The following is a 60,948-nucleotide window of genomic DNA, read 5'->3' as shown; positions in this document are numbered from 1 at the left end:
TTACACTCATAAATGATTATGCCCATACAATAAAAATTTGGCCTATGCAGTGATATTCTGAGACCTAATACGAACAAACTTTCTATATTAGCATAGAACCTTTCTAGATGCTTATTTTTCCCTACATGTGAAAGAAGCTTTCTTTTTAGAGGCTGTGGTTGATATAAGTAAATTGTTCTATTAATCATAACCAAAAGAGTTAACTTAAAAATAAAAGCATTTTTTCTTTTTAATATTCTCCCCCTCTTGTATAACCTTTCTTTCACCTACCCCAGGTTCATTTCCTAAAAGATAAGAACAGCAATTTACAATTCTGCCCATCTATCAAAATGATATTGTAGACCTCTGTGACATTGTAGATTAAAGTTTCCTTTGATTTATATTTCATTACTTTGATAGGAGCCTATATCCTATATTTTTGACTATGTGGCAAGAACAGTTAAACACATTTCCCTGCACAAAATACTGCACCTTCGACAGGGGAATAATCTAGTTTAAAATCCTCTAATCCCAGCAGCCAAGATCTGGTTTAAATGGTTCAATATCACATATATTCAGGGCTATAAAAATGTGAATATTTATTTTGATGTGTGGTGGCCTCCAGCAGTCACCCCCTACAGACTATTATAGCTGTAACACCTCTGTCCCCCAAAGCTTGTTCCTGGGACAGCATGGAGGAACTGAGGATGAGATATACTTTCCATTCCTAATTCAGAGGCTGTGTGCCAAAAACTGCAGACCACACATCCTAGTCCCTAGAATGACCCTCTATTATTCAGATAGAGGGACTAAAATCAGGACTACAGACTTCTAGGCCATTCACTTTCCTACAAGCAGGTTTCCCATCAGGTATCTACATGCCCTTGCCAAACTATTTCTCCCAGTGAATGTAACTTTAAAAGTGATATACAGAGAGATATTGTCAAGCACAAGTTTAGCCATATTAAAAATAGTTATAATTTAGTGGTACCATCCCAGACAATATTGCAAGTGCTGTTGCAGGGCACAACATGGCCCCAAGCACAATGGCAGTCCCAGTGGTGTCCTTGGATCCTGTGGGGATTCCCCATTCAGCCCCAAGTCAGTTGCTGGAGCCTTATTGGTCAGACCAGTTACTCCTCAAGTGGAGGAGTCAGCAGGTGACCAGCAGAGCTCAGCTGAGGAGGGCCAGTTGGGCCAGGCTTTCTCCACCTCATCACTGGATGAGGCAATAGTGGCACCCACCCTCCTAGTGGACCTGCCTCAGCAGGGAGTTCTCCTTTCACCGTGAATGGGCTCTACACACCGACTTTGCCTTGTCTCTCTTCCAAGAGTGGGGTTCTCCCCTAACGGACCTCTTCATGATGAAAGAGAACACAAAGTGTCCCAGGTTCTGCTCCAGGCTCGGTTGTGAGGAGGGCTCCATGCCAGACGCCTTTCTATTCCCATGGTTGGAGGGTCTCCTCTTCTCCTTCCCTCCATTTTCCTTCTTCAGAAAAGTCCTCCAGAAAATCCTGCAGGACAGGGCAAGGGTGATCCTGATCGCGCCAGCCTGGCCCTGCCACCACTAGTTCAGCATCCTCATGAATCTTCTGTTGTGCACCCTTCATCCATTGCCTGTCTGCCAGAACATACAGAGTCAGGACTGTGGTTGTCTCCTGCACCCGGACCTTTGGCTGCTTCACCTTACTACTTGGTTCCTCAGTAGCTGAGCCTCCAGGAGCAGGCTGTTCAAACAAGGTCCAGAGAGTGCTCCTTGAGAACCGGAAACCCTCAATTCAGTCAACTTATAAAGTGGAAATGTTTCTCAACCTGGGTGCTGCAGAGGCAGCTTACTCCGACAGAGGCACCCCTTGAGGAAATTCTGCACTATCTCCTCCACCTGAAGCAGGAAGGTCTAACCTTAGCCTCAGTCAGGGTTCACTTCACCATTATTTTTGTGTTTCATTTGCCTGTTTAGGGATACTCTGTCTTTTCCCAGGAGATCACATCCCAATTTCTGAATGGTCTGGAAAGGCTTTTTCCACAAACCCAGGCTCTGCTCTCTCAGTGGGACCAAAACCTGGTCTTGGTGCAACTCAAAGGACCTCCTTTTGAGCCTTTCACTTCATGCCACATAGTCAAAAATATAGGGTATGCCCCTTTTTCTCCTTTCATTCAAGGTGGCCTTTCTGGTGGCAAGCATATTGTCTAGGGCTGTGTCCAGACTCCATGCCTCCGTCGACGGAGGCATGTAGATTAGCCAGCTCGGAAGAGGGAAATGAAGCCGCGATTAAAATAATCGCGGCTTCATTTAAATTTAAATGGCTGCCCCGATCTGCCGATCAGCTGTTTGTCGGCAGATCGGGAGAGTCTGGACGCGATGCCCCGACAAAGAAGCCTTTCTTCATCGACACAGGTAAGCCTCGTGAAACCAGGTTTACCTGTGTCGATGAAGAAAGGCTTCTTTGTCGGGGCATCGCGTCCAGACTCTCCCGATCTGCCGACAAACAGCTGATCGGCAGATCGGGGCAGCCATTTAAATTTAAATGAAGCCGCGATTATTTTAATCGCGGCTTCATTTCCCTCTTCCGAGCTGGCTAATCTACATGCCTCCGTCGACGGAGGCATGGAGTCTGGACACAGCCTAGGAGACTGTCTAAGCTCCATGTGCCAACCTCCAAGCCTCCATCCTGCTTTTTCAAGGACAAGGTCCATCTTAGATCTCATCCAGCCTTCCTAATATTGCCTCAGCTTTTTACTTAGAGAAGCACATCTTCTTGCTGGTGCTCAGTCCCAAGCCTCACACAAATAATGAGGAGAGACGGTCTGTATGTTCTAGAAATCAGAAGGGAATTGGCTTTTTACCTGGAGAGAACAAGGCCTTTCTGCAAATCCATACAGCTCTTTGTTATATATATGCTGATATAACCCACACACTTAGGCTGTGTCTGCCTTGGCACCCTTTTCCGGAAAAGGGATGCTAATGAGACCAGTCGGAATTGCAAATGCCGCGGGGGATTTAAATTTTCCCCGCAGCATTTGCATGAACACGGCTGCCACTTTTTTCCAGCTCGGGGCTTTGCCGTAGAAAAGCGCCAGTCTAGACGGGATCTTTCGGAAAATATAGCCTTTTCCGGAAGATCCCTTATTCCTCTTAAAATCAGGAATAAGGGATCCTCCGGAAAAGGCTTTATTTTCCGAAAGATACCCGTCTAGACTGGCGCTTTTCTCCGGCAAAGCCCCGAGCTGGAAAAAAGCAGCAGCCATGTTCATGCAAATGCTGCGGGGAAAATTTAAATCCCCGGGGCATTTGCAATTCCGACTGGTCTCATTAACATCCCTTTTCCGGAAAAGGGTGCCAATGTAGACACAGCCTCAGGGTATGTGTACATTGCATTCCTTTGAGAGAGGAATGCAAATACAGCTGAGTGAAATTGAAAATGAAGGGCGGATTTGAATTTCCTGCACTTCATTTGCATAATCGCGTCTGGGCACTTTTTCAAAATACCCTATTTCGAAAGAAAAAATGCAGTCTAGACGGGATTATTTTTTTTAAAAACCCTTCTTTCGAAATAACCCTTACTCCTTAAAAAAACGAGGTTTAAGGGTTATTTTGAAAGAAGGTTTTTTTTTTCTCAAAATAACCCCATCTAGACTGCATTTTTTTCTTTCTAAATAGGGTATTTTGAAAAAGTGCCCAGACATGATTATGCAAATGAAGCATGGGAAATTCAAATCCACGCTTCATTGGCAATTTTGCTCAGCTGCATTTGCATTCTTCTCTCGAAAGAGGAATGCAGTGTAGACATACCCTCTCTGGGTGTGGTTCACTGTCTCATGTAGTGGCACCTCTATACAGTGTAAGCAGAGAGTGAGTTAGCTTTTTAGCTCAAGCTGTACAGGTGCCTGCACTAAGCGTCTGAGGTCCCAGGTTCAAATCCACCTGCAGGCGGTTACACTGAGGCTGTGTCTACATTGGCCCCTATTCCGTAATAGGGATGCAAATGTAGCACTTAGGAACAGGCAAATCCCGCGGGGGATTTAAATATCCCCCACGGCATTTGCATTAACATGGCTGCCGCTTTTTTCCGGCTTGTAGATAAGCCGGAGAAAAGCGCCAGTCTGTATGCGATCCTTCGGAAAATAAGCTCTTTTCCGGAGGATCTCTTATTCCTACTTTCAAGGAAAAAGAGCTTATTTTCCGGAGGATCGCGTCCAGACTGGCGCTTTTCTCCGGCTTATCTGCAAGCCGGAAAAAAGCGGCAGCCATGTTAATGCAAATGCCGCGGGGGATATTTAAATCCCCCGTGGATTTGCCTGTTCCAAAGTGCTACATTTGCATCCCTATTACGGAATAGGGGCTAATGTAGACACAGCCTGAGTGTATGCAGAGCTCACTGATGTCTTCCTAAAGGCTTTCCAAGTGAATCACCTCTTGTATCCACCAGTGTTAAAGGTTGATGAGACCCAGCCACCTGCATTAGACAGGGACCATTTGACAAGGGCTCAAGCCTCTCCACATGCTTTCCTCACTCATGTCCTAACCTAGGACATTTACCAAGCAGTGATGTGGTTGCCAGTCCATACTTTCATGTCCCATTACACCATCATGCAGCATGCTAGAGACAGTGCTGAGTTCAGCAGAGTGGCATTGCTCTCTACATGCCCTTAACACTTACCTGCCTCTGAGGACACTGCTTGCAATCACTTATATTGAATAGACATGAGCAAGCACTCAAAGACAAGACAGTTACTTATTTCTGTAACTGGAGTTCTTAGAGATGTGTTGCTCATGACCATTCAACTTTCCATCTTCCTCCCCTCTGTCAGTGTTCTCACAAGAAGGAATTGAGGAGGGAAGTGGTGGGGAGTGCCCTATATAGTGCAGCATATGCATACCACTCTAGGGGGCACTGAGACCTGGATCTGCATCCCCATGGACACAGCTTAAGGAAAATCTTCTGGCACACACATACTAATGTTGAATGGACATGAGCAACACATCTCGAAAAACATCAGTTATGGAACATCAGTTGCCAACATTTAAAACAGCCATTATGTATGTAGAATATATAATTGCTTGTATTTCATCTATAATGGTAGAAATTATGATTACAAAGCAGGGGAAAAGACATATACCTTCCAATACTTTGATTCCATCATGAAGAAGCCATGGGCAAGGTTCCAGCATATCATTTTGGGAGCAGTTTACTTACTTATAGAGTCTGGAGAATACTATTTGTATAGATTTATAGAGTCATAGAATCATAGGGCTGGAAAAGACCTCAGCAGGTCATCAGGTCTAGCTCCCTGCCCAAACCAGGACCAACACCAGCTAAATCATCCCAACTAGGGCTTTGGCAAGCCAAGACTTAAACATCTCTAGGGATGGAGATTCCACCACCTCCCTAGGTACTCCATTCCGGTACTTCACCACCCTCCTAGTGAAATAGTTTTTCCTAATGTCCAACCGAGACTTCTCCCACTGTAACTTGAGACCATTGCTCCTTGTTCTGCCATTGATCACTACTGAGAACAGCCTCTCTCCATCCTCTTTGGAACCTCCCTTCAGGAAGTTGAAGGTTGCTATCAAATACCCCCTCACTCTTCTCTTCTGCAGACTAAATAAGCCCAAATCCTTCAACTTATCCTCATAGGTCAAGTGTTCCAGTCTACTGATACTTTTGGTTGCCCTCCGCTGGACCTCCAATGTATCCACATCCTTTCTGTAGTGGGGGGCCCAGAATTGGACACAGTATTCCAGATGTGGCCTCACTAATGCCAAATGAAGGGGAATAATCTCTTCTCTAGATCTGCTGGCAATGCTCCTCCTAATGCACCCTTATATGCCATTAGCCTTCTTGGCTTCAAGGGCACACAGTTGACTCATATCCAGCTTCTCATAAACTGTAATCCCCAAGTCCTTTTCTGCTCAACTGCTATCTAGCCAGTTGGTCCCCAGCCTGTAACAATGCTTTGGATTCTTCCATCCCAAGTGCAGGACTCTGCACTTGTCCTTGTTGAGCCTCATCAGATTTCTTTTGGCCCAATCCCCTAATCTGTCTAGGTCACTTTGGACCCTGTCTTTGCCTTCCAACATATCTGCTTCTCTGTCTTTAAGGTGCTACTAGACTATTAGTTGTTTTTTAAGTTTTCCCTGTTACAGACTAACTCGGCTACCCCTCTGAAACCCTAGCTCAGTGTCATCCACAAACTTGCTGAGGGTGCAATCCATCCCTTTATCCAGGTTATTAATGAAGATGTTGAATAAAACTGGCTCTAGAAATGATCTTTGGGGCACTCCACTTGAAACCAACCACCCTCCACTCATCGAGCCATTAATCACTACCTATTGGGCCCAACAATCTAGCCAGCTTTCTATCCAACTTACAGTCCATTTATCCAATCCAGATTTCCTTAACTTGCTGGCAAAAATATTGTGGGAGATCGTATCAAAAGCTTTGCTAAAGTCAAGGTATATCACATCTACTGCTTCCCCATCTCCACAGAAGCTAATCAGATTGGTCAGGCATGACTTTCCCTTTGTGAATCCATATGTTGACTATTCCTGATCAAATTCCTTTCTTCCAAGTGCTTCAAAATGAATTCCATGAGGATCCCCCCCTCCCATGATTTTCCCAGGGACTGAGGAAGGGCTGACTGGTCTGTAGTTCCCTGGATTGTCCTCCTTCCCTTTTTTGAAGATGATCACGTTTGCCTTTTTCCAATCATCCGGGATCTCTCCCGATCTCCACAAGTTTTCAAAGATAATGGCCAAAGGCTCTGCAATGACATTTGCCAACTCCTTCAGTACCCGTGGATGCATTAAATCCAGACCCATGGATTTGTGTATGTTTAGCTCTTCTAATAGTTCTTAACCTGTTCTTTCTCCAACGAGGGCTGTCCACCTCTTTCCCATATTGCGTTGCCTGGTGCAGTAGTCTGGGAGCTGACCTTGCCTGAAGACAGAGGCAAAAAAAGCATTGAGTACTTCAGCTTTTCCCAAATCATCTGTCACAAGGTTAACTCCCTCATCCAGTAAGGGCCCCACACTCTCTCTGATCACCCTCTTCTTGCTAACATGCCTGTAGAAACCTTTCTTGTTACCTTTCACATCCCTTGCTAGCTGCAATTCCAATTGTGTTTTTGCCTTCCCGATTACGCCCCTGCATTCTCGAGCAAAATATTTATACTCCTCCCTAGTAATCTGTCCAAGTTTCCACTTCTTATAAACTTCCTTTTTGTGTTTAAGATCACCAAATATTTCCCCAGTAAGCAAATCTGGTTGCCTACCATATTTGCTTTTTGTACTGCACATCGGGATGGTTTGTTCCTGTGCCTTCAATAAAGCTTCTTTAAAATACAGGTAACTCCCCTGGACTCCTTTCTCTTTATGTAGCATCCCAGGGAATCCTGCCTATCAGTTATCTGAGGGAGTCAAAGTCTGCTTGCCATGAGATTCACAGAGTAGAAATAAGAAGTCTTCAGTTCTGAAAATGTGCTGACTTTATATAACTGATTATGCTGCTTTCCCAGAAAAGAAAATGAAAAACTGTGTTGGCAGCTGCTCTCTACTGCCAAATGGAGAAAGACTATTCCTGTTAAATATTATTTCCAAGATCTATTAAAAGATATTTAAATTCAGAGGAGAGAGGGAAGGAAGGAAAAAACTGTGTTATTAATTATTTCATTAAGAGATTTAACTTTTATACTTATTCATAATCTGTTTTAACTGAATTATCATTATTCGATCAAATTATTTTAAATCTTAGCCCGTTTGTATTCAGGTTCCCTAAATTTACCATCCCCTGGAAGTGGAGTTGAAGATGCATGGTTCTGCAGAAAGAACATTGAGAAGCTCAATAAAAGATATGTTAGGGTATGTCTACACTGCAAAGTTAATTCGAAATAACAGCCATTATTTTGAATTAACTTTAATAGCATCTGTCACGATTATGAGGGTTAGCCAGCAGCCTGGGGATTAAGGAGTTAACTAGCCTAGCCAGGTGGAGTGGCCAATAGGAATGTAGGTAGGAATTTCAAACTGGGACAAAGGAATTTGGGTTTTTCCCTCCTTTGTCTCTCTGGAGAGTTGCTCTGCAGCTACAGAGAGAGACAAGCATGTCTGGCTCTCCCTCCAAGAAAAGACTCTTTCTTCACTTTCTGAGAGTAGGGTAAAGTTTAGATAAATTCGTTAGGCTTTATTGTTTTATGTTTTGGGTATGGAATCTGATGTCTGTGCACTGTTTTAAAATGCTTGGCTTTTCTTTTTAACTAAGTTCTAGCCCACGGTGTAATTTCTCCATGAGTATATTATTTGTTAATCTTCCATCTAGTTATTATGCTTGCAACAGAAATATTGTTGTAATAATAAAAGTTCTCTCTCTTTTCTTTTTATTAACCTGCGCCCTGATTTTTACTTTAGGGGTGCGATTTCCCAAACAATCTTTCCCCTGATTTCGTTATTAATATTTGGGTGGTGGCAGCGGAAGATTTATTCCCAAAATCTAGGGTTTTAAGATTTTGGGGGAAGTTTTATACCAAAGCCTGAGAAATAAGGTTTTGGGGTACACTTGCTGGCCCCCACTTCTGCATTTATCATGCCAGAGTGGGGAAGGAGCCATGACAGTGTCTGTACATGCAAACTGCTATTTCGAAATTAATTCGAAATAGTGGCGCGCTTAATTTGAATTTGGTAAACCTCATTCTACGAGGAATAACGCCAAATTCAAAATAGCTAATTTGAAATAAGTGCTGTGTAGACACTTAATTCAAATTAGCTGGCCTCTAGCCCTTCCCAGTTTCCCCTGGTGGCCACTTTGGGCCAAACCAGGAAAACTCCTCTCCTCTCCCCCAGTCCCAGAGCCCTTAAAGGGGTAGACTCTGGCCAGACTGCATGTGCCAGATCGAGGTCTGCCAGCAGTCTTTGCCCCAACCCAGGAGCCCCACCATGAGCCAGGCAGCCGGTGCCAGCCAGCAGTCCCCCGCCCAGTCCCCCAGCACCCAGGAGCCAGCCAGGGGTCGTAGACGCCGCGCTCCCACTTGGGGCAGCTCCTCAGCAGGGGCAGACACCTGTCCATATTTTGACACCCTGGACTGCATCCTGGGGTGGTGGTGTGGTCCATGCCACCTCGGGGGGCAGTGAGCCAGGACCAGAGGACCTTGACTAGGGCACGGAGGAGGAGCTGCCACGCCAGCAGGACCCCTGAGCAGTCCCAGGAGAGGAGTCAGCAGTTTTGGAGTCACTGCTGGTCATCCCACTGCTCCATGACCAGACGGTCCCACCAGTCCGAACTGGTGTTAAGCCTCCAAAAATGCCTCTCCATTGTGGGGTGCGGTTGCCAGAGTGGAGCAGTCGCAGCCACGGAGGGGGTCCCCAGAATGACTTTGGGGTCCAGGTCCTGCAGGACCAGGAAGGCAGCCAACACAAAGTGCTGCAAAAACTGCAGCATGGCACTAAAGAACACGGGGGTCCCTTTAAGCGCATGTCTCTGCAAGGCTCCAGCACCAGCACTGGGAAGCTACTGGTGACCTAAAGCCCTGCCTGAAGTGGTTCTGGGTGGCCTTTTATGCGAGAGAGCATCCAATGAGTCTGGATGCTCTCTTTCACAAAAGTGCACCACTTTTTCAATGCACTTTTGTGTGTGGACATGCTCTTGTGCAAGAAAGTTTATCGGAAGATCATTTCTGAAAAAAGGTTCTTGTGCAAAAAGCCTGCAATCTAGATATAGCTTCACTTTCAATCCAAGAATGGATATGGGACTGTGAGAAAGGATAGGCAGTATAGGGGAAAGTACTTTAAATCCCAACATGTTCTTTATGGGTGTGTCTAGACCTCAGGGTATGTCTACACTACAGCGCTAGTTCGAACTAACTTAGTTCGAATTAGTTAATTCGAACTAAGCTAGTTCGAACTAACGCATCTAGAACTAAAAACTAGTTCGAACTAGCGTTTTGCTAATTCGAACTAGCAAGTCCACATTGAGTGGACTCTGAACAGGGCTTAAGGATGGCCGGAAGCAGTGCCGGCAGGGCATAAAAGGAGGACTTAGAGCATGGAGATGCTGTCTCAGGCTAGCCGAGGGCTGCGCTTAAAGGGTCCCGACCCCCACCCCGGACAGACAGTTCTCAGGGGTGCCCCGCTTGCAAAGAAGTTCTGGCTTGGAGTGCCCTGAGTGCCCACACTGGGCACATCACACCACTCGGCCATCAGCCCGGCTGCACTTGCCGCAGGCTGCCATCTGGGGAGAGGGAGTAATTGGGGGGCTGCAGGAGAGCTTCCACCCCCAGAAGCCCGCAGAGCCAGCTCAGTCCTCCCCATCGGGGGCTCGTACCCCATTCCTCCCTCACCTCCTTCCACTTACCCTTCCTTAGCCCCCCTTCTTATTGATGTACAAAATAAAGATAACGTTTCTTCCAACATTGACTCTGTCTTTATTGAAAAAAAACTGGGGGAGACTGGGAAAAGGAGGTGGGAGAGGGGAAGAGAAAGGCTGGGAGAGGGGAGGGCAACTAACATGATCAGGGGTTGGGAACAGGTCCCAGATGAAGAAAGGCTACAGAGACTGGGACTGTTCAGCTTAGAAAAGAGGAGACGGAGGGGGACAGGATAGAGGTCTCTAAAAGCAGGGGTTGGGTGGAGAGGGTGCATTCAGAAAAGTTCTTCCTGAGTTCCCATAAAGAAGGACTAGAGGACACCAAAGGAAAGGAATGGGTAGCAGGCTTGAAACTAGTAAGAGAAAGTTGTTCTTCTTCACAAAGAAAATAGTCAACCTGTGGAACTCCTTGCTGCAGGAGGCTGTGAAGGCTAGAACTGGAACAGAGTTTAAAGAGAAGTGAGATAAAGTGATGGAGGTTGGGTCCATGGAGTCCTATTAGCCAGAGGGTAGGAGTGGTGTCCCTGCCCAAAGTTTGTGGAAGGCTGGAGAGGGATGGCAGGAGACAAATCGCTTGGTCATTGTCTTCGGTCCATCCCCTCCAGGGTCCCTAGGGTTGGCCGCTGTCGGCAGACAGGCTACTGGGCTAGATGGACCTTTGGTCTGACCCAGGACGGCCATTGTAAGCTCAGGGCTCAGGGTCGGGGGTCTCAGTGGATCACCTTGATTTTCATGCACACCTGGTCCTGGGTGGCCAGGCGGGCAGCTCTCCTGCCCTAGCCGGCCACTTTCCTGTGCCTAGTGAGGAGATCGTGGACGAGGTCCACGATGTCCGCACTAGCCCAGGAAGGTGCCCGCCTCTTGCGGTCCAGGGCAAGCTCCCGGGAGCCGCCAGCCTGGTCCCGGCAAGAGGGGGTGGGCTGGGGGGCATCGGGTGGGTGGCTCTGTGCCGTGCCAGGTGCAGGGTCTGCTAGCTGGGTGCTGGCAGGCTTGCACCTGGCACGGGCACCGTAGCCAGCCCGTGCCCCTTTAAGGGGTCCGGGGCCGGGAGGGGGGCATAGAGTTTCCCTGGTGTTGGCCAGAGTGGCCACCAGGGAAACCTGGGGAGGGCTAGCCTCCCACTAGTTCGAACTAAAGGGCTACACAGCCCTTAGTTCGAACTAGCTAGTTCGAACTAGGCGTTAGTCCTCGTAAAATGAGGTTTACCTAGTTCGAACTAAGCTCTCCGCTAGTTCGATTCAAATTCGAACTAGCGGAGCGCTAGTGTAGCACCTATTAAAGTTAGTTCGAACTAACGTCCATTAGTTCGAACTAACTTTGTAGTGTAGACATACCCTCAGAGATTTTTCAAAAAAAGTGGCCTTTTTTCAAAAAATCTTTACTCGCGTCTAGACTGCAGCCGCGTTCTTTCGAAAGTAATTCGAAAGAACACAGCAGTTTTTTCGACTGTGGAAAACCTCATTTTATGAGGAATAACTCCTTTTTTCGAAAGTGCTCTTTTGAAAAAAGGCGCTATGTAATGCAAACTGTGCTTTTTCGAAAGAGAGCATCCAGACTGCCTGGGTGCTCTCTTTGGAAAAAGCGGCTTGCTTTTTCGAAAGTACTGGTTGTAGTCTAGAACAGCATTTCTCAAACTGTGGGTCCTGACCACCCGGGGGGTCGTGAGCAACTTAGAGAGGGTGTCATGAACAACTTAGAAGGGAGTCATAAGCAACTGAGAAGGTAGTTGCAGCAATGGAGAGGGGAGTTGCAAGCAACTGAGAGGGGGGTCGCGGTATCACAAGTTTGAGAACCCCTGGTCTAGAAACTCTTTTTTGAAAGAGGCTTGCAGTCTAGACATCGCCTATATGGAAGATGAGTGAGTCCCTTGGTAAACTAGACCTGAATTTAAGCTGTTTATTGTTTGAGTTGCATTTTGCTCTGTAATTCTTTTGCTCTGAATAAAGAGCACTGTTTTATGAAAGCCTTCTAGTCACCGGTTAACCCTGTCATTGCCTCTGCAAGAAAAGGACTGCAGATACTGAGCTGAAATCAGACCTGCTGAGATAGATGCAGTCTCCAGTAGTTCATGGTGACTAAGTCCCCAGTGTGGAGGGAGAACATCACAGGTCTCTACCCTATAAGAGCTGATGGGAAGAACTAGTTCTGGAGGAACATGTTAAGGCAGGGGTTCTCAAACTTGTGATACCGCGACCCCCCTCTCAGTTGCTCGCGACCCCCCCTCTCCATTGCTGCAACCACCCTTTCAGCTGTTCGCGACCCCCCTCTAAGTTGCTTGCGAGCCCCCGGGGGGTCAGAACCCACAGTTTGAGAAAGACTGCATTAAGGCATGGAAGAAAATAGCCTCGGGTGCTGCCCTTGAGTAAAATTCTTCTAAAGATTTGGGTACATCTGTGCCCAAATCATTCTGCTACAGTAGGGGTTAAACTTTGGAGCAGTATTTTTCTTTTTTTTATTGCCTGGTGACTGAAGCAGGCTGCAAGTCTCAATGCACCATGGTGTGATTTGCCCTGCAGTGAACATGTTTCTACAGATCCTCTTTGAAAGTATGTACCTTTAAAACTGAAGGCTTGGTTTTGAAAAAGAAGTGAACACTCTCAATAAGTTAAAAAATGTTCTTCTGAGCTGTTATAATGATGAAAAAATCGGTTCGTTTTTTTGTTTGTTTTTCTAGTTTAATAGACATAATTTGTCCAATGGCAACAAATAACTGTTTAAGGCACTTTTGAATTAGAATGGGCAGGGCTGTATATCTCCTTTAGTACCATATTGCTTTGTTTGCAAGATTTCTAAACTTGGTTCTCCATTTTTATAAAATTGTGAATGGGATTTTTAGCTTGTCTTTTTAAACTGTGAAGTGTTTAGAATTCTACAACATTTATTCTAAATATTTCCCAGGTAAAAAAGAAGCCATGCTAAAAAAAACCCTCTAGTCATTATTATATAAAAGTGGATAACTCAGTTTGCAAATCTGGCAAACAAAGTTGTGCTAACTTTATTAGATAAAGAATGTCCAATGACATATACAGGTGATCACCTGGCACAAAATTGATATTTGGATACTGAAGTGACAGTGGGCTCAATCTTGTGACGTACTTAGACCCAGGTACTCAAATGTGCATGCCTATAGTGAAGTTATTTCAGTGGGAATTAGGCTCCTCAATGACTTTGAGGATGTGCACTCTCTGACCCGATCCAGCAAGCCAATTATACAACAGCTTAAGCAGGAGAATAGTCTGTTTTGAAGTCAATTTGTCTTATTTTCCCTAGGAATACGCACATGCTTAAAGTTCAGTATGTGCTTCAGAGTTCTGTGTTTTGATTTTCATGTTCAGGCTAGTGTGTTCAGTACCTTGCCAGAGTGAGCTTTATCAGAGCATATTAACTTAGGCATGCACATATAAATGCTGAACACAAGATAATTCTGAACAGATCTTTAATGTCTGTGTGTTGTGATGCCATTATAGCTATCTAACGAAAGAAAGAAAGAAAGAAAGAAAGAAAGAAAGAAAGAAAGAAAGAAAGAAAGAAAGAAAGAAAGAAAGAAAGAAAGAAAGAAAGAAAGAAAGAAAGAAAGAAAGAAATGTCCTTAATCACATAGAGAAACAGGCCTGTGTCCTTTGAACGTACAAAAAATTATCTGAATGTAGGACTAACTTTGTTCCCTCCCCTCATGATATTTTATACAACAAAGGCATTTTAAAATAGAACTGTTTTCATACTAGGCAGTTCATGATGTTTTATTTAGAGTTATATTTTAATGTGAAACCTATTAGGAGATAAATGGAACTTCATTAATATTAAAGTTTTGTTCAGTTGGAGTAGTAAAAGACTATGCAATGTCAGGATTACACAGTTCATACTAAAAAGGCATCTAATCCTGCTATCACTATGGATAATGGAAAAATATCAATTTATTTCAGTGCAATCATTTTAAAAGTCAAGAAATTCTAGAGTTAGAATACCAAAGCATTGTTTTACATTTTAGAACACACAGTAATATATGTAAAAGGGGTAAAACACAAGAGTGATGTCATGGTAGCAGTCTATTGCAGACAACTTAACCAGGAAGAAGAGGTGAAGGCATTTTTTTAAACAAATAACAAAATTATCCCATGCACAGAACTTGGTGGTGATGAGAGACTTCAACTATCCAGACAGCTGTTGGGAAAGGAAGCACAGCATGGATTCATAGAATCACAGAATACTAGAACTGGAAGGGACCTCTAAGGCAATTTATTCCAGTGTTTAACCACCCTGACAGTTAGGAATCTGCATAGACCTGTAAAGAACAAAACATGTCAAACCAACCTGATAGCTTTCTTTGATAGGATAACAAGTTTTGTGGGAAGGGGGAAATGGTAGAAATGGTATAGTTTTGCATGACCTTCTTATCAATAAACTAGGAAAATACAATATAAATGGGGCTACTATAAGGTGGGTGCATAACTGGTTTGATTAACCACTCTCTGGGTGCATCTACACCACACCCTTAGCTCAAAAAAAGCTACACAATTTGAGCTATGCAAATTGCACAACTTATTTTGAGTGAATTTCAAAATATTGTATTATTTGGCACTGTCTACAGATGATTGGTCTGGGGGTGGAGGAGCCTCTTTGCCCATTCTTCCCAGTAGGCACCCATGCCCTGGAAGAGGCTTGGCATGCTCTCTCACCCCTAGGCCAATCAGAGCCTGGGGGTGGGGAGCGCAGGAGGTCTCCCCCAGCCCTGTGAGCAGTGTGCGGTGCTTTGAAGTGCTGCAGGTTCTTCACAGCTCTGCGGCAGGGCAAAGGAAGCTTCACACAGCTCCCTCGCCCCCAGGCCCTGATTGGGCTGGGGGTGAGGGAGCATGCCAAGCCTCTTCCATTCTCCCGTCCACCCTGCGAGCAGTGCACAGCACTTCAAAGTGCCACGTGCTGCTGGCAGTGTGGGAGGAAGCTTTGTGTGTTCCCCCACCCCGAGACCAATTAAGACCCGAGGATAGGGGAGCATGTGAAGCCTTCCCCGCTCTGCCCCCACCCTGCGAGCAGCATGCAGCTCTTCGAAGTGCCGCATGCTGCTCGCAAGGTGAGGGGGGGACGCGCAAGAGGCTTTGTGCATTCCCCCGCTCTCAGAGCTTGGGGGTGGGGGTGCTTAGTGAAGCATCCGTCGCCCTGCCCTGGCCCTGTGAGGAGCCCGCAGCACTTCAAAGCGTTGCGCATTGCTCGCAGGGCAGGGGCAGAGTAGAGAAGGCTTCGGGTGCTCTAATTGGCCTTGTGGGGGCGGGAGGGGGGGGGAGCAGCCACATTCAGACTGGAAATGAGGAAGTTCTGAGGGGTTGTTTCTAGTTAGGGTAATTCATTATGGGAATAATTTACTAAGGGGTGTGGTGGCTTGTCAGTCACTAGCAGTTTTCAAATCAAGATTTTTTTCTTGAGATTCCACAGATCAAGCAGTTGTTCTACAGCCCATTTAACTGATCAGATGCTTAGCCCAATTAGTGTTAATAACCAGGGAGAAGGGACTCAAGCCAGAACAGAGAAAAATAGGTTAAAGAATAGTTAGACAAGCTAGATGCAGAGTCCAGCAAAATGCACTTTAAGGTACAATTAGCTGAAGCAATCTCAGAACCTTCAATAATTATTTGAGAACACATGGACTGAGAGGTCCAAGAGGACTGCCGAAAGGCACCTATAGTACCTATTTTTTAAAAAGGGAACAAAGATCACCCAGAAACTATAGACCAGCCAAACTAACTTCAATATATGAAAAGACTGTGGAACAAATGATTAAACAATCAGCTTGTAAGTACCTAGAACATAATTAAGTTATAACCAGCATGGATTAGCTAAGAATATAAAGCATGCCAGATCAACCCATGGAAATTTTTCCATATTTGACAGGGTTACTGACCTATTAGGTGCAGGAGAAGCTATAGACATGCTATATCTTGATGTGATTAGGACTTTTGACAGTTCCTCATGGCATTCTCATAATCACACTGGAAAAATGTAGTCTATAAAGGTAGGTATTCAACAGGTTATGAGTGGTTCCCTGTGTAAGTACGTGAGGGGAGGATGTATTTAGTGGAGTCTTGTAAGGTCTGTCCTGGGTCCAATATTGTTCAATATGTTCATTATTAACTTGGATAATGGAGAAGAGAGGTTGCTAGCACTTTGAAGAACAAGATTAGAATTCAAAACAACTTTGACAAATTGGAAAATGTATCTGATATCAGCAGTAGAAAATTCAAAAAAGAAAGTATTACAATTAGGAAGGGGAAAAAAAAAGAAATGGACAACTACATAGTGGGGAATAACTAGCTAGTCAGCTGTACAGCAAAAGAAGAATCCAGTGGTTATAATTCAGGCCCTACCAAATTCATGGTCCATTTTGGTCAATGTCATGGATGTTAGACTTTTAAAATAATAAATTTCATAATTCCAGCTATTTAAATCGGAAATTTCATCATGGTGTAACTGTTGGACTCCTGACTCAAAAAGGAGTTGCAGGAGGAGGGGTTTAGCTAGGATGTTGTAGGGGGGCTGTGATACATTAGTTTTGTACTATGCTAGTAGCAGCACTACCTTCAGACCTAAGCAGCTGGAGATCAGCAGCTGCTGGCTGGGAGCCTAGCTCTTCAGGCAAAGCCAATGCCAGCAGTAGCACAGAAGTAAGGATGGAATGGCATGGTATTCCCCGCCTTCTGTACTGCTGCCTGCAGTATTGAACCTCCAGTCAGCAGCTACCACTTTCTAGTCACTCAGCTCTGAAGGCAGCAGTGTGGAAGTAATACCATGCCATCCTTCTGCGCTGCTGCTGGCAGGCCATTGCCTTCAGAGCTAGATGCCAGGCCAACAGTGGTTGTTCTCTGACCACCCAGCTCTGAAGACAGCACAAAATAAGGATGGCTGTAGTATGCTGGCCCTAAAATTACTTTATGATACCCTATGACTCCCCTTTTGGTCAAGACTCCCAATCTGAGAAACACTGGTGTTCCCTATGAAATATATATATCATGTAGGATAAAAGCACACAACATACCAGATTTCATGGTCTGTGATGTGTTTTTCATGGTTGTAAATTTGGCAGGGCCCTACTTATAATGGATCACAAAATTAGTGAACAACAATTTGATGCAGTTCATCTAATTGGGAGATAATTGTCTCATTTTACTTGGCATAGATGGGACACCACAATTTGAGTGAGATATGGACAAACTGGAGAGAGTCCAGAGGAAAGCAACAAAACTGGGCATGTTCAGCATTGAAAAAGGAAGACTGGAAAGTGGAGAGATTATACTACTTTGCTTCTCCCACAGATATTTGTTTGATCCCACGGGAAAACAAACAAAAATACATTACCGTGCATATCATATTAAAAATAATGTAGAGTAAAAATAAAATTGGAGATTGCCATGTCACAAAATGAGCACTTACATAAAAAGCCTTAAGGGTTTCTGAAGAGGGCTGTTTAGGGGCAATTTCATTCCTTACACAATTCTATTTAAATATGTTTTCTAACATACTAAATTGTCCTTGTTACAATTCACTCACTGTTTTGAAGTTTCAATTTACTTCAGATTGATCAGACTTTCTATCCAGATGCAGCATTCAAGTAATTGTAGTAACTGCTCCATTAACCATCTTATATAATTAGTTTTAAAGTAATCAAACCTTCATATTTAATTTGCCATTTTGATTTTACATGCTTAGATAGTTTCTGGAAGGATTGAAAAGTATATTTGTTTTTATTTTTAGCACCATTTTTGCTTAATGTTTTCAAGGATACATGTGTCCAAGTCATGAAGAAAAGGATCATGGAAATTTTCCCATGAGGCTGAATTGATCATTCTATCCTTGAAAAAATGGTATTTGTGTTTTACAAGGCATGGCCAAAGAATTTCAGATGCTAGCAGCACAACAGGCCAGCCAGTCATAGATGTGGTTGACCAATGTGCAAGACCAAAAATTGTCCTGCAGGACAGAAATATGGAGAGCTCATGTTCATTTAAAATATCATATATTTGAATAAAGCACTAAACTAAAAGCAGCTATTTGAGAAAAGTGCTTTCTACCAAAACTAATGTATATATAAATCATGCTTCTTTTCTGAAAAGTAACTCCATACAAATAAGGGGGTTTCACTTTTGTTTCTGACTAACTCCTATATCAAATTTGCTTACTTTACAAATTAAGGTATTTTTCTAACTTCTAGTCTGAACTCTCAAATGAGTATTCAGAAGTCGAGTCCTATTTTTGCTTTTCTCATATTTGCACTAGTGTTACAAATATAAGTAGGAACATAATGCTTGATCCAACTCCAATTAAAATAATAATTATTTTAATGATGGACAAGCCAGAACAGAATCCAGAGAACTTCCTGCATTTGCTCTCCAGCACTGAGGAATTAATATCGGTAACCTTTTTTTTTCTGTCAGCATCAGCCAGCTAAGCAGAACTGACTCTAAATACCCGGAGAACACATCTGCTGATGGAAAGAAGTAGAAATCATTGGGTAGCATGAGTTAATATTTTGTATTGGATAGAGAGACAAGTTTTTGAACTTATACAGAGCTCTTCTTTAGACAAGATAAATTCCATTAGACCATAACACACTGGTGGTCTCTTGTCTTGTGATCAGTGACTTCAGATGCTGTATTGTATCAGTTTGCTTATCTTTGAATCAAGATTGTCATAACTGTACTTCAAAATGTTAGTACAGTGACTTGGTGGACCACATAATTGGGAGTTTTGCTTCATGCGCCTCTTCTGATGGAATTGTATTCATAACTGACATTTATAGCAGAAGAACATCTTCTACCAGCTTAGTGTTACTAAATCCTTGAGGTTTATTTATTTTCACTGACTCAGAGAAGCTTGAGTCTGGAGTCCACATAGGCCTTGAGTGTGGGCCAACAAGGGGGTAAAAGGAGTAATGGGCCCATAGTGATTCTTGTCCATAAGGGAAAAAATGATGAGACTCTTCTAATGCAGTACAAAAGTCATTAGGTATCTGTGGTGATGCAGCTTCTGTCACATCCAAAACAACTGATGTGTGAGACTTTAAACAACACCATAAGTTTTTCGTGAATTATGATATTGGAAAATCCAAGCCACTGAATGTTTGCGGAAAATGACTGAGAGGCATGCAGAAACATATACCTAAAGAGCAAAATCTTTACTGGGTAAGAGGGCCAAAGCAGTAGAAAGGAGTCTTAGAAGCTCACTGGCAGCCAAGGATTAATTCACCCAAGTACTGCTGAAAGCAGATGTAATTCTGGGTTCCAAGAACTAGGGATGTAATAGTGCAGTTGATTAACCGATTAACCAATAAGCTGTCAGTCCCCGTAATACACGAGGTTCGAAGGGATGCCGGAAAGGATGAGACCGCAACTGGGGGTTTCAAAAAGCACAAACTGATTTTATTTTGATGGCGCCAGACAATCATCAGAACAAAAATTAAACAGATTGCCAGACAACACAAAACAATTCCCTGAGGCTTTTCTAAATCACAATAATTTCCAATAACTGCCCAGGGGTTAGGAACAGTTGAATTAACACTGGTATTGTCCATAGGGCTGATTATTTATACAACTTATACAAGGAAACAGTAAAAAACCTAAACCACAACTATTTATAAACTAACTTAGTAACTTTTTAGCCACTGTCACTTGGCAAGCAATAAGGACAACTAAAAAATCAATTAGGATAGGGATGATGGTGGGGGGGGGGGGGTGTTATACCAGTTCTGGAGACAGCAAGAACACAAGTACCGGTCACACGCTCATAAACTGTCTCCACTCGGGTCGACCAACTCGGAGTACACTCAGTAAGACTCGAGAGCGGGAGGTGCAAGGCGTCTGGGTGATCAGGCCAGGCGTTCACTCGATGCGAATCCCCAGTGAGAGAGGGGCTGCCTGCCTGTTTTATTGCCTGTGAACTTATCACCCCATAGGTTGTTTTTTGCTGCAGTGGGTGGAGTAGCAGGCCTGAGCACCAGTCAGCCCACTGGCTGATCTGTTACTGCAATGGGTGGAGCGAGCAGGGGAAGATTATTAATTTACATGCCCTTATATGGAAAACACTCCACCTCACAGACAGAGCCCCCTATACCAGCCTCAGAGGTATTACAGGCTATGGCTCCCTGCGACGGGCAGCCATTTCTGATGTTCTGTCTCGGACATAAGCAAAAGCTTATAGGTTAATGCTATAGACTACACACATTTCCCTTCCTCCCCACCCCCGCCAGTACATTTTTTTAGCAAGCCTGGCTCAGTCCTGGCTTACGACAGGTCTGGGACCTACCCCCTCTGTGGCTCTGCACTTAAAGTGTATTAGGAGCCAGGTGAGCAGGCAGCTTCGCTCAGTTCTGTCTCACACCGGGTCCGGAAGCTCAGACCTCCCCTAGACAGGGGGTGCAGACACCCTGCACTGCACAGAGGCAGCAGCACAGGGTTCAGGCAGCCGGTCCATGAGGGGATCTGGTTCTTAAACTGGCTCCTCTCGTGGACCAGCTCCTGCCTGGAACCTCACGCTGCTGCCTCTGATACAGACTAAATGATTAATTTTCATCATCATTTAATACCATTTCTTCCAGAGTGTGCATATTGTTTTGCTTTCGTTACGTTCTTTGTTATTTCTTGGGTAGATGCTACTTGCCCCAATTCTTTTAAAACAGTTTTGCTTTCTTTGTCAACTGCGGTTTCTTCAATCCTTCTGTGCTTTTGAATCTTTCTTGAATTCCTTCTGTTATGGTGGAACTCATACCATATAAATTATGTTTATGCCAGTATAAATTATGTTTTGTTTCTTTTATAATGGGAGGTATGTTTCTCAAAATTATTTTCAGAGAAATGCTATAATGTACAAAAAATACTTTACTTTTTACAGTTATTGATAATTTTTATCTATCATATATTTACTTCATGTTCTGGGACTATGGTCACAGAAATCATAGTGAAAATCTGGAGTATCTGATTTTAAGAACTCATTGTCTGATTCTCTTTTCACACCAGTTTCATGCTGGATGTAATCCCATTGATTTCCAAAATTAATCTAGATTGATAGCCTTGTAAGTGAAAGGAAAATCAGGCCCATCAGATGCTATCTAAGTACAGATATGATGTCCAGCCCTATTGCATGTGAAAACATCTCTCAAAATCAAATTATTTGCCCCAGCTTATTTCAGGGGCAAATTATTTGCCTTATGCTTTCCTAAAGATTTAAAAGTCTAACCTGAAGCCATTTTGCTATAGATAATTTATTCCAGAATTGTGTTCTAGTCTCAGATGCTTAGCCAAAAAAATAGGTTTTCACATCTTTCAGGAAAATCAGCATTACAGAGGGTATGCATGCACAGTTTGCATGAATAACAACAGTGGTTTTGGATTGCTCCATTAGCTGCAATGCTAGTGTTAAGTAATTTTTTAAAGCCTGACGCAACTTAGACATTGTATAGTGCAGGGAAGTGCTGGTGAAGGAATCATTGTCTGTAGATCACAGAATGACTATCTACTCACCTGAAAATCACTACTGAAAGCATATATCAAGCTCTTGTTTGGCCAGATATGTAATATTTTAATTGAAAGGGAAGAAGTGTATATATCTGAATTTAGGGTAAAAAATACTTGTTGCAGCTTAGGGTATGTCTACACAGCAAAGTTATTTCAAAATAACAGCCCTGGCTCATGAAGCCCTACACGGGACACCTCAATCTCTCCCAGCAGGCCTTTAATGCCAGGCTCAGCAGGGCCCGCATTGTGGTCATGGGTGTCTTTGGCCGGCTGAAGGCCCGATTTAGATGCCTTCTCACCTTCCTGGACCTCTCAGACCACTTCTCTTCTTTCTCCACAACCTCAGCAGCTGTGAGTGCAGGATGCACCACTCTGCCCAGGACAGCCTCCCGCACCTGGGCCAGCAGGCTGACCCAGAACCAGGAGAAATACCAGCGGCATCACCTGGGGATCCTGCACCTGGGTGCATGAAAACCTGCAGCTGTGGCGGGAGATGCTTGCCCAGGGCTTGCCCATCTCCAATCACCTGCAGACCCTGGTGCAGAGATTGCTATCTCCTGCCACTGCAGCCCTAGCTGCTGCCCCAGCTACAGCTCCTCCTCCGACTCCTGCTCCCCCTCCCACTTTCTTCCTCCCCCCCTCTACCCGCCCCACCCTCCATACCCATTCCCCCCTGGGGACGCCGAGGCCCCTGCATCCACAGTGTTAGGAGAGAGGTGGACCAGCAAGACCCCCAATCCTGAGCTTCTCTTCCCCCTTCTTCCCCTCGCCTCTGCCTTCCAGCTCCTTCCTCCCATGTTTACCCCCTCCCCTCTCTCACCTGCTCACCTCCCCTCATTCCCGCACCACCCTGGTTATGTTCAATAAACAGAATTTGTTTTTGGCAATACACGTGTTTTTATTTTACATCAGCTGAGCCTGGCATTAAAGGCTTGCCGGGAGGGGTTGAGATGTCCCGTGTAGGGCTTCATGAGCCAGGCTGTAGTGGGTAGGCTGCATCCCGCACCAGGCACACAGGCATGTCCACATCCCTGACCCTGATATGGTGGTCAGGGAAGAAAATCCAGGCATGCAGCCTCTGGCATACAGAGGATTTGCAGTAGACCCACTCTTCCTGTACTTTGCTGGACCAGACCACGTTAATGTCCAGGAAGCAGCCCCGGTGGCCAGACACAGCCTGCAGGATGACCAAGAAGTATCCCTTCCAGTTTCTGTACAAGGAGGCCTGGTGGTCTGGGGCACGGAAGGAGATATGCGTCCCATTGATTCTCCCCCCCCCCCCCCCCCCAGCAGTTGGGGAAGCCAAAGGCTGTGAAGATTGTCTTTTTATAATTATATTAGCAAAAAGTTGTCTCCTCCTAATTGTATTCGTTAAGGGGTTTCTAGCAAAAAGAAACAAAATTATTCAGGTATGCTATTAACAAGGAGCAAAGGAAAAATAGACACATTGTCCAAAATTAGTGATTCATTTAATCAGGTCCAGCCTGATACTTCTAAGAAATAATTCAAAAGCAGATGTTCGATGGGTGAGAATAACCTAGATTGAACTAATGCAGAAAGACTTCTGACTTTTCCTACCTAACAGTAATTTAAACAAAACTTTGCAATATTGTAGAAGAATGCATATACAGAGGGATCACACATTATAAATAGTTGACTCCTACATGGCTCTTATATAAATTGCATTTTCTGTTATCCAGTCAGGAAGCAGAAATGCCACCATATGACTTCGGCAGCTAAAGCACAAGTCAAAAATGTAGGTAAAGCAAGAGTTTCAAGAAGAACTAAAGGCTAACATTTGTTTTGCAATTGCTCAATGAATATTTTATGCAAATAATTTATAAAACAATCTCAGTTTGTAGATTAATTACCTATATTACTTCAGGATCAGAGGCCCATTTTTCTATGCAACGTACAGAGAGAAAAAAAGGGGGTTCTTGTCATTGATCCCATTTACCAATCTAATTAACACTAGAATTTCAACAGTATTGATGAAAACAAAGAAGTTGGATCTGACATAGATCATGGAAGATGTGGCCATAGATAGACTTTTTCAGGAGTCTAAAGAGGGCAGAAAGCTAGGAGAGATAATTTGCCAATGGAAATAGGCTAAATGCAGCTAGTGAGTCAGTCACTATAAGTTATTTACCAGACTTTCCTCCTCAGGTTCTTTTTCAACTACATGAATCCACTGCACAATCCACAGCAGAGGGAAAGAGCACAAAATGTTAATGAAAATTTGTACTCTAATGAAGCCTACATAACAGCTCCAACATTCTGTTTTGTCAGAAACATTACCAAGAATTTTGCATAAATGCTCAGGGTTTTGTGTTCCTATAAAGGTAATCCTATATGCTCTTGTTACATCAAAAAGGTGCTCTAACTACTATATCTGATTGAAAAATAGCTTCCCTTTCCTCCTGCCCTTCAACTGAGCAGTCATGTGGAAACTGCATTTTTCTTTCTCTGGCAAAGATAGAACTATTTTTTTAATAACTCAACATAACCCTTTTCGAATTTGGAAACTGGTAACGTTCAATTTAAAGTTTTATGAACATTTAGTTGGTTGTATGACTAAAGTTCTGAAACACCAGTACTAAAATCTGAAAAACACATAGAATTTGCTAACTGAGAACCAAAGATGGATATAAGGACTGTTATACTGAAGACTTACCTCCCAGAAATGCTGCAGGAATTGGAGAGGAAGCCACATTAATACTCTCTCAGTGATATTTCTCTACTGGGGCTTGGGCAACAATACCTTTCTTCTCCTTGCTTGTTCTCAAGAGGGAACGGAGGTGAAGCTCTCCTCAGATATCAACAGGACAAACATATTAAATATTGAGGAACACCGAAGCTTCAGAAGCTTCAGGGGGTAGCCAAGTTAGTCTGTACATGATAAACTTAAAAAACAACAAATGGTCGGGTAGCACTTTATAGACTAACAAAACATGTAGATGGTATCATGAGCTTTCGTGGGCACAGCCCATTTCTTCAGATGACCGGAGTTTTGAGTTTAGGATGTGCAGACCCAAAATAAAAAATGTTGGATATCCTAATGCTGCATATCCTAAACTCAAATCTCCGGTCATCTGAAGAAGTGGTCTGTGCCCACAAAAGCTCATGATACCATCTACTAGAGCTTCAGCCACTCTTCATTATGGCTGGAGGAAAACCTCTACAAGCTGATGTCAGACCAGCAACCAAGGAATGAACCAGCGGTGCTGCAAAAGGAACAGTAGAGAATTTTTTTCACTTAGCCTAATGTTAGTAGGTGAAAGAAGATCAGGAAAAAATACAGAAGACTACAAAGGCCAAGTATAAGAGAGTAGAGGAAGAGAAGTGGGATGGAATGCAGAATACTTGACTTTTCCATAGCATCCTGTTGGTTACATAAAGAAGGTTTAAAGTTAAGACTTGTGGAGATTTGACCAAAAACTTTAGCACCATATGGAGGGAATGAAGTGTTAATTATTTCAATGTAAATGCCCTCATTGTTAATAGAGCATAGTTTACAATTTTATGTAGAAAAATATAAGAGTGTTAAAGACCGTCTCTAGAAACATTTAAAGGATGATGGCTGAAAAGTGCCTTTTCTGGTACACGTGTCCATTTTCTTCTATATATCTTTCAAATGCCACTGCAGCATTCATCTAGCAGATGGAACACAAGGTTGCCACAGTAACTGGAGATTGAACAAGACACCTGTTGAGTAAATTGTTTTAAAAAGTGCCCATGTTTTTAAAAGTTTTTTTTAATTTTTTTGCAGAGACTCACATAGCTTCCTTTTTCCTGCAAGTCTCACACTTAGACAAAAGAAGTGAAACTAATAAATGCCTAAGAATTGGCAGCTTTCGCACTTCTCAGCTCCTAACTAGTGAGAGTCCTTACATGCCAAGAAAGCATGCAGAGTGCTTAGTAGTTTTCTGACAAAGCTTCTGACAGAGTTTTAACTGTGAGCCAAGAGGAAGGAAGTCTGAGAGACTCTAGGTTCTGGTCTTGAGTAGAGTTCTAAAAATACCAAAACCTGAAGAAGTTTTTAAACAAAACGTTATATTAAACAAAACCAAGGCCTCACTCTATGTCTAACCCTGGATACCACTTCAGTGCACTTGAGCAAGAAAGACCTGACTGGTTTTGTAACTGCATTTTCTACACTACACACGAATGTTTCTGTACCAGATATGGACTGGCTACAGAACTTGTTTCTGAAAAAGATATAGTAAATAGATCTGGTGTGTAAATGCTTTTTAATGCTCTATCATGTAGGGATGTGAACATGTACCTGTCTACATGGTTAACTAATGAGAGTGAGTTCATCAGTTAACCCTCACAATTCCCCCACTCTGCTTTGTTGCTTCTGTATCAGGGCGGTGGGTAGAGGCAAGAACTGGTGTGCATGATCTTTTGTCTTTGTGAGTTGTATTGATGGTACGCTGGCCTGTGCAATTTGGAATATTTCCAAGGCTACTTAGAGCCATTTCCAGTGACTTCACTATTAGGAAGGGATGAAGATGACAGCAAGTCCCCTGTGAGATCACTGACAACAGCCCCCAAGTCAACTTTCAAGTCAATAGTCTTGCCATGAAAATTCAATTTCATTCTTCAGCCAAGTTCTGTGTTATAACAAGGGATAGTCAAGAGTCATTGTTTCTGAAATGTGTCCCCTATAAAAGTCAAGTCCCCAGCTACTCTGATACAGCAAACAGATGTGAAATGTCTATATTTGGTGCATTAGTACATTGTGTCCCTTTTGCTGGACATGCATCATCCCTTGGCATATGATTTTTTCCTGCTCCTTCTGCAAGTAGGTTTGAATTTGAGCTTCATAGGCTGGGAGATCTTTGAGCCAAGGAGAAAGGGTGTAACTTACACTCTTATGCGTGCCTGTTTATAGCTTCCAGGCTAAGCACAGACTTTTCAAGTTGCTTCTGATTTTGTTCCGTTTGACTAATTCAGACTGCTTTCATTTCTGCATAGTAGTGGTAAAATTGTAGCTACTCTTAATTTTTTTCATCCATTAACCTAATAAATTGATCTGATTGTTTCATGTTTTGCATTCCCCACAAACAGTGCTGAGCCAATGAGAACAGAGCTTTCATAACACATTCAACGTTTCCCTTTGTTTCTTGAATACTCTGGTGAAAACAGGATCTTTCATAAATCACATTTCTGTAAGTTATAAAGTATGAAAAACAAATCACACAGTGTATTAGGAAAAGGTGCTGAGTTTCTTCTATAAAGTTAAAGGATGTGAAGATATGCTCTGCTAGCTTCCCCATAGCATAAACTAAAGATACTGATATAGCTCCAGTTTCCTCATAGAACCTGTTTGCAATGCAATCCTGCTTCCAGTCTGTCCATTCTGAAGTTTTGTCAAAAGCTCAAGTTCTCTAGGGCATTGAAACATGACTTGTTGATGAGATCTTGCAACCTTTGAAGCTGTTTTCTTTTCATTTCTATACTCCTTTGGCCATAGTTTACTTCTGATACCATGTCAAGTGTACAAGATATGGACTGGCTACGGAGCTTGCTTCTCAGCAAGAAATGTGTTCACTGAAAGACCATTCCATTTCATGCTCTTTCGGGTATGACTGAAGTTAGCTTAAATAGGGTTTTATACACATTGCTACCTTGTAGCTGACCACTATACAGGCAGTCCCCGACTTACACGGCTCCAACTTATTCCGCACTTACGAACAGGGCTTTCTTGCCCCGGAGGTCAAGGTGGCGGATTGCTGCCTGCGAGCTCCGGGGCGAGAAAGCCCCATTTGTAAGCTGCTCCCGGTGCCCCTGGTCTGCTGGAGACCGTCTCCAGCAGACCAGGGGCACCAGGACTGAAGCCGCAGCAGCGGCGGGTTCCCGCGCTTCTGAGGCTTTGCTCTGGTTCCCGCCGCTGCTGCGGCTTCAGTCCCGGTGCCCCTGGTCTGCTGGAGACGGTCCTCAGCAGACCAGGGGCACCGGGACTGAAGCAGCAGCCGAGGCGGGGTCCCGCGCCTCTGAGACTTTGCCAGAGCAAAGCCTCAGAGGCGCGGCACCCCGCTGCCGCTGCAGCTCTGCTCCCTGTGTAGCTGGTCTGCTGGGGGGTGCGCAGCTAGTATGTCCCCCCCCCCAGCAGACCAGGCTTTTGTTGTGGACCCTGGGGCAGAGCAGCTGGGGCGCCGATTGGTCCTGCAGCGCCGCTCTGGGCACTACTGGACCAACCCGGCAGCACCCCAGCTGCTCTGCCCCAGGTCCTGATTCAGCCGCTGCTGGTCAGTTTCAGCAGTGGCTGAATCAGGACGCCTGGGGCAGAGCAGCTGGGGTGCTGCTGGGTTGGTCCAGTAGTGCCAAGGAGCGAGGAGCGGTGCTACTGGAGCAACCCAGCAGCACCCCAGCTGCTCTGCCCCAGGCGTCCCCAAGTCAGCCGCTGCTGAAACTGACCAGCGCTGACTACAGGAAGCCCGAGGCAGAGTTGCTCTGCCCCAGGCTTCCTGGAATCAGCTGCTGATCAGTTTCAGCAGCAGCTGACTTGGGGACGATTGGGGTTCTTAAGTTGAATCTGTATGTAAGTCAGAACTGGCGGTCAGTTTCAGCAGCGGCTGAATCTGGACGCCAGTTCCGACTTACATACAGATTCAACTTAAGAACAAACCTACAGTCCCTATCTTGTACGTAACCTGGGGACTGCCTGTAATATAGTTTAGCATTCCATTACAGTATTCCAATGTCTCTAGTGGATATATGACTTGGGTGTGTGTCCACACAGAATACAAAATTCCATTTCTCCAGTGTGCATCATTTAAAGCTGTTGTTTTCAGGACTGTGAGTGCAAAACAGAATTCACACTGGGTAACTGAACAGCTTAATGCACCATTCAAAATCTTTACCATCCCAGATGTCCAGTATGGTAGATAACAATTAACAGAAATATTGGCTCAGTAAGAAAATAGATTTCTAACATTCATATTTGTTATATACATTTCAAAAGAGTTCTTTTCTTCTGCTTGAAATAACATGATCCAGTGGACAGGGAATTGGAATGGAAGTTGAGAGACTGAAGTTCTATTCTTGGTCTTGCCATTGGTTCAGCATGTGATGTTGGGCAATCACTTATTCATAGTTTTACAGAATCAGATGCTAGGGCAAAAGGAGCTATTATGACAGTCTAGTTTAGCCTTCTGCCCAACTCAGGTCAAAGGACTTTACCAATCACTTTTGGTTGAGCTAAATGATATCTTTTAGAAAGACAATCTTGATTTAAATACTTCAGGTAAAAAGATCATTTCCCTGGTAAGTTGTTAAAAAAAAAATCTACAAAGCCCCCTCCCTCAAAAAAATCATGCAAAAATCAAGTCAAAACATTGCACTTTATTGCTACTCTGAGTTTCTCTGGCTTCAGATTATAGCCATAGTTTCCTTGCCTGGAATGTAAAGCACATTGAGTTCTATGGATGAAACATAATACAAATGTTAAATATTTGTATCTCTGTCCAAAACTGATACCGTTAAAGTCATTTACCATGGTTATATCCAATAGGGCATCACAAAGACTTTGTGATTTGTTTGGATTGTTTTTGCTTCAGTAGATGCAGTGCTGGCCTTCTTTTTTTTTTTTTTTTTTTTTTTTTTGTCTTCGTGGGTTCTCTCCTCCCTCCTCTGTTGTTCAGTTGTGAGGTTTATAACCAGGACCACCAAAATAGAGGGGCAGGACTGCTTGTTGTTTTTCAAAATTACAAACTAACTTGGCTAACCCTTTGAAAATAAAGGTTGTTATAACACACAATGTAAGGATCTGAAACTATACAATGCTCTATAATGGGTGGCTCAGTCAATTATTAATATTAGATTTTAATTTCTTCAGAGCACAGATGTTGTCTTTCTTTTCTTCTATGTGTTTTCATATCCTCTAGCACAGTGGTGGGCAATCACTCAAAAGCAGTTTGCCAGGGTTAGCCCCTGGTGGGCCACTGCTGCTGTATTTACCTGAATGGCCACAGGTACCGGTGATTGTAGCTCCAATTGGCCATGGATCACAGTTCTTAGTCAATAGGAGCAGCAGGAAGTGATGCAGACAAAAGAATGGCCATACTGGGTCTGACCAATGGTCTATCTAAACCTGCCGACAGTGGCCAATACCAGATGCCCCAGAGGGAGAGAACACAACAGATAATCCTCATGTGATCCCTTTCCTGTCATCCATTTCCAGACAAATGGAGGCTAGGGGCACCATTCCTACCCATCCTGGCTAATAGCCATTGATGGACCTAACCTTCATAAACCTATCTAGCTCTTTTTTTAACCTTGTTAAAGTTCTAGTCTTCACAACTGTCAGCCGGTGGCCGGGGTAATGAGTGGTCTGTGAGCCCTATCACACGCGAGTCTTTAACAGCTAGGACAAAGTCCCCTCCCAGCGGGCAGCCAGGGAGGTTGACAGGTGCCCCAAGAGTCTGCCCCATGGAAGCGGCACAACTTAACGCTCAGCTCTTACTGCGTTTACCCCCTGACTGTGGCAAGATAGCCAAACCAGCTATCGTTCTTTTTTATTGTGTTTGGTTCTGTTACAGCAACAGGAGTCAAGTTAAAGTTTAAACAGTTACTATTTTATGGTTACAAGGTAAGCTTAGCTGTTAAATGTTACTGATGTGTAACAGATAACACAGCTACTACAAAGACAAGACAGAAAAATACAATAAAAGTCACTTAAAGGTACCGTGGAACCCTTTTGGTTCTCTGAGCTCTTATTGAATGCATGCAAAATAGACACCTAGCAGGTATATTCTCACCCCTGCAATCTTTACTCCGGAGAAGCCAGTGTTCCTCTCAATCCCAATGGGAAGCAGTTGGTACGAGACGAAGGCTTCCCTAAAGTCTCAGGGGTCCAAGACTGCCTGACCAGCAGGTATATGATTGGATCTCCAATTAGAGTGGGGTACAGGGCCCCACTTTATACTCCTGTGGTCACGTAGACACTTCTCTTGTCATTAAAATGCCAATTAAGTTGGAACGTCTTTGTGACGCCCATTCCCACAGGGAAGCTTAATTTGCACCTGTGAGGTGGAGGTAACTAAATCATTAGGGCCAGACATTCTTTTCTGATGGGGCGGCAGATTCCTCTTCTGGGACGGCATGGAGACGTATCAATTACTGGTACCAGCCAAGGGCAGCCCGAGGCCTCGATCATCTGCTGGCCCAACTGCTGCTGTTATCTGGTTTCTGTCTAGCATCCAGGGCCATAGTTATTCTAGCACCTCTGGAGGCCCTGGAGCTTTTGAAGACAGAGTTTCATAGGGAGGAGAGGAGTTGGGGGGACAGTTTCTGTCTGGCTACAACAACATCCTCTGGAAAGGAGTTCCACAGGTTGACTTTGTGCTGAGTGAAGAAAAACTTCCTTTTGTTTGTTTTAAACCTGGTGCCTATTAATTTCATAAGGTGAGCCCTAGTTCTTATATTGCGGGAATAAGTAAATAACTTTTCCTTATTCACTTTTTCTGCATCAGTCATGATTTTAAAGATCTCTATCATATTCCCCCTTAGTCTCCTCTTTTCTAAGTTGAAAAGTCCAAGTCTTTTTAATCTCTTTTCATATGGTACCCATTCTAAACCCCTAAACATTTTTCTTGCCCTTTTCTGAATCTTTTCCATTGCCAATATATCTTTTTGGGGATGAAGCGACCATATCTGTATGCAGTATTCAAGATGCGGGCATGCCATGTTTTATATTAACTATCCCATTTTTTACCTGCAGCTCCCATTGACCAGGAATGGCAATCTGCAGCCAACAGCAGCTGTGACTGCCATTATCTGTGGACAGGCAGGTAAATATAGCAGTGGGGGCCTGCCAGGAGCTAACCCTGCTGGATTGGATCCAGCCCATGGATTGCCTACACTGCTCTAGCACTATGGGAGTCTGATCGATACCTCTGAGTTCCAGAAGAATGCTATCAGTAATGCTTTACTATTTTTCTACTAGAGTGTAAAAAAGGTTAATTATGTGTGGGAGAAGGAAGTAGGAAGGCAAAGAGAGAAAATAAGGAGAAAAACCAGTCAGAGGTGGAGTATGTGTCAGTATAGTTACAAAAACTAACTTGTGTGGTATTTAACATTTGTTCACCCACATACATCCAAGGGGAAACACACAAATACTTTGCAGGGCCCTGTAACTTTGAGACATTTTGTCCCCTTTTTCCTATTCTTACCCCCACGAAGAGTCATTACAGACCTTGTAGGAGTGCACAGGTAATGAGTTATATTCAGGATTGTGGCACTGGTGCCACCAATGTTTTGGCTTGTATTTTCAGAGCTGATCCATCCATTCTGTGCTTCAGGAGGAGGGCAGGGGTCCAGGGCAGCATGTGGAGTTAGCAAGGGAGAAGGTGAAGAGGCTGGCACCAGCAGCAGTGAGCAATGTGGCCCCAACTCACCCAACCTGTTCCTGTCCCATTCCACCCCTGCCAGGTCTCCATTCCACCATTTCCCCACAAAACCCTTCCCCTGTCTGCTGCTTCCTACCCTTTCCCCCAAACCTCTGCCCCATCTCTTTCCAGCTTCTGCCCCCTCCTCCAAGTGACACCAGGAGCTGGTGGGGGCAGGTTGTTCATGGTTGCTGGCACACACACACCCAGGCCACCCAGCTTCCCAGGCCACTCTGAATCCATGGAGCCCCCAAAGCACAGGGCCTGGGGCAGTTGCCTCGATCTGCTTGGATCGATTCTGTGCACTACCAAACTTATACAAACCTGGTGCCCACATGTAGGACTTGAGCCAGAGGCCAAGTGTATTTAAAACTGTCGCTTCAGTCAAATTCTGTGTGCAGGAGGCACATACATGAATTTACATGCAGAATCAGTGGGATCTAGAGAGTGCTGAAATCAGCATTTTAAAGCATTTTCAAACTCAGAAGCTGGCAGCAGGAAGACAGAAATTGAGAGTCCTAATAAGTTTTATCTGAGGAGAATTCAGTGTTGAACTGATAGGAGACAGGCAATGGCCAGTGTAGACAAGAGTTAATATATAGCAATCAAGACTGGCATCTAGCCATAAATGGGAAAGCTCATTGAGCAGACAGTATGTTCATGCTACTAGGCTCCAACAATTTAGGAGATGCCCTTGAAATAAGCAGCAAAACTGGAATATAGAATGGGATGAACTATTCCCCATCAGACAATGTTCCTGTTTTTGGATGAAGAACAAGATTGCTGAGTCTGCAGTAAATGTAAGCTCTCATTTTCTTGGGGAGGTGATGGGGAAGCTCAAAGAGAATGAGTTGGTTAAGTTATGAGTGGAAATATCAGAAAGTGTGTTAAAAGAAACATTGTTGGCAGAAGCACAGCAAGTTTTGATCTTGGATCAATAGATGTGGGAAATTATGAAAACTCAAAACAGCATGTAGAGCAAAAAAGGAAACTTATTTGGAGGTATTCCAAGCAGACATCAGCAAATAAAAATGTGTGCTTAGGTCTCTGATCTCTAATCATTATTTATAACTATTTGAGTGGCTGCAGGTGTTCATGAATCTGTCACTGAACACCACCAATTTCAGTTTACGAGAAGGGAAGAGTTATGTACCTTTGTGGGATGCTGTGTAGCTCCTGCAGGAGACATACTGCTCGAGGGGCAACATGGACAATTGGACCCACTAGAATAGTGGAATTCTTTTTCTATGGGTCCCTGGAATCTGCAGAGTTTGAAAGTTGCTCTCCTTATTTTCTCAGAGGTGGCAATTTGACAGAATCTCTGCAAAGTGAGCTTCAGTTTCCTCACTCTCCTAATCTTTTCCCAGGGATTGTCCACCTAAAGTTCAATTTGGCCCTAGAGTGACATTAGAGTAGAGTAATTAAGAACACTTAATTGTCAATGATATGGTGAACGGAGTGAGGGAAAAAATGAGACATGGGTTAGCACTCACCAATGCTATTAGTGAAGCCTCTATTATACCATAGAAAACAATGCATCCAAATGGCTGTGTTTAATTGTGAGGTTGGTATAATAAGGCTAGGTGAACCTTAGCAGTATGGGAAAGCAGACAGGTTTAGCAACTTTTGCTACTGTCTCAACATCGCTGAGGTAAGCATGGACAATACTGGGCTTGCCTTGCTCTGGTTTCATTGCAGTTACAAAAGAGACTGGCTTTCCCACTGAGGGAAGAGAGAGAACCAAACACTTCCCCACACATTTATTCATCTAGGGAAGCCTCTAGGGAATGTCTCTTACTCCATTTATATAAAATGAGCAACTGCCCATGGGAATCATGATATAAAGCTGTTCCAAAGTTCCTTTCCTGCCTTTTGGAATGAAATCAGACAGAAAAATGATACCAGTTTTTTCATTCACTTATGTGGATCAAGGTTTTCTGCAGAGAAAAAATCATTATTATGTCTACACTTTTTGAGGATGAGATGGCTATATGCAGGTCAAACCTATTTGTTCCTTGCCCTCCACCCCCAAAGTGTGAACTACATTAACTGTTTGGGATTTATTACCTGTCAAGATTTTTTTATGCATTTCCTCACCTGTGAACAAACTGTAAAGAAGACAGTTTAATGATGTAATCATATATCTGTTATATAGCGGGAGGCCATACCATGTGAGCTTTTACAGTTAAAGGGCAGCTTGTGGACCCTGCCTCCGTACATATTCTGCCTACCAGCCTAGGGGATGGAACTCAGAGCTTCTGCACTGTGGCAGGGAGGGTGGGATTAGAGGCTTTTGCCAGAGACAGTTGGTACCTCCTGAGAGTGGAAGGACACAATTTAAAGATTTGTCCACCAGACATGCCCACCCTCTTACCCACTGTGGCCCCTCCCTGCAGTTCCTAGGTGTTAGCTCCCAAAGGAGAGGCAATGGCAGACAACTGGGAGCTGCAGGGAGGGGCCACTGTTTTAGCTTCACATGGCAAGGCAGAGGAAAAGCAGTGACTCTCTGCTCCACCCAACTTTTGCCGCTGCTTCTCCACATGGCTTGTCATGCAGGGAGGGGCCCTGGCAGCACCACATGACCAAGCAGGGCCAGCAAACCATAGCCAAAATCTGGGGAGCCATGTGCCTCCACGTGCTTCCCTTTACACGTCAACTCTGGCTTCTGCCCAGTGGGGAGGTGGGTCTCAACGCTTCAGACCTGAGGGACCTGTCTGTCAGAGCATGGGGCTTCAGACAAAGAGAAGCTGAAACCCAGTGCCCCAGCTTTTGAATGTCTGAAGATTGTCATATGGGGCTCAGAGGGTCAGTAAGTTTGGCAACCTCTGATATATAGCTTAGGTCTACTAGGTTCAGCTGTTACATTAAACAAGCTTTAATACCAATTTGTCACAGAGGTTTTTAGGTAGAATATTCCCCACATCCTGCTAGCAGAGGAGAAGGAAAGTTGAGCATCTCCTTCACCACCCTGTTATCTGGAAGAAATTGACTGGTAGATTACCAGCCCCATCCACATAACCAGAGCCCCCACAAAGACGAGGATTTAAACACCCTTTAAAGAGAATTCCTCCTCTACTCCAAATTCCTTTGTATCAAAACCATTCCACAGCTAATGCTCTGCAGGTTATCCATGACAAGGAAGGAATGGGGCAGTATTGGTGCCTATACTGGTCATTTAAAAGATTTAGTTATCTTTTTAAGGGTTACCACTGTGTATTTTGAAGATGTCCATAAATAAATTGATTTGAAAACAAAGTTGTTTTAAAGTCAGGTTTTTTTCTCCCCCAATATTTTGGGTATTTCTACAATAGCTTTATGGTTTTTTCAAAATACTATGTAGAAAAAATTAAATGGACATGAAAAAGAAATTATTTAGTGATTTGTAGTCTGCATATGTTGCTTGCATATCTTCTTAAATAATGCCATTGTTCTGTAACTTTCATAAAGTCTCAGTTATAAAATTAGTTCATAGGGTTTATAGATTTCACCATGCTTGCATTTCAATGGAACATTGTCTAGAAAGTACATTATATACAAGAGTTGCATAATGTACAATAGCATAGATGAGTTCATATATTAATGGTGTAATCTACTGATCATTCTGTTATAAGTGCACAAGCCCCAGACAATCATTAATGGTGGATCACAGAATTGTCTGCTGAAGGATAGGTTCATTTTGAAATAGAAATTTCATATAAGTAAGCCCAACAGCTTAACAGTGAAGGTTGTGCAACTATACAAGGTTCTCATTCTCTCTGCAACTTCTATCTTTGGGGGAAAGCCATTTTAGCCCATGATTGCCTCTAGTCTTCCAGCTTTCAAGAGCTCAAGTTGTCAAACATTGTTTCACATGCAATTCCTTTATCAATAACAAGCATTCTAAAACATGGTTCTGGGGAAATTCCTCTGAAAAACCTATACAATATTTTAGTGATATGCTTTCTAAAACATTTTAGGCTAACTCACAGAACTTAATATGATTTAGAATTCTATAGTAGAGGTTATTCTCTATGAAGCTTAATGGAATTTTTTCATTAAATTTTGTATTACTAAAATAACTTTTCCTCTTCAGCCAAAATCTGAAGCTATAAGAGGAAGCCCAAGGAGAGGCTGATAGTTGCATGCTAAATTGAGACTATCAAACACAACAACCATGAGCACCGTCTGGTATTGTTGTGACCCTGAAGTAAGCTAAAACACTGTGTAATTTCTGTAAAACCATGGGCTAAATTTTATCCTTGGCAAAATATATGGGTAGACTAGTGATAAATTTTAGTAGTCATGGGCTTCGTAGCTTTCTTTAATCTATTATTCATCCATTAGCAGATCTGGGAGAGGTTAGTACATGCACATAAGGGAATACATAATATGTTTGACTAAGGACATCTTGTTCTGTTCATTGCACACAGAAAAGTGAGGTTATACTTGCCCTATCCTCTCTGGAAAGCTCTTGGCTCAGGTCTTTGAAAAACCAAAACAGCACTGGAATTTCCATTGAAGCCTGCTTACTCTTACAAATTCTTCCTCTCCCGCAACATCTCCCAGGTCCTTGAGTCTATAATCAGACTTTCAGCTCTTAAAAATCCATGCCAGTTGACAGGTGGGCCAACCATTAAGGAGCTGTAAGGAGCACAGTAGCACATCAGAAATCCCCTATTAAGTCCTTATATAAGTACAAGAGCATAGTGGACACAGGGAGCCAGCTATCCTCTGTTGGAGCATAAACCATCTTATAAGGGTATAGAGAGTAGTTGTAACCATGCTTCTGAGCTCTTCTAACCACACACACACATACACACACGTGTTCCAGCTAGTAGAGCTTCCTGGTGAGGGAGCATGTCCATGTCTTGAGAATAAGCACTGCTCACTGTCAGAGTCTGCTGGGTCATAGAACCACCCCACAAGAGGCATGAACCTACCTTCTCCCTTGACTGGCTAGCACAGAGAGAAAAGCTGAGTCTTGGAAGGACAGGCCCAGCAGCTATGCTCTCCAGGGGCTTTGGGAGGCATTGTGCATTTCTGGAACAGGGCTTCCCAGGCTTCCTATCAGCACAATGAGATCTGGCCCTGATCCCCTACTCAATTCTGTACAATTTCAACACCCATACTCTAAAACCAAGATTTACTTGTATTTGTATGATTGAGATTTCTATCAAAATGTGATGTATCGCTACTATTTCTCTCTCAGTTCAAGAGTGAACAACATAGTGGGGGGGGCTGTTAATGACAACGTCTGAGGCTGAGACAGCAATGCAAACTTTTCTATTTGTTTTGGGTGTTTTGGTTCAGCAACAGATTCTGGGTTCCAAGGTGAATAATCAGTTTTTTGGGTGTGGTCCCTTTGTCTAAATGCTGATTAAAGCCAACAGCTGCAGGCACAAGGAGTGTATTTTATCCTTTGAAAGTCATCATATTGACAGCTGTTCTCTTGGAAAAACTTGAACAGTAGGAATTAAGTACTTGCTAGTCACACAAGAGAATTCACAAGGAGAAACTAAGGAGCAAAGAAAGTGTTGGTTATAGAAAAATACTACAATGCATCAGATACTAACAGATAAATGACTTTAAGAGATGCTTACAGAAATTGAATTCTGGGGAATGTAGATCTACTCTGTATAATTTTTTTGCAGATTTCCAGCTAGTATTAACTTCGTAATGAGCACAGCAAAGCTGCTACCATATTGACTGAGGAGGGAAGGGGAGACTGAACACAGAGGGGAAAATGCAATTTATTGTTTCTTAAAGGTGTTAACCTGGAAGTTCTGGAGACCAAAGCCTTCCCTTTCTACAGATAACTTGTTTGGAAGCTGCAATATGAATTTTCCCACTGCAATCCTGGACCCAGTGAAGTCAATAACAAAACTATTGATTTAATAAGAACCAGGATTTCAACCCTGATCTGCTAGAAGCACCTGTGAAGGGGAGGTGGTAGCTGCACTCCATGCTTAATCAATCCTTGACGTCTCTGCAAGCCACAACCTGAAGGTGAAGTTAGCTGGGGAGGGAAATTTTGCAACTTCAAAGACAAATGAACATTTGCACTGTTTTCTATCTGGTTATTTTCAGTTAATTTTAATAGAAATCATAGGCAGGGCTAGCTTCTGCTTCATTGGAAAACAGTTGAAAAACTCTAATTTCAATAATGCTATAGCACTCCCTTAATTTAAGGCCTGCTTCTCAGAGGTGTTAAATGACCTCAACTACTCTAGCATCAGTGTTAGCATTGGGGTGCAGCATTTGGTTATGATAATGTCAAGTTGGGCTATTAAAAAGACAAACTTGCCATCCAAGTGCCTCCCAACAAGTTTCTATAGCTGTACTAATAAACAGCAATTTGCATGACAGCTGTCTGCAAGGTAACATATTTCCACAGATAAACCAGTGTTGTAAAATACAATCTTTAGTCTGAGATAAGCCACATGGTGCCTAGTTATTCCATCCACCCAAGTTAAAAGGTTGGATAGGATTACAAATTTAAAGTGATTATCAAATGACTTGTACTGTACACAGAGATATATATAGACAATAGCTATAATTGTAGTAAAAAAATGTGGATGCATTCAAAGAAAACAAGTGGCCATAATGCTATTATGTTGCATAAGTAGATCACGCAAGGCTGAATAAAGCTGCTGAAAGCCAAATGGATCTGCCAGCAGTACAGTGGAACCTAGCCCATAATTTTCTATTTATGAATATGTACCAGATTATGCAGGGCTGGGGGACAAAGGAGGCAGCTTCCCTGGGACCCAGCAATTTAAAAGGGACTGGGGAATGCAGCAGCAGCCAGAGCTATGGGATCTTTAAATCATCACCAGAGCCCCAGAAGGTGCAGTCCTCTAGCTATTCCCTTTCTGCAAGGCCCAGCCCCTTCTGGAAGGGCTCAGAGACATACCCCTCACCTTTCCCAGGAGCTCAGTATTTCTGTCCTCAGCCCTGCAGATACAAGTAATAGAACTATCTGAACAGTTTCATTCATAGTCTCTGAAAATAATTATTTTCCCTATCTACAAACACCCTGGCCTTGCCTTGCTGTGCACCTTGTACTGTTAATGAGGAAAGGCTTCACAGGAGCTCTCAGCTCATTCTGTGTGTTTCCCTGTAAAGAACAAAGTGAACAAGGCAGAATTCCTCAGGAGATCTTAAAATCTCATTCATTGACACAAAGCCTCTAAATCTTACATGGTTAAATGGTGCCATTTTTAACATGCACAATAGGGACTCCTTCCTACAGATGATACAAAGTGAATGACAGAAAAAATGGGTAGACACCACAGGAAAGTGATATCCCTTCATTCAAAACCGCCGCCTTGGACATTCCATTCAAATCACATTAGAAGAACTTTAAGGTCACACAGTGAAGCATCCAAAACCATAGTTAAGGCTGCACGTGCCAGTGTAACTCTTCCCCTTCATACATATGGATCACTCTCCAATAATGGACATTATCACACACTCTCCATTAATACAATACCACACACATTTTTCTTTCAACTGTTTAAGGCTTAATTGACTCATTTTGTGTCTACATAAGAACATAAGACAAACAAACATAAGAATGGCCACACTGGGTCAGACCAGACCATCCAGCCCAGCATCCTATCTGCTAACAGTGGCAAACACCAGATGCTCCAGAGGGAGGGAAAACAACAGTAATCCTCATGTGATGCCTCCCCTGTTATCCAGCTCCAGAGAAACAGAGGCTAGAGACACCATTCCTACTTATCCTGGCCAATAGCCACTGATGGACCTAACCTCTATGAATGAATTTAGCTCTTTCTTTTAATCTTGTTAAAGTCCTAGCCTTCACCACATCCTCAGGCAAGGAGTTCCTGAGGTTGACTGTGCTCTCAGTGAAGAAAAACTTCCTTTTGTTTGTTTTAAATCTAGATGATTTTCAAGGAATGTTTAATACAAAATTATATGTATGCATCTACATTTGTAAAAAAACAAAAAACAAAAAACAAAAAAGCAGTCCATTTGAAAAATATTATAGTCCATATACTCAAGATTGCATGTGTGAGCTCAAATATTATTTCCTGCCTTCTGAGTGCTTAATCACGCAAAGGCAATTGTCTTTTAACACAGTTTTTAATGGAATACACATATAAAAGTGTTTGTGTTACATCCTTTACCCAAAAATCATTAAGGGCTGGTGTATAATCAGCAACTGTGTTAGGAGTGTGACATTTATACCAACAAATTTGCCAGTAAAAGCCCAGTTATACTAGAATAAAGCTTTAGAGGGGTAGCCAGCTTAGTCTAACTAGAAAAATGTAAACCACAAATAGTCTAGTAGCACCTTAAAGACTAACAAAACTTGTATATGGTATCATGAGCTTTCATGGGCAAAACCACTTCTACAGAAGGGTTCAGAAGGGTTATGAAGAAGTGGGTTGTGCCCACGAAAGTTCATCATAGCATCTACATGTTCTGTCAGTCTTTTAGGTGCAACTAGACTATTCGTTGTTTTTTAAGTTATATTTGTGTAGTTTAAATTGGTTTCCAAAATGGAATAAATTGTTCTGGCATAACTGAGTTAACACTAGGGCATTTTGCCAGCCTCGTTAAAGCAGCAGAAATTTTAAGAATGGACAAAAACAAATTTTCTGATAAGATTTCTAGACATCTTATCCCTAATCAAATAGGCAAGGAAAAAAGCAGTTAAGCCACTTACCACCTCATCGACATATAATTCCATTTCCCATTCTCAAATTTCATCACCTTCCTTTCACAGAACCACCAATGCACCTGTGAACACAAACCATGTGTTTGGTTATGCTGATATGCTTTGATTAATATAAAATTGTGTGGTTTTCATAAGTTACATTTTGCATATTTAGGTATCAGACTGTATATGGTAGCTACCAGATATGTTTTGCTGTACAGTTTAGGAGTTCTATTTATTGTTAGTCTATGCTATCACACTTGTGCAAACATTAACCAGATTTTGAGCAATTGTAAATTGAAACCTACATACATGAGTGCATTTTTTGTGTTGTATTTATGGTGAAATTTAAGGATACACCACCTCAACACTTCATGTCTCAGTGCTCCCGTCACACTTCCTGTCTCTCAAACCACATCTCCACTCTCTGCTGCCCAATCTGCCTCTTGCTTCATTAGGCATAGCTAGTGAGGCAGAGGGTGGTCAGGAACAAAGATTCCTAGAACAACATCCAAGAAGCCTGACAGTTATAGTAATTATTTGTGGCAAAAATAAATAAATTAGTGCTACTTTAGGATAATTTATAGTTTAACATGGAATATTCCAAAATTACCTGAGGCAGAAGTGTCAGTTACATGAGTATGGGCAAGTCCCGTTTCAAGCTTGTGCTTGTAGGGACTGTGTTTTCTAGCTAAAGAATCCCGAAGAAATAAGAAATACAAGGGAGAGGAAACAGAACAATTTTTTTTAAAGGGAACAGGCTACAAAAGCTAAAGTTATTGCACCAGATTTGGTGATTTATATTTTAATGATTACATTCAAACAGTAATAATTTAGTCCTATATTTTAGTTTATCGCTATAAGAGTAAATCTCAGTATAGTTTTAGTAATGGATTTACTATCCATACTCCTGCAACATATATTGGTTATAGTTAGCATCATCATCCGGTGAATTATGAACACTAGCCAGATATTTGCTGTGAAGAAAGACACAGCAAGACCAATGTTTTCTTCTTCACTATTTTAGTGCTTAAAAAAAGGAAGGCTGCATTTCCTTTAAATTATGTGGCATTTATCCTTTATTCTGTCCTCAATATACATTTTCCATATGTAGATTGAGGAATCAGCTGGAAGTGTTTTCAATGTAAATGTTTCAAATACAGATTGCAGTTAGTCTGACCTGAATAGAACCACAAGGGCATGTAATGAGGCATTCACTTCCTGAGCATCTCAGAATGCCTGTCAGCTTTTGGGGTTTATGGCACTTTACCTGTGGGGGGAACTCAAACCTGCCCCCTACTAAGGGCTTCAACCAAAGGACCCTATAGATAGTAGCCACATACTGCTTACTCCAGTCTATCACAGCTATTTCCCTGGGCCACTTCCTACCAGAGCCCTTATCTCTAGCCCTATCTCAAGGCCAAAGTCCTCAAGTTCTTCTCTAGCTCCAGGCCAGCAAAGTTCACCCCTCTTCACTTCCCCCAGTCCAGGTAGGAACTGACCAACTTCGCTCCTGCATCTCCTTTTCTCTGAGCCTGCTGGGCTCTGGTTGATTGTTGCTACCCCTTGGAATAACAGGCCTCTCTAATGTCTAAGATGGCTGCTTTAGTGATGCCACTGTAAAAGGCCTAAATGACAGAGCTTTGCTGCTCCTTTCCTCCTGCCTTGCTGCTTCTTAGAACAGGTTGTAGTAGAGCAATTAGTCCTCTAGTCTAGCAAATGGCCATGAAGACCCAACCCAGCAGAACATATCCACAGTCTATGGGTTAAGCAAAGGGTTCAATCTTATCAAAACTCCCCTCACACACATACACACTTTTTTTAAAACAAACTTTAAAAAAATTGAAATCTTTCTGCAAAATATTTCACTTCTGATGATTTGGCATTTTCCAATGGGAAACTGTTGCATCAGAAGATTTCCAGTCATCTCTACAGAAGATCACATGTAAATATGATTCCCAATCTTGTAGAAGATTCACAATTCTCCATTTTCTATTTATCCATCTTTTTCATTCTTCCCTTTGTCTATAGGGGCTGCACATCATCTTGGATACCTAAAATTATTATTGTGGCAAAGGATTTAGTAAGATTTTTAAAGGATTAGACAGACATTTTAATAGGCTGGTAGTATTTGCTTGAAACACCTTACTTAGCCAACACTTATTCAGTTAAGTGAGCTCTGTTTAAATTACTGAAGACAATTACTAATTACCCTATCTGGATATGAACTCTGGAGGGACTGTCTAGATAAGAATTGGTGTGAGAGCTGAACAGTCCTGAGATAGGACTTCTAAGTAACCCTGAGAGAAGGCTTGAGCTGAACTTTGTTTCATTATTGCCCATAAAACCAACCTCCAGGAAGGGGCTGAGTCTGAGCTGTTCGCGATGTGTAAATGCTGTCTGAGAGCACTGATGAAAAATGTAGCCGCTAGCAAATATTTATATATATAATCAGAACAGTAGAAGTTTTACTAGCATAGATAAAAGTGCAGAAGAGATAGCTGACCAGCTGCCTCTTGATAATAAGTTAACTAATGACTGCTTAGGGTAGAAGAGCTTCCCCTTAGCTCTGTTATTTTATAAATTGCCTACTACAGGTTTTTGTACTTTCCTTTGAAGTTTCTTGCACAGTTAATATCAGTGACAGGGCAATGTAGTTTTGCAATTCTTACATTATTCCAGTATGGAAAAGGAAAACAATAAACAGAGAAGCCATAGGGCTGGGGTTATTTTTCCCTAGCAACCCTCAGGCTTAAAAATCAAGGAATAATAAATATCTCACTATGGTTACACATTAGCATTCAGTTGTTGTGGTAAAGTGGGCCCTATAAGCCCCAAGCTAAGATGAAGTCAGAGGATAAGGTCCCTAACGTTGTGCTAATAGGGCATGTTCTCAAATCCATTCCTGTGGTTCTGAGTGCTCCTGTAGTTACTGGAATCCATGCATACCTTCCCTCTCATAAATACTGTATGGCTTTTAAAGGAGAAAGAAATTGCCCTGTATATCCCCAATTCTTTTCTTCCTGGCTGACCCTTTGAATGGTCCTATAAAGTTCTGATGATTTTTATCTGAAGCCTGTTAAACAAGTCTTCTTTGGATGACTAAGCATCAGCCTAGCCAGGAGAAGGCAGAGGCAGTGATTACCTAAGATGGTATGTCAAAGCAGTTATCAAGGAGTTATCCTTGAATGAGTCTTGTATGTGTTATGTGGAGGATGGAAGGTCATTGTCAGATCCCTTGCTCATATAGACCTCCTCTAACTGTTCTCCTTTAACCAGCCCCTGCTATGCCTGACCCTACAGTGGTTATGCAGGAAGACAACCTTTCCCAACAATTAACTTCACTTCCAATGTAAAACAACAACAACAATGCTTCTCACTCTCTCATTGAATTGGTAGGGCTTTTGGCTCCTGAGACTGAAACCATCCTAACAAGAGGTCAAGATCAGCACCCCAGAGAGAGCAGGGAAGATGTAAAAAGGGCTATGGAGGAACTATGTGCTAGGATAAAGTGAAGAAACCCAGAGCAGTCTGAGCTTTTGAGAGCAAAAGAGGAGTGGGCCCTTCAGCAGAAGGCGAGGCTTTGAAAGAGTTCCAGGGGGAGAAATGGCACCCCTATGGAATAGCTAATTAGACTGATGTCTGACAAAGTGTAGTGTATACCTGTTGCTGAGGCCTGAGGACAGGCACATCTGCCACTTCCTCTATCAGCAGGCCAGGGTGCTGCTCTGCCTTCAGTTCTATGTCTAAATAACACTCCCACCTTGGCAGAAGGGAAACATTGAGCCAGATGGTGCAAAGATACCCACAATTACCAGGCCCTTTAACTTCTTGTTGAGAGCTCCCAGTGTAGCTCCAAGAGATAACTTACCTCACTATTGCCCTCAGATAAGTACAATAGTAGAGGATATGTTCAAATATATTAAACTATGGGGAAAAATCTATGATGATATTTTCTGTTTTGAGAATTGTTGTGATAATCAGACCTATAGATTTACTCTATTTATGAGTTAAAACTGCAATAAGTATGTGAAAGTTAACAAGATGTCACAATACCCTATAATAACAAATGTTGAGATGGGAAATGTATGAAAGGGAGACAAAGGGCCAAATTATTTCAAACAAAAAGGCCTACTGCTACAGCTTAAGGATTATGCCTAATAAACAAGAGTAGAATCAGAAGTCAGTGTCTCACAACTGGTGTGCCAAAAGCTTAACCTACCTGGTGGACAAAATAATAGGGGAATGGAACATTTCACTCACTTTTCCCTTTATGGAGCCTCAAAGAGACTTTGGAGTGAAAAATTGGCTGCTGGACCAAGCTTTACCATAATAGTTGCTAGCCCCACTATCTCATGGGACCACAGGCCTTCATCATGCAGATCCTGAGAGATTCTGAGTAGACTGGACCAGACAGAGGGACTCAATTGATGTAACCACTACTATTGGATCCTGCTGAATCGCAGCCAGCTCTGGGATGATATGGGACTGGACTTTAACAACAGCTCCAGTCCATCTCAAACAACTTCTTCAGTTTTCCCAAAAGGACAATTATTACCATCTCCAATATCTTTTAAGAGACTGCCAAACAAGCAAACAAGGGGTTTTATTTCTAAAAACTCTTTAGCTAATGCAAAAGGGAACAAAGGATGTTGTTAAAATAAAAGAGAAAATGTTAGTTATTTCAAATGCTTTAACCAATTTTTTTTATCTTTAATGAAAGGTTTAAAATATTCTTAAAGCTGTGTTTTCTATGGTATTAAGCAGGCTGAGGTCTTTGTATACACTGAAGTTCATTGAACAATGTTCAATGTAGGTCTATACTGGGTTAGGTTAACCCCTTTGGCCTACATATTCTAGAACTGTTATGTTATTTTATTTCTAAACTCTTTACTTCTGGCAATTCATAGAAAATTGCACTTGGAAAATTATTTAAGTTTTTTTATGTACTGCCTTGAGAAATAATTTGCTGCCACTCACAGATCTGTAGTACTGTATATTTGTTTGATATTGTAATAAACTTGTTAAGATTGAGAAGTTGGTGCAGTTGTGTTTTTTTAAGAAAATACAAACCTTTGTTCATCTACCTCCCAGTTTTAATTTAAAATTATTTCACTGCATATGTGACTTTTAAGTTCTTGATTGTGTAATTAAACACAAGTGTTTTAATTACATGTCACTGCATGTTCTACAAAATTTTGCTGGGGTGGCTGCAGAAATCTTTTAAAATCTCAACCAAAGGTCAGAAAGATCACAAGTCTTAGTGATACATATTGATAGGGAAAGTTGTATATGATCTCCATGCTGGAATACATTTGTTACTTTTCCAACACTGCTGATGTCCTCCACATTGTCAGCAAAGAACAGAAAATCATCTTACTTAATTATTTTTAGTGCAAATGTTGAATGTTTAAAAGTGAACAAACAGGGACAAAAAAATGATAAGTCACATAACCACTCAGTCTTCGCTGTTACTATCACAAAGTTACTCCCCTCTCAGTTCCATCTGTCCACCAAGTGTCAGATACCCAGGTGATGCATATGGAGACTTGCTGCAAACCTTTAAGGATATTTATTCAGAAGAAGCACACTTTATTATACAGGCAGTCCCCGGGTTACGTACAAGATAGGGACTGTAGGTTTGTTCTTAAGTTGAATCTGTATGTAAGTCGGAACTGGCGTCCAGATTCAGCCGCTGCTGAAACTGATCAGTTTCAACAGTGGCTGAATCTGGACGCCAGTTCTGACTTACATACAGATTCAACTTAAGAACCCCAGGCATCCCCAAGTCAGCTGCTGCTGAAACTGATCAGCGGCTGATTCCAGGAAACCCGGGGCAGGGGCTTCCTGTAGTCAGCCACTGGTCATTTTCAGCAGCTGCTGACTAGGGGACACCTGGGGCAGAGCAGCTGGGGTGCTGCTGGGTTGGTCCAGTTGCACCCAGAGCGGCGCTACGGGACCAACCGGCAGCGCCCCAGCTGCTGTACCACAGGCGTCCGGAGCAAAGCCGCGGAGCATGGGGGCAGCGGGACAGCCCAGACGCGCCGTGGCTATCCTGCTGCCCTCGGGCTCCGTGGCTTTGCTCTGCTTTGCTCCCCGTCCCCCTGGTCTGCAGACCAGGGGGACGGGGAGCAAAGCGGCGGAACACGCGGGCAGCGGGACAGCCCAGACGCGCCGTGGCTATCCTGCTGCCCTCGGGCTCCGTGGCTTTGCTCTGCTTTGCTCCCCGTCCCCCTGGTCTGCAGACCAGGGGGACGGGGAGCAAAGCGGCGGAACACGCGGGCAGCGGGACAGCCCAGACGCGCCGTGGCTATCCTGCTGCCCTCGGGCTCCGCGGCTTTGCTCTGCTCTGCTCCCCGTCCCCCAGGTCTGCAGACCAGGGGGAGGGGGAGCAGAGTAGAGCAGAGTGGCGGAACGCGCGGCCAGCTGACAGCCCAGAAGCGTCTGGGCTGTCAGCTGGCCGCGTGCTCCGCTCTGCTCCCCCCCCCCTGCAGATCGGGGGAGGGGGAGCAGAGCGGAGCACAGCAGAGCGGCGGAACGCGCGGCCAGCTGACAGCCCAGACGCGTCTGGGCTGTCAGCTGGCCGCGTGCTCCGCTCTGCTCCCCCTCCCCCTGGTCTGCAGACCAGGGGGAGGGGGAGCAGAGCGGAGCGGAGCAGAGCAGAGCGGCAGAACGCGCGGCCAGCTGACAGCCCAGACACATCTGGTCTGTCAGCTGGCCGCGCGCTCCGCCGCCGCTTTGCTTCCTCTCCCTGGTCTGCGGGGGGGGGGGGGAGCAGAGCGGAGCGCGCGGCCAGCTGACAGCCCAGACGCGTCTGGGCTGTCAGCTGGCCGCGTGCTCCGCCGCCGCTTTGCTTCCTCTCCCTGGTCTGCTCGAGACCAGGGAGAGGAAGTGCCCCGTTCGTAACTGCGGATCCGACGTAAGTCGGATCCGCGTAACTCGGGGACTGCCTGTAGTGGGAACTGGCAGTGCAGATCTTGATCATCCATGTAGATAAAAGTCCTTTTGAAGATGCAATGAGCTTAATAGGTAACTAGGCTGTTTATCTATCTAACTATAACATTAGTTAGTCACTCAGGTTCATTTTCTGGGAGTGTAGTCAGGAGATTGATGCAGGTAAACAGGTCTTTCCTAGGCACATCTTTCTAGTGGTAACTAGATCACCAAAGCCCCATCCTCCATTCCTCCTCTTCCCTTGAGATCTTGCCTCTACTTCACTTTTTTATGTCCCATACCTCCTATCTCTTCCCCATGGTCTCATCCCTGTCTCCACCTCTTCCTCCAAAGACCCCACCCCTGCTCCACTTCTTCCCCCAGATTAAAAAATGGACATTGGGGCTCAGAAAATGGCACTTGGACACCCAAGCCTCAAACTAGGCTGTCCAGGTGAAACCTGGATGGGTGACAGCCCTATCCCTGGGATTTATGAAGAGGGATAACCATCTCCTCCCTTCTAAGATGGTGCTGGCAGTCTTTAAATTTTAGTATCCATAGTTTCAACTGCATGTTGCTGGGATTTCTGGATCCAAAATCCCAGATCTTCTGAGGGCTGTTGCAGGGCAAGCAGGCTGTGGGCAGTGTAAAGAAAGACAAACTGTCTCCTCCTGTAGCTGGCAGACCGTCAAGGAACAGCAGATTGTCTTTTTCTGAGACTTTTCTGCACACTGGGGATAAAGATAAGCCAGATGCTGGGCCTAAAGGGCTGTGCTGACAGGTTTCAGGAAGACCTTCCCTTCCTCTCTCCCACTGGTCTCTGCTACGTGGTGGGAAAGCCAGGCTACTCATAGCCTTCCTTTCTGTTTCCTGGGCACTCCGGGCTCTGCCCAGGGTCAGAGACCTCTTGAAATGCTGCCTCCTGGCTGTTCTCTGTCTTCACTGACTGCTGGTAACTCCTGTTATTTCCCCTCTCCTCCTTCTCTCTTGCTCCCAGGGGAAGTCAGTGTGCACTGACTAGGGCGTGGGAAGTCAAAGCAAAGGGTCAAAACCAAATACAGGCCTAAGTAAAAGGCTGAAGGTCAAAGACAAAGACAGAGTTAGGTGCCAGTCCAGGAATTAGTGCTGGAGACAACATTAGTAGTAAGACTGATGGCAGGAGACTAGAGTGAAGTGGGACAGCAGGAACTGGGAATAGACTGAGTCTGAGATGAGAGGACAAGAACCAGAAGCTGGCAGGAATGCAGGGCTCAGATGTCAGGTAAGCATTAGGGGTCTGTAGTCTGAATCAGTCAAGGATTCCTCTAGTTGTTACTTCCCCATTAACATAGTAATCCTTAGCTAATCAGAGGCTTGAGGGCAGGGCACCCTGTGAACTAGCCCTTCCCAAGACCTTCCCTAGTTACTCAGGCAAGCTGCTCGGAAGCAGTCATGGCCTCAGTGCTGCCTGGGTCCTGTGTTTGAGCCCTGTGATCCCTCACCACAAATCAGGACTCTGTCACACACCTTATGGGCCCCCATGGAGTCTATACCTTTGTTAATGTTCGAGGGGGGCTTAGGGTTACCAGGTAGATCCCCCCCCCAAAAAAAATACCGGACACACTTGATCGTGGGTGGGGGGAGGAGGGACCAGCTGGGAGGGGGGTGGGTCTGGCTGGGAGGAAGGGGGTTGGGAGGCGGGCTGGCGGGGTGGGGGGTGGGGTCGGGGGCCACGGGGCTGGCTGGGAGGAAGAGGGGGCAGAAAGCAGAGCTGGGGGGGTGGTGTGGTGCAGCCACTGGCCGCAGCCGGAGTCCAGCAGGTTGTGTCCCCGCCAGGCACCCCCTATAGTTGCTAGTAGAAGCCAGGAGGGGGAGGAGGGAGTGGCTGGGAGCCACTCCCCCCGCCCGGCTTCTGCACGCAACCTGAGGTTCCCAGTGCCAGTCGTGGCTCACCTCCCGGCCAGTGCTTCCACCCCGCCCGGCTTTTGCACGCGACCACAGGGCTCCCAGCGCCAATCGCGGCCCTGCTTTCCAGTTGCCCCCCCGCCAGGCTTCCGTCCGGCGCCCAGCTGGAAATTCAGAAAATACCAGACATTGCACATGTCTGGTAGTCTCTGAATTTTTCTACCAGACAGAGGGTGCAAATACCAGACTGTCCGATAGAAAACTGGACACTTGGCAACCCTACGGGGCTACTTTAGGAATCCCACTATCCCCACCCATTTCTTAAACACATTTCAACAGACCTAGTAAGAGAATCTGAAATAACCATGAATTGCAGAAGGTGCTGATGACTATACACAGTCAAAACGAGTAAAATAATGGTTGCATTTGTCCCCCATATCAGTTCCCCACCACACCATAGAAAATTTCAAGGATACCTGTTAACAGGGGTTTCAAAACAGGTTTGAAGTGTGTTGTGCAGTAAAGTAATTCAAATCCCAATAGGTCACAAGAGACTGCAGTGCTCCCTAGCAACAACCACTTAACAAAACACAGCCCTTGTGTAAATTGAGGTAAGTGGGACACCCCATACAGTTGGAAATCAGATTAAAGACATATAAAATGAGAAGCAAGGCAGTGAAGCAATGACTGTATTGTTGTCATCAGCAGAAGTACTCCACAAGACATATTGACAGGGATGGAAAGACTTTGCTGAGTGCTTTTGGGAGTGGTGCAGGGTCAGAGTAGGAGTGAGCCTGCCTTAGCCCCCTGCACTGCCACCCCGAAGCCACCTGTGGTAAGCCGTGCCCAGCTGGAGCCCGCATTCTGAACCCCGGCCCCAGTCCTGAACCCCTCCTGAACCTCAAACCACTGCCCTAGCCCTGAGTCCCCCTGCATCCAAACTCCTTCCCAGAGCCAGCAACCTGAATCCCCTCCTGCATCTCAACTCCCTGCCCCAGGCTCAGCTCAGAACCCCTCCCACACTCTAAATCTTTTAGTCCAAGATCAGAGTCCACAACTCCCACCCCCACACCTCAGCTCCCTGCCTCCAGCCTGATAAAAGTGAGTGAGAATGAGGGAGAGAGGGAGGATGGAGTGAGCAGGGACGGGGCCTTAGAGAAGGGGCAGGAAGGAGGTGGGGCATGGGTATTTGGGTTTGAGGTGGATCCTCGATTGCATTTAAATTCAAAAAGTGATCTCCTGCTTTAAAAGGTTGGAGACCACTGACATATGGGCATCTCTAATTTCACTTGTCCATCTGGACCCTGCACCAGTATGAATTTGTGTAGGATCTAGCCTCCTGTACAGAGTCTGCAAACTGGAAGTGTCCTGAGAATTTTTGGCTTAGAAATACTTGACTTTGCCCACACATAAATACTCTTATTTTCCCTCACAAATATTATACAGTGCACAACAGAAGATGATCATATGAACAGAGTTGGTCACAGTAGCATACAGATGCAGCATAAACCTTTCCTTTGCTCCCCATGTTAGTATTCATTAATCTAATTGTGTGGTCCATTGACACTTGCAGAATGTGTAACCACACACTTGCACTCCTTTTGCTAGACAAACTCTGGGCACATAAGTGCTATTGATGGCACCCGTATAGTTGGGAAACACCATCCTCTAAAAACCAAGGCTGTGTCTACACTGGGCCACTTATTCCGGAAAATCAGCCGCTTTTCCGGAATAAGCTGCGAGCTGTCTACACTGGCCCCTTGAATTTCCGGAAAAGCAATGATGCTCTACTGTACAAAATCAGCCGCTATTCCGGAAAAACTATTCTGCTCCCGCTCGGGCATAAGTCCTTATTCCGGAACACTGTTCCGGAAAAGGGCCAGTGTAGACAGCCCAGTAGTCTTTTCCGGAAAAGCGCATCTACATTGGCCACAGACGTTTTTCCGGAAAAAGGGCTTTTCCGGAAAAGCAGCCTGCCAAGGTAGACGCTCCTTTTCCGGAAAAACTGAAAACGGAATAGTATTCCGTTTTAAGCAGTTCCGGAAATTCATGCCAGCGTAGACACAGCCCAAGTGTTATTTCATGTTCATGCTAGTTGTCATATACCAGAAATTGCAGTAAAGCAAAAGGGAATCCCTTTTCATTAGCAGCATTCAACATGTCTGCCCACTTTTTCATTTTTATTTTTTATTGTGTCTTAAGGCATGACAACTTTGCCATCTCTGAAAATGCTGCTGAAAGAATTTTTTACTAAGTACTTAGTCCACTGCATAAACAAGAAGAGTGGAAGCTGGACAACTTCACCCAACTGGTCCATGATATCAACCCAGTTTTCCTTGGTTAAAAGTGAGAGGTGATGTGATCCAGACATGACAACAGAAAATGTGTCAAGGCAGAGAACTGTGCCAACAATAAACCACAAAGAGGTTCTGAGTATGTTTCCGTGTGATACATAGAACCCTGTGATATGACTTGTGAAGTGGTAGTGCTTATTTTGTGTAGTCAGAGCAGCATTGTGGATGCAGTTAGATATATGTACACAGTGGTCTGTGTGTGTCTGGCACAGCAAGTATAGACTCAGGGTAGGTTTGGGTGGCATGTGCCAGGATTAACATGACCTAGTATTCATTTATGTGTGCCATTGTAGACAGGTAACCTTAGTTTAAGGGTAATAGTTGCTCTTTCCATTGCCATTGAGTCATTATGCTATTCAATCGAATTTGAGTGAATAGCTTCTCTAATTAGGACATTTACTCTGGTGAGAAAGGAAAGGAACATGTTATTTATGCTTCAGACAGTTCTCTCGTCTGTGTCCTTTGTGATTCCTTTTTGCTTTTATCAGGATGATTCCTATTTATGTACAAAACCAAAGACAACTGTTTCAGTTTTATATATGACCCCCACCCCTAACTTACTCAAATTATCAAGAAGACAAGGAAATGTAATGTCTTTTACTATACTTCAGCTGCAGTATTTGAGTGATTGAAACTATTATTCGTCTAGCAAAAAAATAGAGCTCATCCACTTTCATGGCTCCTAACTTTTTAGTGTAGATCAGGCCCGATTCTTGCTTCCATCAATGTGTATCCTTATTGTAGACTATGATAGTACCCTAAAATCCCAAGATAAATATGATGCCAAAATAAATAATGTAAAAATATCATTGCATCTGCTAGAATTTCCCATTTTTGCTTTTGGAGGAAAATATCTGAACAAATTAAAAGTAAAGATCTCAATTGAATGTCATTATTTCCTAATTGGGGTAGATGAATGAGGAGGGAGTTTAAGAATTACATAAAAGGTTGACTATTAGGTTTCAAAACCATTGAAGTGACATTTATCACTCAGGCAAGCAGAAGGGTCTCAAGGGTAACTTGATCAACAGTGAGAACATGGACATCTCTGGAGCCAGCATTTTGTTTATTGTCTGGACCAGATAGAAACCTGAGTATTTATAAGGATAAATGAACCTCCGGAAAGTTCTCTGAAGAGAGGTCCCCCTGGGCTAAGAGATAATGGCTTAAAAGGAGAAGAAATGATGCAAGTTGCTCTCTACTGCAGATGAGAAACTACCAGTGGGAGTGTATCATGAAAGGTGGAGCTCAGATTTCTGAGCCAGACAAGTGCTGCAAGGATTGACCATTGCACGAGAAATACGTTATTAGACAGAAAAGTAACAATCCTTTTTACTTGCTTTTGTTTCAATCTCTGTCTCAATTTCTGTTGAATAGCTTTAATTTGAGTTTTACTGTACACATGTGTATATGCCATGTGCTAAGAAGACTGATGAACTGAGGTAAAACCAGTGAACTGGGGTACACTGGTACACAAAGACAATGGATTAGTGGAGATTGTGGTATCCAGAAGTTAAGAGACTGGACACTCATGTGTAAAAAGTGGGGTGTGTAAATTGCTATCGTGCAGGAGTAAAAAAGTAGAACTTGTGACACCTGTAGCAGAGCACTTCTGTTGCCAGCAACCAGAGGCTGGTGAGGATTTCCCCAGTGGGCACAGACAGGGCTTCCTCTTGCTGTGAGCAGGAGATGCTCATTCACCCAGACACAAGTTAGGTGACCCCCAAAATGTAACAATGAGTGAGGGAAAGAGGGTAAATCTTTTACTTTAAGAACACTTTAGGGATACTGGAATAGTACATACAAGAATCCTCCCATCATCCATCCCATTGACTAATGGGAAAAAATGGAGGCCTAAAATGGAGCCTGGAGACATGGACACAGTTCTTAACGTTCAAGGACAGAATCTATAGGACTCAGGTACCTTGCAGTACACCTGTTTCCTGCAAGCTTTTTTACGTGGCCCACTGAAAGGCCATACAAAACACACTGAGGCGCAGATGAGGAATGGAAGACATGGATCACAATAATAAGCCAAAAGAAGGGAGAGGAAAGCACAGCTCAGGCCCTTATAAAGACACTGATATTAGAAGGTAAACTGCTTGTTAATTTATAGGAAGTTCTCTAGTTCAATTATTCTTAACTGAGGTGCACAGATCCTTGGGGGTGTGCAGAGGTCTTCCAGAGCTATATCAACTCATCTAGATGGGTGTGGTTTTACAATAGACTACATAAAAAGCAATAGTGAAGTCAGTACAAACTATAATTTCATACGACTTGTTTATACGGCTCTATATACTATACACTGAAATGTAAGTACATTTATATTCCAGTTGATTTATTTTATACTTCTGTTGTAAAAAGGAGAAAATAAGCAATGTTTCAGTAATTAGTGCCCTTTTGTATTTTTATGTATGAGTTTGTAGAAGTGTCAAGTAGTTTTTAAGTGAGCTGAAATTTGAGGATACGCAAGACAAATCAGATTCCTGAAAGTGGTACAGTAGTGTGGAAAAGTTGAGAACCACTGTTCTCATTCATGGAAGAGGGACTTAGGACATTTGCATAGAACTAGACTGTGCAACAGTGCGAGCTCTTGCTCACATAAACCATTTATGTCAGTGGAATTTCTCATGTGAATAAGTACTCCCTACCATGCGTGGACTTTGCACAATCTAGCCCAGTGGTGGACAACTTAAGGACCTCCTGTCCCCAGGACATGCAGTCTAGACCCTCAAAGTGAATAGTACCAGGAGTACCACAGGCATAGAGTTACACACATACAGAATGCAGGTCTGGGGCCTTTGTTTCCTAAAAATAACTTGACAGGAAGAGAAGTCATTAGGCAAGCCATGGTGGAGGTTAAGAACATAAAAATAGCCATACTGGGTCAGACCAAAGGTCCATCTAGACCAATAACCTGTCTGCTGACAGTGGCCAATACCAGATGCCCCAAAGGGAGAGAACACAATAGAACACATGATCCCTCTGCTGTCACCCATTTCCAAACAAACAGATGTTTACACAGTATGTTGCTTCATATGATATTTACTTTGGGCCAAACCCTTTGCCCATCTGTACATGCTCAGAGAGCTCTGGTCCAACAGCTAGGATGCAGTTCTGCTACAGAAAATGTGGAGTGGCAGGAATAATCTAATAAACAATGCATGCATACCTGTGCAGAATAGCATGGAGTGCTGAGGGTACTTGGGGAATGACAAGTATTTTTTTTTCTAATTCAGGTCCTCCAGAGACCTTCTGTATGAACTTCTAGACACTCAGGATGCATGTGGTACTAGAATTAGTTCCTTGTTGTTTCTGAGGCTTCATATGCAGGGCCCACAAGTTATTTTTATGTTCTGTTGATCATTGACCTGCTTGAGACTTTACAACTGTATCTTAGTTCCTACATGAAGAAGCCCCCCATGAAGTGCTGGTGTCAATTTGAAGTAGTGAAGATAGCTAGGAATAATATAACAAAAGACTATTTTAAGGAGGAATTTAAACTGAAGATAGATACTTTGTCTCACAAGCAGAGATGAGAGAGACAGCTGAAAGCACATGAAAGAGCAAAGGGAGCAGGAGAAGGATACAGCTGTAATGTGGACGAAAAATGTATTATTTCAGGCTTAGAGGGTTTCTATTGCTCATTCTGTTTTGCAGTGACAAGCTCTATTCTCTGTAGCTTTGGTACTTAATGCAAAATAAAGCCCATTATTTGATCCATGAAACATTACTGACCATATATTCAACTACATTCTAGAATATAAATTGTTTTTTGACATCCTGCACTAGATGAAGAAAGATGGCTGGAGACTTGTGTGCTTATGGCAGGAAAAGGCTGATTCAGACAGAATTCTTCCAGTTCTATTCTGAAGTTGTATTACAAGCCAAGAGAATTTTCCTGCCAGCCTTCATTCAGGTTGCCAAATCCTATGCCCAGGAGCTATCTAGGATGGTAAATTGCTTAATCTATCCTTAGTGTCTACAACCTGCATTGGCGCCAAATACCAAATGTTGCAAAGAATTATCTTATTTCACTGAAAATATGCACTTTTAAGATGCTATCTCAAGGAACATGGATTTGCTTCTCCTGTGCCCACCTGCATCCCCACCTACATCCCCAAATTTCAATATATGTACTCATCAAGAAAGTTTTGGACTTCCTAAAGGACTCCCCACATAAGAACTGAGAATCTAGCCTATGCACTTCCTAGCTCACGAAAGAGAATCATGATGAATCTCCTGACCAAAATAATCAGTGTCTCATTCAGAGAAGGAATCTTCCCTTCTTCCTTCAAGCGTGCAATAGTTCAACCAATACTGAATATCCCCACCCTGGATACTTCAGTGTTTAGCCACTACTACCCAGTATCAAACCCGTCATTCCAGTGTAAGCTTAGAGAAGCTACTCAAAAGCTTATCTAACTGAAGCCAACACCCTTGACCAGGCACAATTTGGTTTTAGGCCAGGACATAGAATCAAAACTGCTTTAATCATTTGATGAATGATCTCCTCCTGTCAGTGGACAGAAGACAGGCAACCATTTTCATCCTCCTGGACCTCACTCAACAGTATTCAACAGTATTAACCATGAGATTCTGCTGTTTTGCCTAAGAGAAGTGGTAGGAGTCCAAGTTAATGTAGGAAAATGGTTTGAGTCCTCTCTGGAGGGACACACCTAAACAATGGATCTCCACCCCCCCATCTCCACCATGAGGCCACTTATTTGTGGGGTTCTACAAGGCTTAATTCTCTCTCTGGTCTTTTTCAGCTTCTGCATGCAATTTCAAGGTGAATTGGTCAGACAACATGGACACAAGTGAAAGCAATATGTATATGATACACAGTTCTTCCTGTTCTTTACCATATACAACCACACTAGTCCCATCAAGATGGCATAATGCTTCGGTGAGATCAGTTCATGGATGAAGAACAACTGTCTGAACCTGAATCTGAGCAAAACAGAGGTGATGCTGTTGGGAAGTTGAAAGTATTTTGAGGAGCCTGAAACCATACTGTGGTCTTGTTTGACAGAAGATACACATCTACATTTGGTCAGTTAGTTCATAGTCTGGAAATACTCTTGAATTCCTTGCTGATGCAGAGCTCCCACATTGCAATGGCTGAAAACAACTCTTAATCATCTCTGGTTGGGCAGGATATTTCACTGCCAATAATTATTTCATTTTAGAAGTAAAAGGGAATATGCTTGCTTGGAACTAAATCCCACTGAACATCACATTGACTACACTTCAGATGTCTGGTCTTCTGCTTTCAGTCTGAGAGATAAGAAGCAGGCGAGAGGGTGCAGGAGAAACCTTCTAACAGTAAGGCTCCCAGGTCTACTCATTTAAACACTGGGAAAGGCAGGAATCAGAAGTGGCATCTCTGATTGCCATCAGTTCCTCACAAATAGCAATTTTTGAAATTGCAACCAGGCAAGGGGAATTAGTCCCACAACTTTAAACTCCACAGAACAACTGGTAAAGGAGCACCATGTCAAGACATGATCAAAAATTCTTGAGACAGATCATGGCATGTCTTAAGGGTAAAACATTTTTCAGAATGGGGAGTGCTTCCAACTGCAATGAAAAGGCTCCATATATTTAAAAGAAAACTTACAGAACTGAGATCCTATCAGAAATGCATGATCAAAGAAGCCACAACAAGGAGTAACTAAAAGATTATTTTTCTTTGTGACATTTAACATCTAGTTCAGCCACTTCTAACAGCAGGTGAGGTACTGCATTATTTTGTATAACCCTCGTTTCCTAGCAACAATCTGAAATCACTCTTCTAATCCCCTGAAGCAGGCCAACATCGAAGGCTCTCCTGGTTTAATAACTAGCAGCATAAATGTCAGTGCTGGTTACTTTTTACTGCTTCTTTGTGTCTTTTCTAAACTGCCATACAAGTTTCACCTTCTGCAAATAAAGTTGTTCCCTAATTTTTTTTTAATTTTGTGAAAATTACTCCTCCCATATTAAATCCTTTATCTTCGTTATCTCAAACAAATCCCCATCATGCCCACATGTATCATTTTAGTCAAAGCCTATTGTTACTAAAACACCATGGTTTCCTAAGTAATATTAATTTTCTCAAAAATCATTACTCAGTTTACCCTTGCTCCATGAACAGGCAAGTTTGGCACTTAGGGTGTGTCTAGACTACATGCCTCCTTCGACGGAGGCATGTAGATTAGCCAGATCGGAAGAGGGAAATGAAGCCGCGATTAAAATAATCGCGGCTTCATTTAAATTTAAATGGCTGCCCCGATCTGCCGATCAGCTGTTTGTCGGCAGATCGGGGGAGTCTGGACGCGATGCCCCGACAAAGAAGCCTTTCTTCATCGACACAGGTAAACCTGGTTTCACGAGGCTTACCTGTGTCGATGAAGAAAGGCTTCTTTGTCGGGGCATCGCGTCCAGATTCCCCCGATCTGCCGACAAACAGCTGATCGGCAGATCGGGGCAGCCATTTAAATTTAAATGAAGCCGCGATTATTTTAATCGCGGCTTCATTTCCCTCTTCCGATCTGGCTAATCTACATGCCTCCGTCGAAGGAGGCATGTAGTCTAGACACACCCTCGGAGAAAAAATAACGTTGGAAAGGACTAATGATCCTATCACCTGATTATATAAAAGTTAAAACTTTAGTCTTTTGCATCTCTCCCCCCAACAGGAAGATGCGGAGGAAAATAGATAAATTGCATATACAGGCAGTCCCCGGGTTACGTACAAGATAGGGACTGTAGGTTTTTTCTTAAGTTGAATCTGTATGTAAGTCGGAACCGGCGTCCAGATTCAGCCGCTGCTGAAACTGACCAGCTGCTGACTATAGGAAGCCCGAGGCAGAGTTGCTCTGCCCCGGGCTTCCTGGAATCAGCCTCTGATCAGTTTCAACAGGTTGAATCTGGACGCCAGTTCCGACTTACATACTGAATCAACTTAAGAACCCCAGGTATCCCCAAATCAGCTGCTGCTGAAACTGATCAGCGGCTGATTCCAGGAAGCCCGGGGCAGAGCAACTCTGCCTCGGGCTTCCTGTAGTCAGCGCTGGTCAGTTTCAGCAGCGGCTGACTTGGGGACGCCTGGAGCAGAGCAGCTGGGGTGCTGCTGGGTTGCTCCAGTAGCGCCGCTCCTCGGCGCTACTGGATCAATCCACCAGCACCCCAGCTGCTCTGCTCCAGGCATCCTGATTCAGCCGCTGCTGAAACTGACCAGCAGCGGCTGAATCAGGACCTGGGGCAGAGCAGCTGGGGTGCTGCCAGGTTGGTCCAGTAGCGCCCAGAGCGGCGCTGCGGGACCAACTGGAAGCACCCCAGCTGCTCTACCACAGGCATCCGGAGAAAAGCCTGGACTGCTGGGGGGGGCGTACTAGCTGCGCCCCCCCCCCCAGCAGACCAGGGAGACGCGGGCAGGGGACCGAGACGCACCGCGGTCCTGCTGCCCGGGTCCTCCACGGCTTTGCTCTGCATCTCCCTGGTCTGCTGGTCTGCTGGAGACCAGCAGACCAGGGAGACGGGGAGCAAAGCCGCGGAACACACTGGCAGCGGGACAGCAGCGGCGCATCTGGGCTGTCCGCTGACCGCGTGCTCCGCGGCTTTGCTCCCGGTGTCCCTGGTCTGCTGGAGACAGTCCCCAGCAGTCCAGGGACACCCGGAGCAAAGCCGGGGCGGCGGAGGGGTCCCGCTCCTCTGAGGCTTTGCCAGAGCAAAGCCTCAGAGGCGCGGACCCCGCCGCCGCTGCGGCTTTGCTCCCGGTGTCCCTGGTCTGCTGGAGACGGTCCCCAGCAGACCAGGGACACCGGGAGCAAAGCCGCAGCAGCGGCGGAGTCCCGCGCCTCCCCGGCTTTGCCAGAGCAAAGCCTCAGAGGTGCAGGAGCCCTCCGCCTCCCCGGCTTTGCTCCAGGTGTCCCTGGTCTGCTGGAGGCGGTCCCCAGCAGACATGGGTCACCCGGAGTAGCTTTTCTCGCCCCAAAGGTTGAGGTGGCGGGACCGCTGCACTCTGGGCGGTCCTGCTGCCTGCGAGCTCCGGGGCGAGAAAGCTCCGTTCGTAAATGCGGATCCGACATAAGTCGGATCCGCGTAATTCGGGGACTGCCTGTAATGTATTTTTGTCCATGCTATGAACCACAAAAACATTGACACTATCACCTTGTCACCCAGATAAGCATGATCTTTGATTTCTCTCTATATCTCTCCCATCTACTGTATCCAAATATTGCTTACTGTGATGTGTTTTTCCTCCAAACACAGATGACATCCCCCTCAGTCAGAATGAACAAGATATGACCATGTCACCCCATCTCTGAATACCTTTCAATGATCACCTTGTACACAGATTCAAATACAAAATTGTCCTCATTACCATAAAATTCTGTCCCAGTTGGCCTCTTAGTCCTTGGATTTTATTACATCCTTTCATTGTCTACTCTAATCCAATATCCAGCAGCCTTAGTGAACCATTAGCTTCTTGCATTCCACTCTTCATACCTTTTCTATGCTGCTATCTAATCCAAGAATGACCTCTGAACCTAGTTTGAAAAGTCACCATCCCTTATACTAACAGGAAGGCTGTTGCCTAGTCAGAAATGGCAGGCAGCAAAAAAGAGTGCATGATTTTGGGCATGAGTGAAGGAGACAAAGAAAACTTCCAAGTGAGAAGTTGGGATATAGCAGCAAGAGTTGGAGATTTCTTGGAGACAATACTTAGAGAAGAAGAAGGTAGGATCAGAGTTTTTCCAGAACCTTCTTAGTGAAGCTACAAACACTTAATTTGGTGTATTTTCTCCAGATATTCGGATTATCCCAGAAGGTACCAACCTGAGTTTTGTTTTTTATTGTTAGTTTGTTTGTTTTTAAGTTCCATCCATTCATTCATCT

The 60,948-nt window shown here is 43.9% G+C and overlaps 2 long non-coding RNA genes across 2 annotated transcripts in view; one reads left to right on the top strand and one right to left on the bottom strand.

Moving 5' to 3' along the window:
* Positions 1-6,782: 6,782 nt before the first annotated feature.
* On the bottom strand, positions 6,783-41,359 carry LOC149524642 (uncharacterized). The gene is made up of 3 exons (XR_016349044.1): positions 41,255-41,359; positions 40,901-40,974; positions 6,783-6,920 (listed from the first exon to the last, which is right to left on the bottom strand). It is a non-coding gene; the product is annotated as an uncharacterized LOC149524642 (long non-coding RNA).
* Positions 41,360-60,657: 19,298 nt separating this feature from the next.
* LOC102451733 (uncharacterized) overlaps positions 60,658-60,948 on the top strand; it is an 11,100-nt gene continuing 10,809 nt past the window's right edge. The window contains exon 1 of the long non-coding RNA XR_331877.5: positions 60,658-60,789. This is a non-coding gene — a long non-coding RNA (uncharacterized LOC102451733). The remainder of the gene's footprint in view (positions 60,790-60,948) is intronic.

This window comes from Pelodiscus sinensis, chromosome 3, assembly GCF_052426305.1.
Source record: "Pelodiscus sinensis isolate ZL-2025 chromosome 3, ASM5242630v1, whole genome shotgun sequence".
Classification (NCBI taxonomy): Eukaryota; Metazoa; Chordata; order Testudines; family Trionychidae; genus Pelodiscus; species Pelodiscus sinensis.
The sequence above is the reverse complement of the archived record's forward strand: the minus strand, read 5'-3'. Positions and strand labels throughout refer to the sequence as shown.